Source organism: Elaeis guineensis, chromosome 5 (genome assembly GCF_000442705.2).
Source record: "Elaeis guineensis isolate ETL-2024a chromosome 5, EG11, whole genome shotgun sequence".
NCBI lineage: Eukaryota > Viridiplantae > Streptophyta > Magnoliopsida > Arecales > Arecaceae > Elaeis > Elaeis guineensis.
This window is the reverse complement of record NC_025997.2, coordinates 33,386,946-33,459,034: the sequence shown is the minus strand read 5'-3', so window position 1 is coordinate 33,459,034 and position 72,089 is coordinate 33,386,946. Positions and strand designations below refer to the sequence as shown.

At 38.2% G+C, this 72,089-nt stretch overlaps 1 protein-coding gene across 2 annotated transcripts; it reads right to left on the bottom strand.

The window, feature by feature from the left end:
* Positions 1 to 35,240: 35,240 nt before the first annotated feature.
* On the bottom strand, positions 35,241 to 47,910 carry LOC105045313 (pre-rRNA-processing protein ESF2). Of its 2 annotated transcripts, none has more exons than XM_010923551.4 (9): positions 47,771 to 47,910; positions 45,234 to 45,511; positions 42,236 to 42,299; positions 41,423 to 41,490; positions 40,547 to 40,636; positions 40,324 to 40,454; positions 35,785 to 35,919; positions 35,599 to 35,694; positions 35,241 to 35,504 (listed from the first exon to the last, which is right to left on the bottom strand). In XM_010923551.4, exons 2-8 carry the CDS (start codon positions 45,493 to 45,495, stop codon positions 35,671 to 35,673), a joined length of 774 nt encoding a protein of 257 aa, XP_010921853.1. In that variant the 5' UTR covers positions 45,496 to 45,511; positions 47,771 to 47,910; the 3' UTR covers positions 35,241 to 35,504; positions 35,599 to 35,670. The 2 variants fall into 2 exon arrangements, with proteins under 2 accessions (XP_010921853.1, XP_010921852.1); XM_010923550.4 differs by lacking the exon at positions 47,771 to 47,910 and adding an exon at positions 47,263 to 47,488.
* Between the last annotated feature and the right edge of the window lie 24,179 nt (positions 47,911 to 72,089).

Here is a 72,089-nt window from a genome sequence, read left to right as displayed (position 1 = left end):
TCTCTCAAGTTAGACTCCTAAAGGCCCCCTTCTAATCCTCTATCCTTTGCAAGTCCGTAATGTCCACCTTCACCCCTCAATCTATCTGAAGATGTCACCAATCTCAAATTAGTTCCATCAAAGGAGTCTGCATTTGGCAAGCTCTAATCTTCGGGTCATCCGATACCTCGTGTCTCCATAGATCGATATCCTCCATACCTCCCTAATTAGATGCCATAATCTCGGGTAAAAAGTCTAAAACTTTTCAAACTTGAACAAGGCCTTGGGCATGAGTAGGCCATCAGTGGTGATGAGAATCAGACAGTGATCTGATGCAATCCTCGAGAGGTGTTGAACCTAATATTCAAAAAAATACTGAAGTTAGTCAGTGGTAGCAAGTGTCTGATCAATCCTCTCCCAAACCCTAGCCATCCCCTATCAGTTGTTGCATCAGATGAATCTAAATTCAGAGTAGCCAAGATCAACCAAGCCCACATTGCTTATGAACTTTCTGAACTCTATAGAGTCAATGCTATCTGTATACTACCTATCGACCATCCTCTCATGGGACTCCAAAATGCAGTTAAAGTTTTCGATGTCGAGGATGAGCCCCATGACACCATCTTAGAGATCTTGGACTAAAGCACCCTTCACTTTTTGTACTCGATGCTCGTGTACACCCTAGACAGAAGTCAAGGTCCTTCGATCTACTTTGAGATGACTAAAACTACCTGCATCCATGGAAGGCATCCATCCTAACCAAACCGCACCTTTATATTATCAAGATCCCCACTAATGGGCCTCTAGATTCCACCACGTAGGTGCTCCATACCATCGCAATTCATTGCTTGGCAAGAGCAAGATTCACCTCCAAAATTTGGGTCTCGAGCAAGACACAAACATTAGAATCATGCTGTTGAACCAATCTACCGAAAGTCGATCGAAATGAGGGCTTTCCCAACCCTCGGGTATTCCAGATTAGCATCCTCATTTGACAACTAGCAGGCAAGGGGATCCACACTAGTGCCCCCCTCAATTTGAATATCTGCCTCCATCCCAACTGCTGCTAAGTCCATCATTGATGAGCTCTCCCCCTCCCCCTGGATGGTCTGTCTCAACTGGATAACAGCATCCTCATAGTCTCCATCATAACTTCCACTACAAGAAATTAAGATATTAGTGATGGCCATTAGCGATGATATTTTTATCGTCGCTAATATGTCTATTAGTGACAGTATTATCGATGACAATGATAAAGAAAAAATTATCTTTTTTTTTTGTAGGATCTTTCAGATCTAATGAGATCTGGGACGGAATATTTTAAAAAAAATTTATCTTACTTTATTTTAGATCTAAGGTCTATTAGATCTAATTCTTATTATCTGATATTTAATCTAAAATTAGAGGATTAAAAAAATACCTCTAGGGTAACTAGATTACCCTGTAGATGATCGCAGCAATGTCCGAGGTTCAAAAATAGCCACACAATCGTCTGGCTTCTACCGATATCCACTCGAGTAGAATCTGGATCATCTTCTCCTTACAAATCTTTGCTTCAAAAATTAGATCTAGATCTGATCTGAAAGATCTTCAAAAGATCTTCTGAAGCTGGAGCAGCAGCTTCTCGACAAATTCCTGCAGCCTTCTGATCAAGGAGCCACCACGCCTTGGACAAGCACCAGATGGACGTCCAACTTCTTGGACATGAAGAGGGGAGAGAGAGGAGCAGAGGGGATGTAGAGAAGTGAAGGAAAATCTTATTTTTGCTGGGATTGAGTAGAATCTCTAAACCCTAGGCGCAGATAGGGTTTAAATAGACCCTACTGCGCCATACAGTGCCACATCATTCGACCCATCAAAAAATTTTAATTAATTCTAAAAAAAATTTGATTGGTAGAGTGATATCATTTGATCATATCAAATAAGAATTCTCTCAATTTTCATCACTGTTGGCATCAACACTAGATAAGCACAGAGAGATTGGTGCCCCACAGTCCAAGTCGATCAAGGGATTAGAGTCCTCATCTCATGGGACTCTATCCTTATCCACTTGGGGTGCACACCCAATCTGATCTTGACGCCTACTTTGAGGCCTAATTTAGCAGGTGGATGCTTCATAAAAACTCTCTAATGACCTCTTGCCAAGTGGCCTTCAGTTTAAGATCCATAAGTCAACGTTTGATCGACGTCCTAAAATAGAAATGGTAGGTGACAGGAATTAGCAGGTGTTGTCTTAAATTCATCTTATGAATTAAGACCAGACTTTTCTGAGCTGGACTGGCTCCAGTCAGACTGAGAGAAACCTTCTCAAGGTTCTCTGGATGAGTCAAATCATATTTGGCTCAGTCGAGATGAAAAAGATTGCACGAGGAGAAAGTTAGGCTCAATCATGTGCTAGCACGATTTTCTTGAACCTAATTGGATCTAATCCAAATCAATCGAACTGGGCTAGCTCAATTGATGACATCCAAACTCTAACTCTTGTTTGTGTGATCCAGTTAGGTTTATTTTCGTATGGTAATGAGACATGTCGTGATCTCATCATCGATATCATCGAAACTCCTTTCGATGGACCAAAACTCTTCTGATTCAAAATGATCGATCATCAAGATTATTCTAATTGCTCTCAAAATCCATCAGTGATACCTAACAGTATATGGTAGCAACCCATCAGAAATGAAGATGAACCTCTCGGTGCAGCTACCTGTGTGATTGAGTTCTTCTATCATGAGTTCCGACTGAATTAGGGTTAAGGTGAACTCGTCAAACCCAACATCAGTCATATGAATCAATCGATTGATCTGAGTCCGATATAAAACCCCAATGAAAAACTCTTTTCTATTATTTCACTCTGCTATGGCCATGGGCTTAAGGATTCGATCTTTCGATCATCATAGAACTACTCCTCTCATCTATCGAGGTTGATAGATCCCATCTTGGTGCAATCTGGTTCCTACAATGAATATGCTACAGCCAACATACACCTCAAGGTTTCAAATGGCTAGGAGATCGAGTTATGGTGTAGTCAAACTATAACATACTCAAGGTGAACTGTCGATGCACCTCAAGTCAAAGAACTAAACACACAGCTGCAGCATCGAGCTAGTCATCGACGAGAAGGTAGACTTCCTTATGACTGCTCGAGGTGGTCACGCTCAGTACTTCATTCTCAATGAATACCTGTACTCTCACTTCGATGTCTCCACACCGTAGACTCAAGACACATGTACCCTAAAGAAGCGATCGTACACCAACCTTCCGGATCGATCACCATCTTCGTGATGATCCTATGGTCAGGAGCTGTTTATGAGTTAGTTATGTAAATTCATGCCTTAAATTTTCAACTTTTGAAAATATGAATTAATATTTCTACTAACTCAAAGGATGTATCACAGATATAATGTACACAATGTGATAGTAGAATAACCCTTTTATTCATTTATAGTCAAAATTATAAATTGCCCTTACATTTGTACAGGAATATGTCAGCCAATTTGGCATCTAGGGCACACATCTAACAAACTCCCACTTGACCTAATGCCAATTGGCTACATATCTAAGTCCCATCTTCTCAAGGTGGGCTTCGATCTTCTGCTAGCCTAATGGCTTTGTCAGTGGGTCTGCCACATTGTCTGTGGAGTCGACTCTCTTAATCCCGACATAATCTTTTTCGAAGTAATCACGGATCAGATGGAATCGCCGCTCGATATGCTTGGACTTCTAGTGAGATCTTGGCTCCTTAGCTAGGGCTATGGCACCATTATTGATGCAGTAAAGAGGGATCACATCTGATGACATCACTCCAAGTTCTGCGACAAACTTTTTGTACCAGAATGCCTCTTTCGTAGCTTTTGATGCAGCAATATACTCTGCCTCTATGGTGGAATCAGCAATTACCGTCTGCTTGAAACTCTTCCAGCTGACTGCACCACCATTACAAATAAACAGACTCTCAGATGTCGACTTTCGATTATCTATATCAGACATAAAGTCTGAGTCTGTAAATATCTGAACTTGAAGTTCTCCATTCTCAAAGACTAGAAACATATCCTTAGTCCTTCTCAAGTACTTAAGGATACATTTCACAAAAGTCCAGTGCTCTTCGCCTGGATTCGACTGATATCTGCTTGTGACACTCACAGCATGGGCTATATCAAGTCGTGTACATAGCATGGCATACATGAGGCTTCCTATTACCAAAGCATAAGAGATCTTGCTCATGTGTTCAATCTTTTCAGGTGTGCTAGGGCACATCTTCTTGGAGAGATGAATGCCATATCTAAAAAGTACTAAACTTTTTTTGTAGTTTTTCATGCTAAACCTTTTTAGCATCTCCTATATGTACATCTTCTGTAAAAGTCCTAGCATCCTATTTGGTTTATCTCTATAGATCTTAATACCCAGTATAAAGGATGCCTCTCCTAGATCTTTCATAGAGAACTCCTTAGACAACCATATTTTGACTGAGGTCAACATGAAAATATCATTTCCAATTAGGAGGATGTCATCAACGTACAATACAAGGAAGACAACTGTGCTCTCACTGACCTTCTTGAATACACATGGTTCCTCCTCATTCTAGATGAAACCAAACATTTTGATCACATCATTGAAATGAGAATTCCAGCTCCGAGATGCTTGCTTAAGTCCATAAATAGACCTTTGCAGCTTGCAGACCTTGTGATCATCATCACTGGATGTGAAATCAAGTGGCTGTTCCATATAGATATCTTCCTCAAGATATCCATTTAAGAACACTGTTTTCACGTCCATCTGCCATATTTCATAATCGAAATAGACTGCAACAGCAAGCAATGTGCGGATGGATTTTAGTATGGCTACGGACGAGAAAATATCCTGATAGTCAATACCTTCGCGCTGACTATAACCTTTCACTACGAGCCTAGCCTTGAATGTCTCCACATTTCTATCTACACCTATCTTTCTCTTGAAGATCTATTTACACCTAATAGGTACAATACCTTCAGGTGGATCTACCAAGGTCCAAACTTGGTTTGAGTGCGTTGAGTCAATTTCTGATCTCATTGCCTTTAACTATTTCTCGGAGTTGATATCTGATATCGCCTCGTCATAGGTCTTGGGGTCATCACGATGAGCCTCATTTTTTGTGAGGAACATTTCCTTTACTTTCTCTTTTATAGTACCTAAGTACCTTTCAGGAGGACGAGAAATCCTAGTCGATCTACGAGGTGGAAGAGGTTGTGTTAGGACTGATTCTAATTGATTGGGTTTCTCAGGTTCTTTAGCTCGTTGCTCTTGGGAGACATTCTCCTTGAGCTTAATTATTCTTCCGATGCCACTATCTTGAATAAACTATTTTTCAAAAAAAATAGCATGTCGATTCACAATCACATTATGATCTTTCAGAATATAGAAATAGTATCCTAATGACTCTTTAGGATATCCTATGAACCGAGCTCTAAAAGACCTGAACTCTAACTTGTCCGCCTACTGTCTCTTGACATGAGGCGGACAACCCCAAATTCTGAGATGACTCAGACTTGGCTTCTTACCATGCCATATCTCATACGATGTGGTAGGAACGATTTTAGAGAGAACCCTATTCAATACATATATTGCTGTCATGAGACAGTATCCCCAAAAAAACTCAGGGAGGTCCGTGAAGCTCATCATGGAACGAACCATATCTAATAGGGTCCGGTTCCTCCGTTCTGAAATCCCATTGAGTTATGGCATTCCAGGTGGAGTCCATTGAGAGACTATGCCATTGTCCTTAAGATAGTCTAAAAACTTCTGACTAAGGTATTCACCTCCTCGACCTAATCGAAGAACCTTAATGGGCTTTTCTGTTTATTTTTCTATCTCATGCCTGAATTCTTTGAACTTTTCAAAGGCTTCAGACTTGTATTTCATTAGAAATACATACCCATACTTAGACATATCATCGGTAAAGGTAATGAAGTAGACATAGTTGCCTCTAGCCGGCATCAAATGGGCCGCACACATCCGTACGTACTAGGGCAAGTAGGTCTATAGCCCTTTCCCCATGTCCCATAAAAGGGAGCTTGGTCATTTTGCCTTGAAGGCATGATTCACAAACTGGATATGCTCAAAAGTCAACAGACTCAATAGCTCGAATTTCTTCAATTTGTTAATCCTGTCTTTCGCTATATGACCTAGCCTTAGGTGCCACAGATACCTATCATTTAGACTATCTCTAGGCCTTTTAATTTCTGTGGCATTCACATTTTGCTCGATATTAAATACAGATACATCAATATGTAGCTGATAGAGACCATTAATAAGATAACCATTTGCAACTTTATTATTTTCATAAAATATGTTACAATGGTTCTTATAAAAGCTAATCACATAGCCTTCTTGTGCTAAACATGGAATAGAAATCAAATTTTTGCTTACTGCAGGCACATAATAACAATCTCTAAGAACTAAATCTAATCCTAACGGTAATCGCAGAGGGTAGGTTCCCACGGCCATAGCAGCAACTCTTGCTCCGTTTCTGATGCGTAGGATCATATCCCCATCCCTCAGCCTCCTGCTCTCCTCAAGATCCTGCATAGAAGTGCACAAATGAGCACTAGAACTAGAGTCAAGTACCCAACTGGATGTAGAGGAAACCGTAAGATTAGATTCTATAATGAGCAAACCTCCAGAAGGACCATCTTTCTTATTCTTCAGAGTGGCCAAGTACTGAGGACAGCTCCATTTCCAATGGCCGTCTGAATTGCAGTGGAAATATTTTTTCTTTTCAGCAGCCTTTTTCTTTAGTTCCATCTTTTTCTTCTTCCCATCCACCTTCTGCTTCTTCGTAGACTTTTTCTTCTTTTCAAAAGACTTTCTCTTGAAAGAAGTCCGCTCCACAGTAAGGACTGAGCCTTTTGAACTCTTCAAAGAAAGCTCAGCCGTAACCAACATGTTCATTAACTCAGCCAAGGTACACTGCATCTTATGCATATGAAAGTTCATGATGAACTGACCATATACATCAGACAAGGACTGAAGGACCACATCGATCTAAAAATCTTTGTCTAAGATGATATCGAGCTTCTCAAGCTCCTCGAGGTCCTTGATCATTATCAAACAATAATCTTGGATTGACTGTCCATCACGTATTTTAGCCTTAAAAAATCTTTGGTAGACTTGATACTTGGCTGCGTGACTTTGTTCACTAAACAACTCTTGTAGGTGAGCCAACATTTGACGGGTAGTCATAACGTTCTCATACTGACGCTGTAAGTCATCAGACATGGCACCCAACACGTAGTACCTGGCTTTATTATCGTCATCCATCCACTTTTTCAGAGACGCTCTCAGTTCAGCAGTCGGACGTGCTGGCATGGCAGATGGGTCCTGATCCAAGACATGAGTCAGTTTCTTGAAACTCAGAATAATTCTGTAGTTTCTTAACCAGTCCTTGAAATTGGGTCCAATCAATCTGTGGGTGTCTAGTATTTTGGTCAAGGAGTTGGATGCAGACATGTTTCCTGTAGAGAGTCAAAAATTTTTAGTTAGATTTTGTAATCAGACTTAACCAATTTGTTTTAGAGTTTTATTTTTAAACAAATTAGGCTCTCACTATTTTCTCAGATCCCTACACTTCCTAGGTAGAGATATGAAAATCTCCATGATTAGTGATTTCTAGTGGGTGGTGCGATCTCACCGACTGGCTCATCACCTCACCTAACAGTTATTGGTGATGGGTCAACCGATGAGTGGACAACTCTTGTCCAATGATTCTCTAATCATGGTGCACCCAAAACTTGATCTCTAATTCATGATGCTCATCGTGTCCAGAATATTGCTCCAATTCTTAGTTAAGTCAGACCCACCATTTGCACGAACTAGATTCCTGATTGAGTCCCTCACCGTATCCGAAATATTGAGCACAATCCATCCTCTAATCCATAGCATCCAATGCCTAATGGACATGATTGCGTCTTTCCAATGCAACTGAACCACTGTAACCAGCCGAGAACAATCAACCCCAAGAAGAGCCCGCATATCCACAATGGTGGAAGACCTTAGACTTAATATTTTCTTAGGAAGATTTAATTTAGGTCTCATTAAACTTGACTTGACATAGTCATAATAATTATGACTAACCTAGTGGCATGGGTTAGCTCGAATTGTTAGTCACCTCAAATCAGAACTGGGTCGACACATATGGCCAGGTAAGTGAGACCGATGGAAGTGATATGCCATTAACTCGACAAGAACGCATTCGAGTCAAGTAGCTCTCAATTAAAAATCATTCGATCGCATCTGCCTAACTTATCTTAGACACCAAATTATCGAACCAGAACCAATTGGGTTAGCCTACAATCCAGACTCTAACCACTGAGCCAAATTAGGTCTTTACTTGATCGAGTCACATATGAATGTGATTCAATCTTGACCTAGACTTAATCCTATTAGACTGGTCAATTATTAGCTTTCATGATCCCACCTAACCAACTTATGATTCAGTTTAATCAACCACCAGACCTAATTGAGCTACCCAAGTCCGAACCTAATTTTATAAAAATGACTTAGATCTGAAATTCTCAATTTTAGACCTAATTTAATTTCATAAGCTTAATTCATTAATTAAGTCTTGAGTTCATAAATAAAACATGTAAATAAATCTTAGAGTTTCAGGATCTAGGATTTTACAGAAAAATAAATTTTGATTTGTGATTAAGGATGAACGTGCAGCACCCCGACACGCCATAAGAACACCCCATTGAATGAGAGGAGAGGGTCTTAAACTCTACTTTATTCTTATGACTAGACAGCCATGAGGAACACCTTAATCAGAAATATTAATTTAACTACAAAACTAGTTAGATCTAAGTTACATATCACATATATAATTTTAGATCTAACTTATACATGCTTTGCATACATCTCATGTATTAAAATCTGATCTAATTAGCATACTTTCAGATCTGATACATCACATATAACATCTAAAAAATATGATTTAAATTAAACTATTCAATATAAAATCTATTCTAGACAGTTACTAGAATAATTCTACAACTAGTCTCAGCATGCAACAGATCAATCTTATGTATTAATTAAATTTTTATTTTTTATTTTTTGATCTTAATATATAATTTATAACATTAGAAAAAAAAAATAAATTAGATCTAATTTATATTTTAATCACATTAAAATATAAAACTATAAGACTATTCATAGATTAAACTACTCCTAGTCTTGTCATGCATCTCATACATGTTAGATGTACTTAGATTTAATTTTAATTTTTTTTTAATTTTAGATCCTATCACATCTGATGTGACATCTAAAATTTATTAATATTAGATAAATAAAAATTAAATCTAAATTAGATTTGAAATAGAGCCATCAACCTGGCTCTGATACCAGTTGAAGAGAAAACCGGCTTTTTCCTTGTAGGATCTTCCAGATCTAATGAGATCTGGGGTAGAATATTTTAAAAAAAATTATTCTACTTTATTTTAGATCTAAGGTCTATTAGATCTGATTCTTATTATCTGATATTAATCTAAAATTAAATCTAAAACTTGAGGATTAGAGAAACACCTCTAGGGTAACTAGATTACCCTGTAGATGATCGCAGCACTGCCCGAGATTCAAAAATAGCCACGCAGTCGCCTAGCCTCTACCGATATCCACTTGAGTATGATCTAGATTATCTTCTCCTTGTGAATCTCTACTCCAAAAATCAGATCTAAATCTGATCTGGAAGATCTTCAAAAGATCTTCTGAAGCTGGAGCAGCAGTTTGTCGATAAATCCATACAACCTTCTGATCAGGGAGCCACCACACCTTGGACAAGCACCAGATAGATGTCCAACTTCTTGGATGTGAAGAGGGGAGAGAGGAGAGCAGAGGGGATGTAGAGAAGTAGAGGGAAATCTCATTTTTGCTAGGTATTGAGTAGAATCTCTAAACCCTAGGCACAGACAGGGTTTAAATAGACCCTGCTGTGCCATGCAGTGCCACATCATTCGACCAATCAAAAAATTCTAATTAATTTTAAAAAAAATTTGATTGGTAGAGTGATGTCATTTGATCATATAAGATAAGAATCTCCTCAATTTCCATCACTGTTGATGCCAACACTGGATAAGCACAGTGAGATTGGTGCCCCACAATTCAAGTCGATCAAGGGATCAGGGTCCTCATTTCATGAGACTCTATCCTTATCCACTTGGGGTGCATGCTTAATCTGATCTTGGCACCCACTTTGAGGCCTAATTTAGCAGGTGGACACTCCACAAAAACTTTTCAATGACCTCTTGCCAAGTGGCCTTCAGTTTAAGATCCATAAGTCAACGTTTGACCGATGTCCTAAAACAGAAATGGCAGGTGACAGGAATTAGCAGGTGTTGTCTTAAATTCATCTCATGAATTAAGATAAGATTTTTTTAAACTGAACTGGTATCGATCAGACTGAGAAAAATCTTCTCAAGGTTCTCTGGATGAGTCAAATCATATTTGGCTCAGTCGAGATGAAAAAGATTGCACGAGGAGAAAGTTAGGCTCAATCGTGTGCTAGCATGATTTTCTTGAACTTAATTGGATCTAATCCAAATCAATCAAACTGGGCTAGCTTAATTGATGACATCCAGACCCTAGTTCTTATTTGTGTGACCCAGTTAGGTTCATTTTCATATGGTAATGAGATATGTCGTGATCTCATCATCGACATCATTGAAACTTCTTTCGATGGACCAAAACTCTTCTGATTCAGACAATTAGAATGATCGATCATCAAGATCATTCTAATTGCTCCCAAAATCCACCAGTGATACCTAGCAGTATATGGTGGCAACTCATCAAAAATGAAGATGAACCTCTCGGTGCAGCTACCTGTGTGATTGAGTTCTTCTATCATGAGTGCCGACTGCATTAGGGTTAAGGTGAACTCGTCAAACCCAACATTAGTCATATAAATCAATCGATTGATCCGAGTCTGATGTGAAACTCCAATGAAAATTTTTTTTCTATTATTTCACTCTGCCATGGCCATGGGCTTAAGGATTTGATCTTTTGATCATCATAGGACTACTCCTCTCATCTATCGAGGTTGATAGATCCCATCTTGGTGCAATCTAGTTCCTACAATGAATATGCTACAGCCAACATACATCTCAGGATTCTGAATGGTTAGAAGATCGAGTTATGGTATAGTCAAACTATAACACACTTAAGGTGAACTGTCGATGCACCTTAAGTCAAAGAACTAGACACACAGCTGCAGCATCGAGCTAGTCATCGACGAGAAGGTAGACTTCCTTATGACTGCTCGAGGTGGTCACGCTCAGTACTCTCATTCTCAACGAATACCTGTACTCTCGCTCTGATGTTTTCACACTGTAGACTCAAGACATATCTATCCTAAGGAAGCGATCGTACACTAACCTTCCGGATCGATCACCATCCTCGTAATGATCCTATGGTCAGGAGCTGTTTATGAGTTAGTTATGTAAATTCATGTCTTAAATTTTTAACTCTAAAAATATGAATTAGCATTCCTACTAACTCAAAGGATGTATCACAGATATAATGTACACAATGTGATAGTAGAATAACCCTTTTATTCATTTATAGTCAAAATTAAAAATTTATCCTTATATTTGTACAGGAATGTGTCAGCCAATCTGACATCTAGGACACACATCTAACAAATGATTCTATCGCTAATAATTATTTTACTGATGGCTATTAGAGATAGCATTTTCACTATCGCTAATATTAGTTTTACCGATGGCGTAAACGATATTAGCGATGGCATCGCTGTTGCTAATAATCATTAGCGATGGCACTATTAGAGATGACATTCGTTGTCACAAAAAAAATTATTTATTAAAATTATTAGAGATGGTGAAAAGAGTATTGGCGACGGTAATTGCTGTCTGTAATAATCATTAGTGATGGCACTATTAACGATGGCATTCACCATCGTAAAAAATAAAAAAAATTATTTATTAAAATTATTAGCAATGGTGAAAAAAGTATTAGCGACAGTAAATATCATCTCTAATAATCATTAACTACGGCACTATTAGTGATGGTATTTACCATTGCAAAAAATTTAAAAAAAATATTATTAGTGACGGTAGGAATTGCCGTCACTAATACTCAATACAAATTTTTTTTTTATTTTTTTAAATATGATATAATTTTAAAATTTAAAATTTATCTTTATCATTTATTATCTAAATAATTATCATTAGAGTATCATCACAAAAAACTACCTCGATTCGATAGCCTTAGCTATGTTGATCAATAAAATTTGATTTCGATGGTCATAAATGATTGCATGATGATCTGATAGATAGAGATAATTGATGGATTTAAAAATTTATAATGATAATTTTGATGATATTGGTAGTACACTAACAAAATTTTACTTCAATCGGACATCATTATCATTATCAATTTAGCACGGGATGATTTAAATCGTTAAATAAAAAATGAATGATCAAAAGGTCAAACAGTGTCCGATTATAAGATAATTTTTAGATAAATAATCTTTGCCACTACTTTGATTATTTGCACAGTGGTGATCATAAAATTTAAAATATACATATATGAACGATCCAAAACTATATGTCTCTTGATCCTCATTCTTAAAATTCTTAAGTAATTATACTTATACTTTTGTTAGATCTATTTAATATAGATGGTTTATATACATATAGTTTAGATTTTATAATCACCACCATACAAATGATTAAAGTAGTAGCAGAAATCATTTATCTAAAAAATTATCTTAACAGGATACCGTTTGGCCTTTTGATCACTCATTTTTTATTTAAAGATCGAAATCATCCTGTATTAAATTGATCATAATAATGATGTCTGATTGAAGTAAAATTTTGATAGTATGCTATAATTATCATTAAAATTATTGTTACAAATTTTTAAATCCATCGATGGTCTCTATCTATCAGATTATTATGTGACCATCGAAATTGAATTTTATCGATTGATATAGCTAGGGCTGTCGGATTGAGGTAATTTTTTTTGAAGATACTCTAATAATAATTATTTAGATAATAAATAATAAAGATAAACTTTAAATTCTAAAATTATACCATATTCGGATATTTGAGAAGGTGCGGAGAGATTATTAGCGATAGTTTTTAGCGACGGCAATGTTGCCATCGCTAATACAGCTATTAGCGATAAAAATTTTTTCAATGATGGCTGATCCCGTCGCTAATAAAAAATATTATTAGTGATGACATTAGCAACAGCTATTATTAGCGATGGTATTAGCAATGGAAGTCATGCCATCGCTAATAATTTTAAAAAAAATATTTTAAAAATCTGATAAAAGTATTAGTGATGGATTTTTATTTTTAGCGATAAAATTTTTTATCACTAATACCGTCATCGATAGTATTAGCGATGGCAAGTTTGCCATCGCTAATAGTCTTTTATAAAATTGAAATATTTCTCCCTCCCCACTTATTCTCTCCTATTCTTGCCCCCTAACCCCCCTCTCCAACGTCCTACGACCACTGCAACCCTGCCGGCCTCTCCTCATGCCAGCCCGACCTCGAGCCGACCTTGTCACCCCCACGGCCCCACCTCACAGGCCCCGCCACCCCTAACCCACAGCCCCGCCCCCCTCGTAGCCCCCTGTGTCCCCGCCGCCCCCCACAGCCCAGTCCTGGCCCCACCGCCCCCACCCCGACCCCGTCACCCCCAACCCGTGGCCCTAAGCCAGCCACTTCGGCTCTACCCCACCGCCCCTGCCTCGCAATCCATCCCCACATCAACACTGTGAGGGTTAGCAACAGCATTAGCGATGGCTAATATTGTCTACTATTAGTAACGGTATTAGTGAAGGCTAGAGTACCATCACTAAAAGTTAATTAAATACTAATTTAATGAATTAGTTAGATAATTAATTAATTAATTAGATGCATGGGACTTGGGTCTGGGCATGCAGAGTGCTCGGATCGAGAAAAGGTGCCGGGCAGCATTGCAAACACGAGGTCTGGGCGTATCTTGCGTGTTCGAATCTTGGATCACAGTTGGCATCCAAGACATCTAACCCTCATACACCCAGTGCACTCAGGCCGATGGAAGGTATCGGACAGTATTAATTTTATGTTAAATTTAATAAAATTTACATTGCATGGAGTGATAGACCCATCATTTTGATTGATGTACATATTCTAATGTATTCGTACATTTATTTATTTATGTACGGATGGAAGAATTATGTATATTGATCAATTGATTATCCACTATGGATAATTTAAAAAATATAAGTAATTCTATAGGTCATTACAATAATCAAACGGTATGCTGAGGATTCAAAAAAAGTTTCAGATAGCATTTCCCTTTTGTTCTCTCTACACAGGAGAACTAAGAAAAAATGCTATTGAAATTTTTTTCAACCTCTGTTGCATATCGTTTGATTACTGTAATAGACCTATAAAATTAATATATTTTTTGGATGGGATAGGATGTATCTTTATCTATTAGTTGATGATAGGATGCATTTACTATGTCAGTCATTTTGAATAATAAAATAGTATTTAGTAATTACTTTGTATTTATGTATATGCAGAATTCTTAGATAGCCTGTTATGGATCGAAATTGGATGGACCGTCGAGTAGTCGACGAAAAGATTTCTACTGAATATAGAAAAGATGTAGAGTACTTCTGTGATTTTATTTTTGAAAATACAGCACTCTTACATCAAGGACGGGCTCGTTGTCCTTGTAACAGATGTGGCAATAGAGAAATATTTGATAGGGATACAATTACTGTCTATTTATACAAGAGTGGATTTATGTCCAACTATAAGCATTGGTACCTACATGGAGAGACGTGGGAGAAAGTTGTAAGGGTTAGAACTGAGCAGGACATGGACACAGATAGAATGGTGGACATGATTATGGATGCAGCTGGTTCTGAATTTAATTGAAATATAGAGGATGATCCAGAAGCTGATGGTGGCGATTTCTATCATATACTGAAAGATACTGATGAACCACTATAGTCAGGATGTGAAACACACATTATATTATCAGTTGTGTCAGAGTTGTTGAACTTAAAGGCCGAGTTTAATATGACGATCAATTGTTATGATAAGATGGTAACAATAATAAAAAAAATACTATCGAAGGATGAGAAGCTTCATAGGAGCTTATATACTTTGAAAAAAATGGTGAAAGGGTTGGGCATGGGATATGGAAAGATAGATGCATATCATAATGGTTGCATGCTTTTTTATAAGGAGGACTAACAAAAGAGCTCATACGGTGTATGTGGTGCAAGTTGATTTAAGCAAAAGCAAGATAAGAGGATAGAAATCAGAAGGATATACCATACAAGATTCTTCGATATCTTTCTCTCACTCCTATACTTTCAGAGGCTCTACTTATCCAAGAGTTCTATCGGATAGATGAGATGGCCAAAAGAGGACCACGTAAGAACTCCGATATGATGTATCATCCATCAGACAATGAGGCATAGAAGCAATTTGATGCTTGCCACCCTTTATTTGCTCAGGGATCACACAATGTGCGGCTGAGTCTATCTACGAATGGTTTTACACCGTTTGCTCATGCAGCGGTCCCTTATTCATGTTGGTCAGTCTTTATCACTCCATACAATTTGCCACCTGGGATGTGCATAAAAGAACATAACATCTTTGTTACATTAGTCATTCCTGGACCACAACATCCTGTTAGAAGCATTGATGTATATCTAAGGCCTCTTGTTGATGAGCTAAAATTGTTATGGTCCGATGGCATTCGTACTTTTGATGCATCGAAGAAGTAGAATTTTGTAATGAAGACTGCGTTGATGTAGACCATTAGCGATTTTTTTATTTATAGGATGCTGTCAGGATGAAAGTACTCATGGGAAGCTAGCATGTTCCTATTGCTTGGAGAATACAAAATCATTTCAGCTTGAGCATGGTTGTAAGCCCTACTGGTTCGATTATCATCGTCAATTTCTTTCCGAGCATCATCCTTTTCGAAAGCAGCAGGACAGTTTCAGAAAGAATAAGATAGAGAAGGACCATGCACCCCAGCACCTCAGTGGTATAGAAGTGTTTCAGAGGATATCCCAATTAGATGAAGTCCTGTTTGGCATTGAATTTGACAAGCAGAAGCCTCAGGGGTTCGATACAACTCATAACTGGGTGAAGTAAAGTATCTTCTGAGAATAGTCCTATTGGTCCATCAATTTGATCCGTCATAACCTTGACGTTATGTATATCAAGAAAAATGTATTCGATAATATTTTCTATACTATTCTGAATATCAAGGTCAAGACGAAAGACAATCCCAAGATTCGAGCAGATATGAAAAACATATATAAGCGTCCTCTATTAGAGCAAGTTGAGGTGTTACCTAAAAAATTTCTGAAGTCAAAAGCATCTCATACCTTAACAAGGGAGCAGCTGAAGGATGTTTGTGAATAGTGTAAGAGCCTTAAATTCTCTAATGGTTATGCAAGTAATCTAGCTCGGTGTGTTAATGTCAAAGATTGCAGATTTCATGGGCTAAAGAGCCATGACTGCCATATATTCATACAATGATTACTCCCATTAGCTAGGCATGATCTCCTTCCCAACTCCATATGGAGTTCTTTGATCGAGCTTAGCTTTCTATTAAGAGACATTTGTGCTATTGAACTATCCACCAATCACACTCCAATCTTGAGGCTAGCAATGTAGAGACCATATGCAAGTTGGAGAAGATATTTTTTCCCATCTTCTTTGACTCCATAGAGCACCTCATGATTCATCTGGTGTATGAAGCTAGGGTGGGGGATCCAGTGTAGTACAGGTGGATGTATCCATTTGAAAGATATATACACAGTCTCAAGAAGAGAGTAAAAAATAAGGTCTGAGTCGAAGGTTCTATTGTGGAGGCTTATATAATAGAAGAGAATTCAAATTTTAGTCGATACTACTTTAATCCCAGTGTGCAGACCAAGTGACTCAAGTGGGCCGAAATGATGACGGTGGTGCTGAGAGATTAGAGCGGGAGATGTCAATATTTGCTTATTCTGCTCGAGAATTTGGGCACGAGGTTTGTCAGATTTTCTCCGATACTGAACTTCGACAGACAGAGACATATATTTTGCTAAACTACGCAGAGGTCAACCCATATGTTCTGTAAGTGTCCATCACAATCCTAATTATTTAATCACTTATTTCAGTATACTTATCTTATGTATATTTAGGCAATATGATGAGATACTGAAAGAAAAAAAATTTGAGCATAAGTGATGAAGAAATATCAACACAGCGCTAAGAGAACTTTGTATGTTGGTTCCATCAATTGGTAAGCATCCATTATCATTTTATATATTTTAATTTTTTCAATTTATTTTTTTTATAATATCTAGGTCATTCAAGAGAGCGAGTCCATACCAATCAAACTGAGACCATTAGATTATGGGCCTAAAAAATATGTAATATGCTATAATGACTGTAACGTAAATGGTTCCAAATTTCACATCCAGCAATATGAAAATTATAAAAGCATAATAAATAGTGGTGTATGTATAAAAGCAGCTGGTGGGAAGATAAGATAGAGAGTGACTACTATGGAATCCTCGAAGAAGTGATTAAGATGAGCTACATTGGAGGTAATAGTGTCATTTTATTTAAGTGCCAATGGTTCGATACTGACAATGGTATGAAGGTTGATTCATGGCATGGGCTTATTGAAATCAAACATGGATCAAAAGCTTACGTCAATGAGCCATTTGTACTAGCTACACAAGTTGCTCAAGTATATTATACTCTTTTTCAATCAAGAAAAAGAGAAAGAAAAAATTGATGGGCTGTATGTAAAATTAAGTCTCGAGCCATTCATTACGTGCTCGAAGATTAAGAAAAGCTTCAATTATCAGAATGCCTTCAAGAGGATAAGACAGTAGGAGTTCATCAATCATTTAATGATATGGAATTGAATGCTTCAGGAATTCTCCTACGGAAAGATGGCCAACATAAGGAGGTAGATCCAATTGAGATTGTTTTAAAGGACAATCTTCTCCAATAAGGGGAACAAGAGGAAGAAGAAGGGGAAGAATCAGAAGAAAATTTCAAAGGATATCAAACATTTGAAGAGGCCGTTGAGTAGTACTAAGTATATAATTCTTGGATCATTTTAATTATTTATCTTACATCATTTTAAATCTTGCATTGTCATCTATAATTGTATAATTAATTTGGTGAATCTATTTATTTTTATTTTCAGAAAGCATACATCATGTCTTCTAGAGGTCAGACCTGCACCAGCCGAGGATAGAGCTCTCAAGGTTCTACACCTCTCTCACCAAGTGGTAAGCTCTAATGCTTAATTTATATATTTTTGTTTATGTTATTTTGTCATTTATTAACTAATATAATATTCACCACTGAGGTGGCATCCCCGTGGAACGAGCCATTAGCTTCCAACGAAGTGGTTCGAGTTCGAGTCATGGCGGATACTGGGCTGCGATTAAATATCAGGGTGTGAATGACTACGAATGGAGCATATCTTGGTGGCTCGAACATGGCATCTGAAAGTGGTATCTGATCCATTGGCCCTTGATGGTATTGGGGTGACGTACTCACCTATTGGGTTTGCCCATATGATGGGGAGGAGGCCGTTTATTCATCCAAACTCAACTCCGAATCAAACATTCTCCAATGGAGATTGGGGCTCTATGGTCACGTCAAGGGGAAGTAGATGCACCGGGTCCCCCCCTCCAACTCTTATTTTTTTTATTAAAAAAAAAAGTCTAATATAACATTCTTTGTATTAGATGTTTTGCGCTCAGGTTTGGATGATAGAGGGTCACCAGTGACCCCACAGTCATATGCAGTAGCGACTGTCGGTTCTCAGACAGTGCCATGGTCGAGGACCCACCTGGCTCACAGCATGTCCGACTCGGCCAGAGGATAGAGAGATCATCCATATCCAGAGCCACTCGTAAGTACTACATGCTCAATTAATATGTTTAAAATTTAATAATTTTAGAGTTAACATTTATTTTTCGAAATCAATTTTGCAGTACATTCAGAGAGCCTTCTACATCTCGTATCGTTACCGAGATCGTACGTCGATTGATGTCGGGACTGATGAACAAGTTCTCGAGTTGGTTGTCGGGAGCTCATGATGCAGCCTGAGAGATATTTCTGGTAAGTTAAAACTAGTTTAATTTTTAATTTTTGATACGTTGGTATTTTAATTATGTATTAATACATGCTTGCTTCTATCTTGTGGGAGTACTATTGATTCGAGACTCTTTAAGACGAGGAGACTGACCGTTGGATCTTCGAGGAGGTGGCCACACGGAGATTCCAAGATGGCCTCTACCGCCTTAGACAGTCCGCCATCTAACACAACGATTCCTAGTCACCATCGAACTGCAGGTCCTTCATGGATTATTAGATGCAGACGAATATATGACAAGCCCTCTGCGACCAATGGAGCAGTGAGGAGTACTCCAATAGGTGGCATAGGGCCCGACAGAATCGAATCATCCAGTAGGATTCAATCAGGCACACGGATGGCTCGATTGGTACACATGTTGTGGCCGACAGACTGGTAAAAAATTTATACCAAAACTTTTCACTAAAACTGTAAAAAGTCTTATATGCATGTTTTAATAAATTTAATTTTATTATTTACTTATTGTAGATATAACAGCTGGATCATCCACCAGACCAGCTATAGTTGTGGGAGGCCACACACCAGTCTAAGAGGACTGGTGACTATTTAGATTCTATATCACAATAAATTATGATAAGAACTCCAAATTTTATTAACTAATGAAGTTGTTACAGTATCTAATTTTTATATTAGAACTAATATATTTTTGAATTATATAAATGCATTATGCGGAATACGTTGCTGAGAGGTACAACGATGATCCATCTTTTCAGCCCCCCTTGATCTTGAGGGATGGCTCAACACCACCGAAGGGGTGAGTAAAAGCTGGATCATAAGATTTGGCCACAACTCTGACCCTTCACCAGCTCGATATCGACCTCGACGTCCCAGACCTGGAGCGATGCACACATGGAGGAGGTCGTGCAGAGGCTTTTGAGCCAGCAAACTCAGAGCCTCCTATATGCCATCCATGATACGGTCGTGGAGCTTCTCCAAGATCCGCAGCTACGCAACCGGTTGGGCTCGTCATCCCAGCCATCACATCAAATAATTATATTACTAAATTTTTTTATTTATTTTAAGTTTTCATATTTAGAAACTTCATATATTTAGGTTTGAGTCTGAAAAAGAGATTAAAGAGCTAAAAATTCAATCTAACCGTCTAATCAATGGATCGGGGGTGTCTATAGCTTCGTATCATCGAATAGAATGTGTATGAACAATCTGTTTGGGAATCGAAGAAGTGATCAAAAAATATGCCTCCATATCAAAAGATATACCTCCGTGTCGAAACTTACTAATATTGTTTTATTTTTTTCATTACAAGATATGGAGACATTCAACTTTCATCCATCAGCTATTGGAGAGAAGCTGGAGGAGGAGGCAGACGATGATGAGGATCGGATCTGATTTTTTTTTATGTATTATATTTTTTTTGATACTGATTGTAAAAAAAATATATAATTTATATTTTTAATATAATATAATTAATTTTTAATTTTTGTTGTCATGTTATCTTTGGATTTTAATTATAATAGGTATTAGAAATCATAATTCATTATGATTAATTAAAATAGATTTTAAAAATATTTTTATTAATTTTTTAAGAAATAAAATTAATTATTAGCAACGGTATTAGTGACGGCATTAGTGACGATATCGCTATCTCTAATATTTTTTAATTTTTTTATTTAATTTAAAATTTAAAAAATTAAAGATGACATTAGCGACAGTATTTTTTATCGCTAATAATTATTAGCAACAGTGTTAGCCATGAAAATACTATCATTGATATTTTTTTAAATTTTTTAAAAAAATTAATTTAAAAATTAAAAAATATTAACGATGGAGTTATTATATCGCTAACGCCATCGCTAATAGTCATATTAGTGATAGCGATATTTTTCATCGCTAATAAGGATATTTAGCGATAAGATTTTTTTAGATTGATTGTTACGACGGAATTAACGACGACGATGTTATTAGCGATGGCAGCTGGACTATTAGTGACGGCAAATAGCCATCGCTAATAGTCCAGATTCTTGTGGTATTCTCACTACTGCATCCATATGCATTGGATCCTCTTTTCTGAGACGCATTGGGTCATGCTCCATCAAAGGCTCCAGCCCCTACTCAGAATGCCCCTCTTTAGCTTGGGCTCCAGGATCACATGTCACCTCCTTCGACTGAATTGATGCCCTTTCCTCCTCTCCTAAGGTTCTGGCTAAAAAAATGAAGACCCCATAGCCTCCAATTACAAGTTGCTAACTTCGCTCAGGCCTCTGGGAGTGCCAGAGCCTTGCCCTTAGCTGTGTTCGTCATAACAGACCCTTTTTTGGACCCAACAAGCCCTGAAACCTACCCATTGGGCTTCACAAGCACTTGACCCGCATCAAAATTAAGGGACCTGGTCCTTTTATGCTATGTTGAGCCCACTGCAAAAGACCCCACCATCTTACCCCTAGATAAGCCCTCGCTCGCATCCCGATCCAGCGCCAATGGGGCCAAACTACTTAGCGGGCTGGGCTGCACTTGGGCTCAGGTCTGAGGGGCTTCCCTCACCAATCTCGATGCCCCTATTGCCCGATCTAGTCGTTGATTTAGGCCTGGGTCAAATGCGCGATCTCCATCATGCAATTTGGCTGGCTTGATCCAACCATTGGATCCCACTATCGAGTCAACCCGATCCGAGTCGCCTGGCTAGCATTTGGCTCAGACTCAATGGGCCAAGTTAACTCGACCTCTTTCTTTCTCAAGCCAGTCGATCCCTCTGACTCGAGCTACCATTGGCGAACTGGCCACCACTCATGGCCCCATGCATGGCCTGTTAACAGCCGCTTCCAACTTCTCCCCTTCGACCCGAGCATCCATCTCCAAGCTCAAACCAGCTACCTAGACTCCTCCCCCTCTAGCTAGGCACACCTCCTCTGGAGAATGTAATCAACCACATTGGAGATAAATACCATCAAGGCTCTCATAGACGAACCTCTACCAGAGGTGGCCCTTCGGGCCCTTGGTCTGCACCCCTAGTCTTAACGGATGAAAGATGTCGACCTTCATGCATGCTCGGGCAAATCTGAGCCTCCTCTGCTTCACTGTGCAGTCATCCATCGAGGAAAGCTCCTCGGCCAAGTGGAGGATTCCTCGGATCACCGTCTCTCCCCAGAACTCCACCGAGAGCTGTGGCAGTCAGACCCAAATCAGGGCTGATCTGATGGCCCCCTTCGATGAGAAAAATTCGGACTGCCAGGGCTTCACCACCATCATCTATCTGGCAACCACCTATGGCTGGTGGAGAACCCAATCCCTCTCCCTAGTCTCCTTAAACCTGAAGAGAAAGAACCTCTTCTTAAGCCTGTACCCTATCACCTCCCCTTTCAGCCCAACCCGCAGCTAGAACTCCCTCGCCACCACCTTCGTCACCACTCTCCAACCAAGGCTCCTCACCACCACCATAGAGGCTGCCCAACTCTCTGATTCCTCTCTCAAATTCTCCTTCGAAAGCTTGACCACTTTCAGAAACCATCTGATGAGTTCGTCCACCTCCTCTAATGACAGCTCCAACGAGATCCACACGGTGCACCCTTACACTGCCCTCCTGCAGTTTGAATCTGACCTATCTCCCACTTTCAAGGTCCCCAGGTGCTTCTCAGGGATGCCCGCCATCCTCTCTAGTGCCGATGCTCGCTACGGCCAGTCAAATCATTGGCAATCAAAAGAAAAGTGGACCACAGTAATGATTTCGAAGTACAATGAAAAAAATGTAATGGTCGCTATTCAAACTCCACCAGTAATAGAAAAGATGCATTTGAACTAAATTTGCAGACTGTCGCAATAGAATTTTGTTCCATAAAGGTTTTGGAGAAACAAAAAGGCACTTGTCAAAAAATTGGAACATAATTTTTATTTTATTTTATGTTTAAGATGTAAATGGAGGAGGTAAGAGTCTCCCACAAAGGGAACAATTTATTTATTTTTTTCTCTTTTTTTTTGATAAAGTTTATTTTTTCTTTCAAGTTAGCTCTCTTGCAACATTAATTGATTTAAATCTTCAATCATAAGAGAAGGAAATATCTTAGCTAACGACCAGAATGAAGCACAGGGAAAGGTTTATCTCACATCTTCCACGATTAGTGCTGCATCCTAAATGGATGTTTATTCATAAGGACATTAAACCCCTCTCTTGATCTTGTGACGAGTGTCCAAATGCTGAGGCGATCTAAATATCTTGGAATGTAAACTAGCTCCCAACAAGAAATCAAATGATGGATATATAGAAGCCAGGCAGGTGGAGTGAAGCCCAAAAGATCGTGATATTACAACTAACAAAACCATAACAGAACTGCTATTAAAGTTGAAAAGCTCTTAAGCTTTTATTATTATTATTTTTTAATATTTCAATTCATTATCTAGGCTTTTCATATAAGATTTCTGGTTCACTTGTCATAAATAGGACAACACACTCTGAATGGTAGGAAGTAAAGTGACTTAAATTTGTCTTCCAATTTCTCATATGTTGATACCTAAATTAGACATTCAGTTTGCCTCATCTTTACTAATTTTCTTTTTTCTCTCCAAATATGACTTTAGAAGACTCTGTTGATCTATACGAAAAAGAGACAAGCGAACCAGCCAAAAGTTAGAGTGCATCCATCAAGAACTAACATTTGGGAAAAAAAAATAAAAAGATCTCCCCTTGCCAAATTGGCATCACATCCATACATGTCCTTCCCTTTCTTCTCGTAGCTAGTTAGCGCAATGGAATTTTTCTTAATCCCCGCGCAACTAACAGCAGCAAGTTAAAGAAATGGGAGAGGGCACTCGATCTATTCACACTTTCATTCAACAAAAAACATAAAGCAATCAAAAGTCTCGCACATCAAACTTCTCATACACAAACATATTAGCAAATCAAAACCCAGAAGCCAACCAATTAAGCAGGTCTCCAGGAAGTGAAGCATGGCCAAAATTTAGAAGCGTCTTCCTAGTACCCAGTAGCCAAGCAAGTCTCCCAAAACAGCCTGTCATCATCCCCCGAATCCACCACCTTCACCTCCTCGTCTTCCTTCTTCTCCCTGGCATTCGCCTGCAACCACACAAGTACTCCCTTCTCATGATCCACACCGTGAGCACCATCACTTTCATCACCATCACTTTCTCCACCATCATCCGATCCATCCTCAATTTGAGCTCTACCAAACGACTCGCAGCTGCATGACTCTGCATCATCATCATCGTCGTCGTCGTCGGCTGCTCGTTCTTGCATGCATGCAAGGCCGTGGTCATCGACCAGCTCCAAGTCGGTCTCGGAGTCGCCGCTCCCTTCCGACGCCGGCAGAGGGGTGGATGGTTGAGCTATGATCCAGCAGTCCATCATCCCAATCGGTGGAATATGGCTGAAAAGAATAAGCTCATATGCAGCAACATATATTGCTCCAGTAGGAATGTTTGTTGAAAAGCTTTTGTGATGCTTCCAAAGGTGGGCAATTTATTGACCCGGCAAGAGTTGTGGTGGTGGCGTCCAAAGGATGGTTACTTGTGCCGAGAGGGGATTACTTCCAAAAGAGGAGAACGAAGGTTAGGAATCATTTCTTCTAGAGGGGAACTTTTGATGGCGAGTTGAATCCCACGCACACCGCTTTTCTAGAAGAAAAATGGTACCATGAAAAGTAGAATTCGTGGTCCCATGGATGACACCAAGACACGTTTCTTTTTTGACTACCTCAACGAAATCTTTGAGCGCCATTGTTTTGTTCCACGAATCTATATTTTTTTAAATAAATATTTTTTAAATAATATTTAAATAAAAATATAATTTATTTATATTTTTTTATATATTAAAAAATAGTTCAAAAATATTTTACTCATATTTTTTTACATTAGTAGTTTTCTTGATAAGTTGCTAAAATCTATCCATATTTTTCATAATATTCTTTATTATATTATATATAATAATATAATATATTATATTATTATAATAATATATTAAATTATAATATTAATATAATATAATATATATTATGTAATATTATAATATATAACAATATTGTATATTATATTATATTATTATAAATTAAATAAATTTTATTATATATAATATAATATATTATTTTATTAATATCATATGTTAATATAATATAATATATATTATTATATATACTATTATATTATATTATGATATACTATATTATATTATTATTATTAAGTTAAGGATATATTAGGAATGAATTAAAAAAAAAAAATTTTTGATTGATGGAAAAATGATTTAGCCACCCTCTAGGTGGATAAGATTTTTTTTCATTTGATCGATAAATACTATCTATAAAAAAGTAACTTACTCATCTTGAAATATATGAAAACATGGATAAGTTAATTAATGAAAAAATTGACCAACTATTCTATAATATTTATCTATAAAAGAATAGATCCTAAAGGAAAATGATTGGAATCTAATCCGAGGACATTATGCAAGGTTTGTGCGAATTCATTGGCTGAGCTTGATTGTTACTTGTTGGATTCTCGCTGCTCAACCAATAGAAATGCAATCTCATTTTGACCCAAGTCCAATTAGCACAACCATGGGATAACACGATATGTATCTTTCCAAATATCAAGAGAAATAGGATATGGTCTCTCTAAAATCTCTCCTTACAGATGGGTATGCGGCTCTTTGGTTGGAATTTTGGCTATTTAGGTGCTAAATATTGTGGATGATGTGTGGAAATCATGCAACTGCTTTGTTGGCAGTTTTTGAATTACCCACCCACATGTTTTGGCACCATGCCTAACCTTCGATATAATAATGCAGGGTGGACTCGAGTCAAAAGGTGAAGAAACTGACAGAAATCCATACCAATGTTTGTCGAGAAGGACAGAGGATCTTACTCAATGTCAAGGTAGCTTTTTCTCAGAGCTTGTTCTTATCTCTCTTGTATCTATGTTTGCTGTACTGCAAATTGGTACTTCATGCCCGTTTAATGAAGACAGCGGCGCAGAAACCGGAGGACCGAATCCGGGAGGGTCATGAAGTTTGCCTTTGTTCTAGAAAAGAGATATTCTCTTCTTGGATTTCATTTGAGTTTGTTGTTTGGGCCCAAGGGGTTGGGTCGTTCCCTTCGCTTGATCCACGTTTAACCCACCAAGTGTGGTTGAAATGGGTCTGCAAATATTCCTCAAAAGAAATCGATGTGAGATTAATCAGGATTCATCACCCTTTTAATATCATTGACAATTGGGTATTTGGCAAAAACGATCACATATTTTTAGTTTTGATAAAACGAATCGGATTTTTTGGTATTTGCAAAAATAGTGATTTCATTTTTTTTTTTTTTTCCCCAATCAAAATGTCACTCATCATGTTATCTCATTATGTGGGGACGAAACAGAGCAAGTGTAACAAAATATACAACAACGGATTCTGAGATATTGTGGTGAGGGAATTTTTTGGCCAGGGGAAGTGGAAAAATTGTTCCTGCACAAAAAAAGGGAAAGACTGGACCGATTCTGCCAAAAGTGAAAGTATTTTGATTTTTTTTTTTTTTTTGTTTGATAACATGGATAAAGTAAACCATCCGAGTATAGGTATCATTGTGGGAATCAAAAAACAAAATACCGAATAATTGAACAGGAAGATTTGTCAAAAAATTTTGTAATATGGTTCCAATATGGTTGGCCATATGAGATAACATTCGACCAGCTGCACGATTAGCTTTTATACACACACACACACACACACACACACACACACACACACATACACACACACACACCTCAATAGAGAGTAATACATACATCAATTGCCTGCATTCTTGTAGAAGAGGATAGAAACTGGCATCAACAAACAGTGGATCAAAAAGCTATTTGATAACTGTTAAAAGGTCTCCCTCCAAACAAGTATGGGAAGCCCTCGATGCTTATATAGCGTAATTCAACCCCTCACACACCACATGCAGATCTGCTATTGGAACTATTGTTTCCAAGATCCTAATACCATCTGCAGCTACTAGAACACCACTAGTACTTCTAATAACGAAGTTTACTCCATCAAAAATACTTCTCTCCCGTGTACTACTATCAAAGTTGATCTTAAAGAAGCAAAAATAGTAGTAGCTTCCAATTGAAATAAGTTACTTGTGAAGACAAAAATTGCATGAAAAGAGGTACAACTTGCTCTTACTATCATATGATAGCCTTTTTTTTTGAAATACTTTTGACACTAGGAGCTAAATTCACAGCTGCTATGAGAGGAAATGAATGTGAGAAATAATATGTAAACAGAGAGTGGAAAATAATACTTTAAAATAATCACAATAATAGAAATGGAAAATGATAATAATATGTTTATGCACAGTAATAGATAAAACATGAAGAAAATAGTGAAAGAAGCTTCCTTGTTACGATCGATCTCATTATCTCCTTCACAAAACATGTATATGGCTAAATTGTAATATTCATATAGCTTTTTTTCTTTAAGATTTGTAATCATTTTACCACTTAATTTTGTTAAGCTTCAGTGCTTAGGTTTTAAATTAAATAGCTCACTTCTTTTTATTAAATGGATGTCTCCCTTTTTGTATTTAAAGGAGCTTTTCCTTTCTTTTCTTTTATTCTCACATGTTGATCCTCTAATTAGCTTACTCTTATCACTTTATTAATTGGGGGACTTCGATATTTCTAGAAGTGGGAAAGCGAAGGACTCAAAGCAATAGATTGGACTGGATATAGAGTATCCTTAATTAAAAAAAACCTCTGAGGAACCAATTATACATCAATAATTACTGGCATGGCACTCCATGATCAATTAATTCACTGTATTTGGTAATAAAAATAAATATATTGAGGCACTCATTATATGTCCACAACTATGAGCTTGGCAACTCCAACAAAATGTGTTCCACAACAAATCCATAAATTGCATCAATTTTCTCTTGCCACATAGTTTACAAATAATTATTTGTGTATATATAACAAGAGCCCTTAGTTTACAAAAAATTATTTGTGTATATATAATTGAGTATTGCAACTCCATGATCAACTAACTTGCTGTATTTGGAGACAAATCCATGAGTTGCACCAATTCTCTCTTGTCACTCCATAAAAAATTATTAGTGTACATAACTAGAACCACGTAGCATTACATACCTAAGCATGAGTAGCTAGGCTCCTGTCTGGATTTTGGATGGGCTGGATATAGAGGCTGCATGGGACAAATGCGAGGTAATATCAAAAGTTGGCCATCCTTCTCTTAGGTTTGGATCTAGGTGTGGCAATTATAGCCGATCCACTGAATAGCTAATCCAACTCGATCCAAATGGGATAGGTTTTGCCTAATCCATTTAAACCTCAAGACAAGTATGGGTTATACATAAAATATCCGATGTAAATTCAGATTGGGTACCGGTAATTGCATGCCTCCTTCTCTGAATTCAATTTAATATATTCTTAATCTAAATCATTCTTCAAAAATTATAATTATTTTATAATATTTGTATGATGAGCTTCTTAACCTAATTTTGTCTATCCGACATGATCTGACTTGCATCATCTATTTTATCAGGCTAGACCCGACCTTAGTCTTTTGTTTCCACTCTTCTTCAACATTAGATCATCTTGATAGGCATGGGGAAGCCATACCTTCTGTTGCAGTTCATAGACAAAAGGTTCCAGCCAGCCCATCATGTCGCCTTTATTGTTGAATACAACAATTGCATTGTAACCATCAATAGCCACCTCATCAAGCCCCACGTTCAAGACATGGTCAATGTTTTTTTTTTTTTTTTTTTTATAGGTCTATCTATTTATCTAGCTATCTGTCTATCTAGATTTATCTATTTGCCTATTCTCCATTATTTATAAATCCTTTTAGATATTTTTAGAATTTTTAGTTTGATAAAACTATAAAATTCTAATATTTCTTTCTTGTACATTCTCTGTCATGATGCTAACTCTATCCCTATATTTGGTTAAGATCATGAAAGGGTGGATAGATGAGATTAGAAGGATGGATGACTTCTATAGTTCAAAAAATTATAAAAAAAATGGATGGAAAAGAAGAAATTATCCATCTATTCTGGCCCACCAATTTACATCCCTCCAATTTAGAGGGTTGCAAGAAAGGATCGATGGAATATTGATGCATGGATTTTTGCATTGATGAAATTACCCATTGTTGCTGCAAAGCTCCGATAAGGTGCTGATGTGACTAGAGCTCACTACAAAAAAATAATGATTTTGTGATCAATTTTACGATCAAATTTTTTGATTAAAATTTGTGACCTATTTTGAAACCGATTTTGCGATCGAAATTTTTTACGATTGATTATTAAAAAAAAATAATATAGTGATCAAAAAATATCGGTTGCAAAATCGATTTCAAAATTAAAATTTTACAATTGATTTTGCAACCAAAAAGCTGAATATAAAAATAAATTTATAGAAAATTAATTTTTTATAGATTTGTAATCATAAATTTGTTTGCAATAATTTTTAATTATTCAATTCAATTTTCAAATAATTTAGTGACCAATTTTTCGATTGCAAAATGGATTTATTATTTTGCAATCGAAAAATTGATTGCAAGCTTTTCATTTTTTTTTATTTCTATTAAAAATTTTATGATCAAAAAATTTTATGGTCTATAGATAAGTTTGCGAATGATTTTTTGGTCACAAAATTTTTTTAATATTTTACAACCAAAAAAGTTGATCGTAAAATATTTGTTTGTAAAATATTAAAGAAATTATGACCAAAAAATTGGTTGCAAAATATTTGAATTATTTTTTTAATCTATAAATAAGTTTGGGACCAATTTTTTGGTAGAAATTTTTTTTAATATTTTACAATCAAAAAATCGATCATAAAATATTTTAATTATTTTTTTAATTAAAATATATTTTAATCAATTTTTTGATCATAAAATATTAAAAAACAATTACGATCAATTTTTCAATCATAAATTTTTTTAATATTTTGTAACTGAAAATTTGATTGCAAATATATTTTATAATCGAATATAAAACTTTTTCTATTTTTGTCTGAATATGATACAATTTTAGAATTTAAAATTTATCTTCATTGTTTATTATCTAAATAATTATAATTAGAGTATCATTACAAAAGATTATCTCAATTCGATAGTCCTAGCTATATCGATCAATAAAATTTGATTTCGATGGTTACGAACGACCGCATGATGATCTGATAGATAAAGACTATCAATGGATCTAAAAATTTATAATGATGATCTTCATGATATTTATAGCATACTATCAAAAATTTACTTCAATCGAACATCATTATCATGATCAATTTAGTATGAAATTATTTACACCATTAAATGAAAATGAGTGATCAAAAAGCCAAACAGTGTCCGATTATAAGATAATTTTTCAGATAAATAATCTTTGCTACTACTTTTATACAAAAAAAATCATAAAATTCAAACCGTACATATATGAACTATCCAAAACTATATGTCTCTTGATACTCATTCTTAAAGTTCTTAAGTAATTATATTTGTACTTTTATAAGATCTGCTTAACACGGATGATTCATATATGCATGATTTGAATTTTATGATCACCATCGTACAAATGATCAAAATAGTAACAAAGATCATTTATCTAAAAAATCACCTTATAATCAGACACTATTTGGCCTTTTGATCACTCATTTTTTATTTAACGATCCAAATAATCTCATACTAAATTGATCATGATAATGATGTTCGATTGAAGTATAATTTTGATAGTACATTACAAATATCACCGAGATCAACATTATAAGTTTTCGGATCCACAAATAGTCTCTATCTATCAGATCATCACATGATTGTTCACGACCGTCGAAATCAAATTTTATCGATCAATATAGCTAGGGCAATCGGATTGAGGTGATCTTTTGTGATGATACTCTAACAATAATTATTTAGATAATGAACAATGAAGATGAATTTTAAATTTTAAAATTATATCATATTCAAAAAAAAATAAGAAAAAAATTATATTCGATTACAAAATACATTGGCGATCGATTTTTTGGTTGTAAAATATTAAAATATTTTATGAACAAAAAAATGATAGCAAAATTCTTAAATTATTTTTTTAAACTATAAATAAGTTTGTGATCGATTTTTTGATCACAAAAAAAATAATTTAAGTATTTTACGATCGATTTTTTTATCATAATTTTTTTAATATTTTGAAATCAAAAAATAGATCATAAATATATTTAAATTAAAAAATAATTAAAATATTTTATGATCGATTTTTTGGTTGTAAAATTTTTAAAAAAATTTACAATCAAAAAATCGATCACAAACTTATTTATAAATTTAAAAATAGCTCTAAAATTTTGCAATCAATTTTTTAATCATAAAATTCATTATTTACAAAATATTAAAATAATTTGTGATCAAAAAATTGATCGCAAAATTTTTGAATTATTTTTTAATCTATAAATAAGTTTACGACTTATTTTTTGATAGTAAAATATTACTTTTGCAATTAAAAAATTGATCATAAATTTTTTGAATTATTTTTATTCTATAACTAAATTTGCTTTCAATTTTTTTCTTATAATTTTTTTTAATATTTTATAACTAAAAAATTGATAGTAAATTTGAATTTTAAAAAAAAATTAATTGGTGCTACCGATTTTTTCTTTATAACCCGCCTTCTTTCCTTCTCCTCCCCAGCCTTTTCCCCTCTTCCCCTTCCCAGCACCCGAAGCCCCTCTTCCCCTCCTCGACGACCGCCTCCCCTCACCAACCTACCCGTGATGGCACTCCCTCCCCTCCCCTCTGACCTCCCCTCACCAGTCCGTCCACGACGGCCCCCTCTCTCCTCCCCAACAATCGCCTACAATGGCCTCCCCTTGTCGGCCCATCTGTGATGGCCCCCCCTCCCCTCCCCGGTGCCTAAAACCCCTCTTCTCCTCCCCAGCCCGCCAGCGACGGCCCACCCTCCACTCCTCGATGACCGTCCGTGATGGCCTCCCCTCATCGGCTTGCCCGCGATGACCCCTGCTCTCCTCTCTGGGGATTGCCCGCAATGGTCTCCCCTCTCCTTCCCAGCAACCGCTTGCGACGGCCTCCCCTCATTGGCCCACCCGTGATGGCCCCCCTCCCCTCCGACCTCTCCATGCTGACCCGCTCGTGATAGCCCCTCCATCCCCTCCCCAATGACCGCCCGTGACAGCCTCCCCTCATCGACCCACCTGCGACGGCCTCCCCTCTCCATGAGTTGCGAGAAACGGACAGAAAACACTCTCGATCCACAATGGACTGCGAGAAATCGAGAGAAACTGATCGCTAGCCACGCCTCGCTCCATGGACCATGCCAACCAAATTTTATTTTAAGTAATAATATAAAAATAAATATAATATAATAAAAAATATTATAAATATAAAAAATATAAAATTAAAATTTTACGATTGATTTTGTGATCGATTTTGAAAGTTAAAATATTATAAAAAATAAATTATGATTTATTTTATGATCGATTTTTTAATTAAAAAACTCAAAAATAATTAACGATCAATTTTGTGATCGATTTTATAAATAAAAAAATATTTTAATAAAATTAGTGATCAATTTTGTGATCGATAATTAATTAAAAAAATAAAAATAATTAGCAACTAATTTTGCAACCAATTTTATTAATAAAAAAATTTAAAAATAATTAGCAATTAATTTTATGATTGATTTATTAATAAAATATATTTTAATAAATTTAGCAACTAATTTTATGATTGATTTTATTAATAAAAAAATTTAAAAACAATTAATGATCAATTTTGTGATCGATTTTATTAATAAAAAATATTTTAACAAAATTAGTGATCGATTTTATAATTGATATATTAATTTAAAAAAAAATAATTAATGATCGATTTTATGATCAATTTTATTAATAAAAAAATTAAAAATAATTAACGATTGATTTTACAATTGATTTATTAATAAAAAATATTTTAATAAATCTAGCGACTAATATTGTGATTGATTTTAGCGATCAATTTTGCGATTGATTTTACAACCGATTTTAAAAAATAAAATATTATAAAATTTAAAATTTTTTAAATTTTTTTTCACTAAATCAATCGTAAAATTTTACAATCGATTTAAATCAGTCGTAAAGTTTTACAACCAAGATTTTTACAACCGATTAAAATCGATCGTAAAATAAATTAGCAACCGATTTTTATTATTTTACAACCAATTTTTTAATCGCTAAATCCCTTTTTTCTTGTAGTGGCTGGATGCCAATCTAGATCTACAATGATGGAGGATATGTAAAAGGAAGTCCACACTTGTCGGGGGTGTTCTGATGGGGGATCTTTCAATACTTAAGTTAGTCGGAGCTTTGGAAACAATAAATAGAAAAGATCATCGAAGCAGAGCCAGAGCTCCTGAGTATTTGTGGATGTTCTTACTTGCTTATCTAAGGGTTCTCTTCATACCTCTTTTATTTGGAGGTTGGGTCTGTAAGCCATTAACCAAAATCTATATTTGTTAGGCTTAACCCTATAGACCGTTACGTCACATTCTATCCATCATCGTAGAAGGAATCTCTCCCACTTCTTCTGTATCAAGATTGTTAGTCGTAAATGTCAGGCGTAAGCTTTACCTGTGCGGCTGGCTGAATGGGTGGTTCTTAGGTTCATAATTGATGTGACCTCACTACCTCATCTCAGCACATCTCAATAGAAGATTAGTCTGAATCAGTAGGTCTCTCTTATTATAGCCACATAGCCTACTATAGTCATTAACGTGATCCATTATACCTATAGATGCCCAGTGTAGCCACACAATCTACTATAATCATCAACGTGACCCACTATAGTCATAGATGGCCCAATGTAGTCATACAGCTTATTGTAGTTGAGATGATCTACTATAGCCGTCAACGTGACCCACCATAGCCACGATAGCCTAATATAACCACACAGCCCACTATAACATCAATATGATCTACTATAGCCATGAATGGCCCACTGTAGCCACACGACCTACTGTAGCTATCAACGTGATCCACTATAGCCATGGATAGCCCATTGTAGCCGAGAAAACCCACTATAACTATCAACATGACCCTCTATAGAGCCCACTATAGCTAACCAGTGCAACCCCCTAGAAAATCCAAAGTAGCCCACTATAGCCATGGGTGGCCCATTATAGCCAACTGGGACAACCTTCGAAAAATCTAACATGGCCCACTATAGCTATATAACCTATTGTAGCCAATCAAGACGAGCCCTCAAAAAATCCAACGTAGCCCACTATAGCCACATTGCCTATTGTAATTAACCGAGGCAACCATCAGGAAATCCAAAAAGATCTATTCAATACATAATCAATATAAGACTAAATACATATTCTTGTAAGTCCTCATATTCTTTCTATTTAAATTTTTATTTTCTTACCGATTAAAAATTCAAATTCATTCAAATCTAACCACAAATACTATAAATACAATGTAAACCCATATTACAATATCCCTTATTATATAAAGACCACAAGATAGATACTATTTATAATAACTTAGGACCTCTCCCAAAAAAAACCTAACCTAACTATATTATTTAAATTTCTCAACCCTCCATAGATACTCAAGAGCTATGCGATACATATTTAAGATACGCCTATACGAATCCTTTGGATGTATTGTCTCTTGATAATGTAATGGTTTCATCAACCAACTTATTAGATTAGACATGGAGCCACACTCTGGTTACCCCTCCTAGCCACAAAGGAAAATTTAGAAAAATATTCTTGACGAGAAGGACTTAGTTGTAAACTTTCAGCTGGCGATCGATCCATGATTGCTACCTCAAAATAATATCTGAAGCAGAATACATGTAAAATAAAGAGAATGGTGAACGCACCAGGCAGGAACTGGACATGTACGCACTTTCTCAATGGTGTCCTCGTGAGAAAATCTAAAACTTATCCATGCTGAATTTCCAATGGGACACCAGTTCTAAATTATCGTCAAATACAAAAAATGAAAAACAAGATTGCGTACGATTATTGGCCAAATGTATTTAATTTTTTAACTGAAAAAAAATATTCCACTCCCCGAGAAGCAAAGAGCTATTGTGGTGCAAGACCAACCACATTGGACATCATGCTTCATCTGATAATTGTTCTGGCTGTATTCCTTGTCAGTCATTGCTCATTTAATTCAGCATTATTTCATTTGAAAGAAAGAAGAGACGATAGGCTTTGTTCACTTCAATGATAGCACAAACTATACATAGAAAAGTTCATTTTACCCAATCTTTGGGGTTTTACATTTTCTCATCATGTCAATGCCGCCACTACCGAAACCAATGTCTTTGAGATGACCATTGATTGCTGAAATCTCCAATTCCTGAAGATTGCTCATAAGCCAATTCACTAATTAAAAGAAATTAAAACTATTAGTGCACGGCAACAGATAAGATTGTGGAATTCAAATGAAAGCCTCTCAGATGCAGCAAAAATGCTTTACCATGCAACAACACTGCTTCCTCCTGGAAATTGTTAGCGATAATTTTTCTTCCAAAATAGCTAGCTACAAAAATCATTTTGAACCACCGCTAAATACCTGCAGGGAAATGAGTTGATGCGATAATGTTGCTTAATTTAGAGAAAGAACAAGATCTTGTGGACATAAACATGTTGAGGAGAAACGTACCCCTGATAAAATGTCTTTTGACAGCCTTGGTTTACTTGGAACACTACTGTCAGCAACCGGCCGGTTTTGATGAAATTGGCGAATGACCTTGGGTTCCAGCATATCACCAGATTCTGAACCTTCAGCCTTCTGCTTCTGTGAAAGGGTGTCAAATAGACATAAGAAACTTGTTCAAGTATTTGACAACCAGTTCTCATAAAAATAAACATATTGGTTATTGCCTGCATACATGTCATTCTTAAATGGCTTTAGATACAGGAAGGCTAAAACACAAGGAAATCGTAGCTTTGCAACCACCTCTCCCTAATGTAGATGTGATTTATTATTTCTTAAGAATGGCAGTATTTAGATGTCACCATTTGATTTAACATAAAAGACCCAACAATAATAACATGCACCTAGCAAGAGAATTTGATCAGGAAAAAAGATTAAATTGTTAAAATTGCTTTGTGGTTCAAAAATCCACAAAGCAAATAGAACCTCCTATTTTGTTAGACCTTTTTTTCAAGGCCACATGCAAATAATATTTTCTCCTCAAAGTAAACTCTCAAAACAATTTCTATACATCCCAGGTTCCAAATTCCTCGTGCCAATTATAAGCTATGTGAATTTTATTTCTTTATCCAACTCTTTCCTTCAGTAATTTAAGCATGAAAAATAACCTTAATAGATAACCTTCCTAGCATCTGCCAAATGAGTATTTTGGTATTTATGTTCTTCCATTGCTCCATTCTATAACACATGCACTCAAGTTCGTGTTGGGTGCAGGTGTCCAAGCATTGGATCCTTTTAACATCCAAGAATTTCTTCTTGCAAATCTGTATCCAAGTGTCCAAATTTCCATTTGCTAAATATTATGTTAGGCTAAATTGAAGGATCAGGTAATGTAGGTTCCATTACCCTGATTTCCTCTCCTATAGCTTGACAGTGTGGCTCATGAAACCAACACATTAAGTAGCGTGAATTAATAAATTTATTCTAACTTTCCAAACAGAAGCAAGGGTCCCAAGCAAGGATCATGAACCAGCTGCGGATGCTGTACCAATCACCAACTGGAAACCGGTACCAAACCGACACAAGATACGGGGTAGCGTATCAGTCATCTGATTGGTACATCATTTTCCTTTTTCTTTTTTTTTTTTTTTGTTTTCTCAATCTCTTTGTCTTTCCATTTGATGATTATGGTTTGCTTAATGTGTAATTTGGATATTGCTTTCATGTCTTTTTAGTCATGAAATGGAATTGAAGTACAATTAAACTATTTACAAGTAAATATACATAAAACATTACAAAGAGTTGATTTAATGGATTTAAAGTACAAGTCAGATTGAGATATGCCTAGGGATACATGCAAGATCATCTGCAACAACAGCCTCGTATCCCTAACGATCTCATGGGGCCTGTCGCCTATCTACAATGGTATTCTCATGAGCTCTACTAGGTCTTTTTGGTATCCTTATCAAATTCAGATATACACAGGACTTTTCCTTTGGCAAGTCCTTATCAAATTCAGACATCCTATGTTTTAGGCCCAACTTAACTTTAGGATGTATAATCTAGAGCATGGTCCAAGTGCTTTTTCAGGTGGGATCTCTACCTCGCTTGTTCTATCTCGACCCAACTTTGGAGTGGCCTCAAATCCTCACCGCCAAAACATAACAGTCACTTTTGATGCTATTGACATTTGAAATGGTCGTGTCTTCTGATTGCGAGCAACGGCCAGCAATTATGCCTGCTGTTAACATGATTCCTGAGGAACCGCTAGAAGTGCATGCCATAAAACAAAGTCGAGTTCTAGGCCATGTTTTGGATGGAGTTTAGAAAAATTCTCTCAGACTTGAGCAGTCACTGCCCAAATCCCTTTTAAGTAGGTATTCTCAAGGAAAGAAGGCAGAGGATTAAAGACTATGAAAAAGACAAGGCTAGCGTATTTCTTTTCTTTCTTGTCTCTCCAATTTTGAGATTCTGATTCCTTTTTTGCTTTATTTCCAATTCAGCTCAATTCTGTTTCACCTCTATTACTGTTATCTTGTTTAAAGTTAGGGCATCACAATTTGATACCATTTTCTTTATTGATGATTGATGTGCTATCCTGTACATTTTTTTTCTTATTTCCCACTCAGTTGTAGTTCTGAAAGAAAAGAAAAAATTTGTTTTTGTTTGCTAATCAAAAGAATTCAAAGAGGGGGGTTTTGTTTGTGTTATGATAAGAACTTCTTTAGGACAATCAGAGAAGAGGTAATTTAGTGAACTAAGCAATAGCCACAATTGTCACAACCCCACTCCAAATGGAGGTAGATCGCGGTTCAAAATTTTGGAAGTGTTCGACTTGGGTAATTCTACTAGGCGGCCATCTTGGTCTTCCTCCTTTTCCTCAACAAGGGAATGCAACTCAGGTATTTGTGATAATATGCAGCTTATATTTAGTTACAAGCTGCCTACCTAACCTTTAGTGAAATTCTAATTTGTGGTATGAAACTTCCAATTCACTAATTGAAAGACAGCTCCCTACAAGGTTTTAAATCCCATAGGGCAGGCTTGTCCCGATTTTCCCATGAAATAGGACGCGCCACCGTCCTGGCCCATTCCAACCACTTGGGATAGGGGATGTCCCAAGACGTCCTGATTGGGATGCTGGGATGCTAACAAGATAGCCCTATTCCGATACATGGAATGATACCTTGTCCCGCTGGGACCTGAATCCTTGGCTCCCTATATCCAACGTTTCTAAGTTAAATGCTAATCCTCCTCATATGACTGATCATACTTTGGCTCAAGATTGAAAATCTATGATGTTTTTATTGCCATCATCTATTATCCAAGAGATTAGAATTCGTTTTCCATGAAAATACTATTTTTTATGATCCTTGGATCATTCTAGTCTCCCTAGTTATTTTAGCATATACATCTCATAGTTAAAGAAATCAATATATAATGCAAAAAATATATTTTTAATTCTACAAATTCATGGACTCAACAAATGATTTTGGTTGCATTGCAATGATCATTCGTAGATCTCTAACACATCATGATATCATGCCAAAATTTTCTCCTCTCATTTTCTCCATTTTTTTGCCAATTTTTAGCATGAAAAAGGGAGGGGGAGAGAGAGGAGAATAAAGAGTACAAGGCCATTTGCCTATTCTAGCATTGGATCTAAGCTAAAATTTGTGAAATCCACCTCCCTCTTCAATTTTTTTAGGTTGAAAAAAAAAAAACAAATAGGAGAGGTGAGGCAAAGAAGGCATGGGAGGCCTTCTCTACCTCCCCCCACTTAATCATTTAAGTGGGAGGAGGGATCAAACTGGGTGTTTCAGCTCGGTTCAGGGCTATACCGCTGGGTACAAGTCTGAACCGCCTGGTTCAAACCCCATCCTAAGCCGAAGCCACATACAGTCCCGATTCAAGGGCTATATGGTCCCATGGTCCCCATACTTTAAATACCTAATAGGTTTTTCATGTTGTCTTAATGCCTTGTGTTCTTAGATTCCTTTTAAAGATTTATTTTAGTAATCCAATTGAGTTGTGGCACACATGCTTATCCTTGATTGTGGTTATTCTAATTATATTTCTTTCATGAAGTTGCATTTTTTATATTGGGAACATTGCTCTTCCATCATTGCTTAATCTCTAGTTCCTTAGTAAATCATCTTATCTTAACTCTTAATGCATTCTACTTAATCTATCCTTTTCTTCAATTTTATATATAAGAAATGTAAGAAAGAAGAAACATCAAACACATGGAAGAAAGGAGAAAGGACAACACCCCCCTGCCCCCAAAGAAAAAAAGAAAGAAAAGAAAAACTTGCTAGCTTTGCTTAGGTTTACAATGCTAAATATAGAAAGGAAGTTTTTTTATTCAATATTAACATTTAAACTTGTGTTTCAATACTAGAAATCCCCCTGAATTATAATTCCAATCCCAAAAAAAAAAAAAAAAAACATATCAACCAATTGACAAGTATCAAGATACTAATGTCAGTTCAACTAATTATCCATCTTGAATAATATATACTATCAGAGAGAATGAAAAGAGTGAATAATCCAATTCATATAAGTACAATAATTACGTCCAAAGAGGAGTATGTCTAGATACTTCATAGTTTCATATCCAATATATCAGCATACATACACAAATCTTTGCAACCTATCCATAAGAGTTATTTATAAAAATGTAATGCAAACTAAATTTTTTGCTATCTGAGCTCCTAAGTCTGACAACAACTATTCCTCCCATAATCTTCATAACACCCCCTAGCTTCTGCAATCTTGGCACTAGAACCATATCAAAACAACTGATACACCCCGTACCAAGTGTCAGTGTTGTACATACCTTGGTACTGACACTCAGTACAAGGGGCAAACCATATCATACCGATATGGTATGATATGCCTTGTATTAAGTAGTACAACTCGGCAAGGCAAACCATGTTCCCTAAAACAAGTTAAATGTTCTATCAAAGTAAAGATCATTAACTTATGAAATGAACTGAAGCTGAGTTGCAAACTATAATATTAAATCAAACAAACTGCCCAAACCTTCTTTCTACGCTCTTGCATATGTTTCAGAGCATGAGACTGTTCAACTTTCGACATGTAAAAGTCACGCTCCCTCTTTGCAGCAGATATCTCCAAGCTTAGCTTTTGTTCCCGAACACGATTCTTCTCAGCTGCATTGGCAGTACAGCAAGTCAGGGTAGTGATAATAAACATAAATTCATATAACTTGCAAAATATTAAGCAACCCACGCATTTAACTGACCTATCTCACTAATCAAGTCATCCCATTTGAATTTACTTAGATACTTGATGTTCCAAATGTCATAATAGAATGATGACCTCCTCTTCCCACCTAGCAATGTACAGTAAACAAGAGTGTCAGGCTGTACACAAATATATTCAAGGTAGTAGTGCTAATTTACTAGAGAAGTAAAAAAAAGCTTAAATTTTGATTGCATAACCAGGGAAACTGCTACATAATCAACAAGAATATCATAGCGTGCAAATAATGAGGTAGCAGTATGCGTTTCTCAAAGTAAATTAACCGCTTCTTTTCTAAATTATCAAACAGTCTTAGAAACTTTACTAATTTACACTGGAGAATCCCCTGTATCATAACAAAACAAATTTGATATGACTTACAGGTTCATTCTAGAATCTGGAAACTACAGTGCAAAGCGTTTTTTTCTAAATGCCGCAGTGCATAAAATCCCACCAAAATGGAGTTATGTACTTCACTCAGTTTGCTGCTGCAAGTTAATGAACAATGTTTAGGAGTTCAACAGCTGACATTTATACGACATTTCATTTCTAGACCAGAGAACAATTTAATTCAATATACAAATTTGAAACAGTACTCCACCCTGACAACTGGATACAAAAAACTGCCTAACAAAGAGAACAAACCATTTTTTCAATAGTGTAAGAGCAAAAATCTGGTAATCGACAATGAATGCGGATATATCAAATGAAAAGTTGAATGAAAAATCCCCAAGAATTAAAGATAAGAGGAAAGCCTCTATCTTATACTAAGAAATAAGGGTGCTCGTGATCCCATTGAAACAAAATACGACCATAAATATATCAAACGAAATCAGATGAAGATGCCAATCAGTATTCATAGTATTGAAATATGTACCTATCTGTTCACCATTTAGCATATTTGCAACCCTCTTGGCAACACTTTTCTTTGTAAACTCAACCCACCTACAGAAGTTGACATGACCACAAGGTCAGACACATACAACAGCACAACTTCATAATTTAAAAAAAAAAAAAAGACAAACAAAACAAAGACTTAGGAAAATGTTTTTCAGCAAATAGTTAAAGAAATGCAAGATTTTGTGCAGAATTTTTTTCATCAAACCAATAAAACTGGTTTCAATCAAAGTTTTAAATTCTATAGGATGGAGCTGTCCTGATTTGCCCATGAAACTGGACATGCCATCATCCCACCCCGTCCAAACACTTGGGACAAGGGATGCCCCAAGACATCCCCCATCAAGACACCAAGACAATGGCGGGACAGTCCTATCCCAGCACTCAAGAAGGTATCCTATCCTAGTGTCCTACGGGATGTCTCACCAAGATTTGACCATGGTTTCAATTACATTCAACTTAGTCATTTTTTAAATCTAAAACCTTCTTCAATGATATATAGTGCAAAAATTCGTTATTGTATTAACCCAATACAATAGTTGTGAAAAACTGAAAATAACATTCTCAAGAGATGATAGTTGTTCTATTACAGGATGCTAGCAGAGCAAGTGGCAAAGGAAGAATTTTTGATAAAATAATCTAACAAAACTTGGAAACATTTCATGATATGATTCAAACTAAAAGGACATGAAATAAAAGATAAAAAAATCCAAAATATTAAAATAGACTTAATTTCACAAAATTGTATGTAGAAGACAGATAAAAAGAACAGCAAAAATTTTTCACAGCATACCCTTCAGAAAACTCTTTTCCCCGAAAACCACCAGCCTGCTTGCGTTGAACTTGAGCTGTAGGATCTGCCGTGAAAACACAACACCAATGCTTAGAGAAGTTAGGTCAACAAGCACATAGATATCATTGCATCTGAGAACCATGCTAGAAAGTTGAAAGCAATAGCTACATCACAAGTGAAGATCCTCATCTACAAGAATAAGAATGCTAATAAGATTTGACATCCAAAAGATTCATGATTAGCACATCTTTTTCATTGTATTGAACAAGTTGTATGGTGATGACTCAGCTCCCAAGCAAGCATGTCCATAAGGATCTATCCTTTATTAACCATAGCCACAATGCAGGAAACCGAATGGCTTACCAAGAGCAAAATTTATAATTTAGTAAAAACCTGTGCATTAAATTGTTGGAATTGGGGGATATAAGATAGAGAACTGGTGAATGGTATACAAGAAGTATAATCATTAGAAATCCATTAAGCTATAATTTAGCAAAAAGGAATAATTAGGAATTCCATACTAAATTAATCAAGCATTTAAGTCATAAAATAACCATGATTTGATCAAAATGTTGACAACTAGTGATTTTCAGACAATTCCATACTATATATGTAATAATGAGGAATCACTAAAAATAGAACAAACCCAGTGTTGACACTTATGGATCAAAATTTTGTCATAAATAAAATATTTTCTCCAGCATTTAAGTGTTTGGCCCTTCAACATCAACATGATTGTAGAAAGGATATTTACTTTTCCAGTGCTCTTGTACCAAACCCATTCTGTCTAGATTCAAGAAACAAATAAAGTTTCAGATGAACCAGTCGATTTTCCTGAAACTAACCTTACCAATATGGGTGTTATAAGTTTAATATTTAGAATATTGATATTCTCAAACCACAATTGCATGTCTTTACAACTTATTTACTTTCTCTTGAATCATTGAATATATGTTTCGAAGCTTTCATAAAAAGATTGATGTATCTATCTTGCATAAAGTGAGCACTTATCCAGTATACAAAAAAGTCATGGTATTACTCCCACTTGATTATGCTTTGAAGCTATCAATTTATCTCTTGATTGAGTTGCCTAATCATAATTATTTTTTCAAGTCTTTTATTTCCACAGTAACTTATCAACCATAAAATAAGAAGTAAAAAAAATATTGTAATCAGCACATTTGTCAGCACATGTTATGTCAATAGTGAGTATCTAAATTGAACCTGAGGAAAGCAAGCCCCATCCACCTAGCCCAATTTTAGGCGGTATTAGGCAAAGACATTCAGCCCAACAGGATAGTCCAGGCTGAAATTTTTAGGCTTGACAAGAAATTGGGTTAGGCTAAGGCTTCACAAGTTTTAGCGAGCCTGAACCAGCTCGACATATTTATAAATTATATAATATATAGTTTGTGTAGTGTATTATATGATATATATTCTGTATTTATGCTTTCTTAACTTTAAAATAAAAGAGGAGACCTAAATCCCTCCCATTCCCCTCCTCTAACATACACCACCACTTCCCCCCACCCCCACCCGTCTCTAGCCAACCACTTGTTAATGGCACCCAAGGACAACCACATCCTCTCTCCCATTGTAATTTATCCCCACTCAGCCTCTCCTTGTCTCTCATGCATGCACCCGGCCAATCCAATGGCCAAATCCATCACCTCCTGCTCATCTCCCCCTTCCCCCTCCCTCCCTCCCTCCTCTCCTCTCATTCCCAACCCCAATCGCATCCTCCTCACTCTCTCTACCCCTAGCTCACTCGAAAAGGTTGAAGACACCAATGCCTCCTCCTTACCCTATCTCCCTCCCTCCCTCCCAAACTCTCATATCAGCTCGACTATGGTCAAGTTAGTTCAGGCCAAGCCTAATTTATCTACGTTGGGTTGGGTAAGGCATCGGCCCTCTAATTTCTTATCTGGCCATGTTTGGGCTATAGATTTTAGGGTGCAGTAATTTGATCTTGTATTAGATCTCAAGATAGCCTAATCCTGGCCTAGCCTGACAAATGCTCAAGTTCAAATATAAGCATGCCTGTAACTGTGCATAAACTAATACATTCTATGAAAAAAGATATGTCTGGACACCAAAGAACACCGAACCAATCCAAACCAAGTGGTTTGGCCAATACCGAACCATACCGATAGTTCGGATTGGTTTGGCTCATACAGAACCATACTGATGCTAGCTTGGGGTGGTTCAGCTGCTTTGGTTGATTTGTTTATAAAATTGATGGTTGCACTCTCTCATTTGCTGCACTCACTTCTTTATAAAACCAGCCTAAGTGTCGTACTAGCACCTCTCTCGCTCACACTCTCTCTCATTCGAGCAAGTTCGACACCTATCTCCCTTGCACTCTCTCAGTCGAGAGAGTTCAATGCCTCGATGTCATTGACACCTCTCTTCCTCTTTGATGCTGGTGCCTCTATCCACTCTTTGATGCCTCAGATTCTCCAATCCCCATGATGGAGTGCTAGGATGCCTCACCGCCCTCGAAGGCTAGGGTTTCTTCTCCATCCATAGCCAATAAGTCTCTCCTCTTGCTCCCTCCCCCCTCTCTCTCTATCTTTCTCTCTCTTCCTCCCTCTCCCTCTCCCTCTCTCAATTTTAGTACACCCCAACATCACATGGTACGGGCCCGTACCATACCAAATCAATCCTAGCCAGTACACGCCCAATACTGATTTAGTAGATTTTGCTTGACACCGAAACTCAACCCTTACCACCAGCAACTATACTCACATCCAACACACTAACTATATGTTTTAGCATGTTATCAACTTTATAACCAGCAAAACCAATCTTTTTTCTATAAAACCAAGCAAAACTGATATTTTTTCTTTATAACCTAATTATATCAATGATATTTTCTATCAAGGAAAAAATAGCATTCCAATATACCAGACTACATACGAAAAAAAACTGTCACTCTCTAAATTAGGGACATTGTACAATGAACAAAGCAAACAGCCATGTGGTATTACAGAATTACCTTCTGGAACCAGATATATGCGTTGTATATCTCCATATTGAGAGAGGATTTGACGGATATGTGATGGATCCATGTGAGGTGCAACCCGGCTCAAATAACAAACCCCACGCTTTTCAACACCGTCCAAGTCTTTTCGAGATCGTTTTTTCTTTCTAGCTCTTGAATTTTCAGCTTTCCTTTTCATTCCATCATCGTACAAAATATTTTGCTTCTCAGGAAGAAAATCAGATTTACTTTGACCTTGTTTTACAGTCTCAGCCATGAACCTTGGTTTATATCTACAAGGTCATAAACACTTTAGAACTGAACTTATTTATCACAGCCATACTAATACAAAATTATAGTAATGCCAGAAAGCAAAAATTTAGATTGTGACTTTACAATGAATGCTATAGGAACAGTAAATTACCATCCATATGTCAATGTTTATCACCAAAAAAAAAATGATCACAAACTTTTTGTGGCTAAATAAGCTGAATTTATGAGTTTGACTATAATGGACCATGGTTGACCATATGCATCAGTGCTTAAACATAGTGAAGCATGTTTGACCTCACAAAATCAAAACAAAAAAATAAACATAAAATAATAACTGCTAGGTTAAAATTAAATTAGCTATGGGCGTTAACAATGAATTATGGATGATGTTAGAGAAATAACTCACAATAGGTCTCTACTGCTAATCATAAAACTGAAGTAGAGAATCATAAAAAAATTAAAATAATGAAAGATGATGAAAAAGTCAAGATAAAGATACTATATGATAACTATAATTTCATAAAGAACCACATATATGGTCGAACCACATATATGGTCCATCCACTCTTTTAATTTTGCATTTGAATTCCACATCAGTTGATGTGGTAATTGATGAAAATTAAGGCTAATAGTAACACCATCGAGTCTGACCCTCCCCATACAAATGCAAATGGTGGGAGCCTCGAGCACTCCACCACCCTGTTTTAGCATCACCATTGAGCTCCTCTGTAAAACTTAGGGAGATTTTTTTTGTCTTCTTCAGCCCAAGGGTCTTTAATGCTCTTTTAAGAAAATTTGGGCTTTGAAAAAGTCCAGTTAATGAGGTAAAGAACTTCTTCTGTTGCAAATTCTCGAAGGAACACTACATTGATGATACTTATAGGAACCCAGTTATATGTTGCCATTGCTTTAATGTGCTAAAATATTGAAACCAGCAAACCTTATTGTCAAACAGTTTACCATTTGGATCTTTGATCGTCATATTTCTGTTCAGAACTCTGTTTGGCCACAATTTTTAAGAATACATTAATACCAAATCCCATGTCTATATAGAGCATCAAGATGAATGGAAGTGTTCAGAAGCAGATAACATACCTCTGGATTTAGATTAGGCTACAAAATCAGGAATTGAACACTTACACCATATCAAATGGGCATAAAGACAAAGTACAGTGCAATGATCTTCATACTATACCTACTTACAAAGAATGGGCAAAAAACAAACAACGAAATAAAGAAAGAACAGGAGTCCAAACTATTAAAAAATAAAAATCAAGAGTGAAATAAAATAAAGATACATGAAACATCAGATATGCTTCTGCAACAACTATGACGATGTTGATAACTTGTAAGACCAGCGACATTCACCACAATAACACATAAATTCAGTGAACTTCTCAATGCTTTTTTCCCTCACTTTGGATAGATCGTAATGATGCAGTCAATACAAAAAGAAATAATATATATGACATTGAGTTGTCTAAAAAAGGAGCTTTGCTAAATTTCCTGCAATACCTATAGCAGTAACATCCAGTTAATAGGTTCTAGCTATAGCCCAATAGCAATCAACCAACAAAATCACTATCATCTTGATGATAGTTAACATCAAATAAAATCAAAACAACAGGAACTGCAGACGGGATGCATCAAAATTAGGGATTCTGAAATACAAACAAAAGTGGATGGATCAGAGCTCTTCGACAGACTCAAATTCCAGGGAGTTCGAATAGGAAGACAATCTAATCCCAACCGGGGGATGAAGAGAGTTAACTGTTGCGAGGCGTGGAGCTGCGGGATCTGATGGGGAGAATGTAGAAGGTATAGCAGAAGGGAACAGCGAAGTAGCGGCGTCGAGAAACCAGGAGTTCTAATCCGATACATCTATACAATAGATGAAAGGGGAGTTCAGAGCCTCCCTTCGCGACACGCGGCGGCTTCTGAACTCCCCTATGCGCAGGAACCTTTTTTTTTTTTCCCTTTAGCGAATTGAAAATTGCTTCCATGAAAAATCCCCAAACCCTACTCTACAGGATATCATATTTCTACCAGGATTAAGCTCTCAAAACCTCAAGGGACCAACTCACACCACCACAACTAGCACAAGATCCCTACCGGAACCTAATCAACCCCTCCAATCTCTCTCAGGTGCCATCCTTCCCCGCAGTTCTCCGAAACAGAGAATGAAATGAAAAGAAAAGGAAGCGAAAAGAAAAAAAGATGGAAAAAGAGAATAAAATGAAAAGAAAAAGAAGCGAAAAGAAAAAAAATATATATCTTACCTCTCGATTTTTTCCGTCTTTCCTTTGTTTTCGTTGATTTTTCCTGTATTTTGCACCGGTTTCTCCTCCGTTTTTCAGTCCTTCGGAGTTTCAGTCGGGTGGGAGGCTTGGGGCGGCCGAATAGGGAAGCTTGGACGATGGCTAGGATTTTGTGTTGTATAAAATAAAAGGATTTAGGTATGTTATCACTCAGTTTTTCCGTCCTTGGGTCGGATGTAAGGTTTGGGCGAGTTTTTTTTACCGTACTAATTTTTTTATAAAAAAAATTATTCATTCGATACAGATTTTAATTTATTTATTAAAATAATATAAAAATTAAAAAATATTATTTATGATGGTTTTTTCTAAAACAATAACATTCTAAATGGTATTGTTTTGGTTCAATCTCCTCCTTTTTCCATCTACAAAAAATTTTATAAAAAAAATTATTTTAAAAATATTATTTGTAATGATATTTTTGAAAGTATAATTTTGAATGATGTTTTTTAAAATGTCATTTTGAATGACACTTTCGAAAACATAATTTTGAATAATATTTTAAAAGTAATTTTTTTTAATTTATTTTAGTTTAATTTTTTAAACTAATTTTTTTAGTACGTGATATATTTCTTAGTTGTAATTTTAAACTAATTTTTTTGGTGCGTAATATATATTTTTATTATTATTTATATTTTTTGATGCATGACATTATTTTTTAAACTAATTTAGATGGTTCTTTTAGCATAGCATTTCCTTCTCTAACTTTTTGAGATACATCTAAAGATCTATATTCATGTCCATAAACCATAGCATTCTAATATTTAAAATTAAACAAAAAAAATCTAAAACTCTGATAGAAATAATAATTAATAATATAAGATAGAATAAAAATATAAAGTCTACAAAAAAAATCCCACGGTACTATAAATCCAAAAAATACTAAGTTCCACAAAAACGTTGTGGTGCCCGTGGCTGCTTGGATATTCTTAGGAAGGTTCTCAACGATCGCTCCTGCTCCTATGTCACCTATGATGGCCTCTCTCCTATATCAGTGGACGTCTCCTGGGCATGCATATCAGAAAAATGTATCAATTTCAAAAAAATCATATATGATATGTCCAATCAGAGCTACAATAGAATGTAAAAAATTAAAATTTGTATATCACATACCTATAATAATACAAGATAACCATCAATCTCTGATTGATCTATCATAGAACCCGGTACATAGCCCTATACAGACAAGCTAATATTGTACTGCCCCAACTGAGCCTACGAGTGAAATCTAAATCCTCTAATAATGATAAAAATATCAACTTCACCTTGTTAAATAAAGTATCAGGCAAAAGGACACCCCCTAGTAGTCGCACCATCTCCTCTGGTGTATCATCTTCAATATGTAAATATCGATAATAATCATCTAAACACTCCATCGTCAATCGTGAATGATCAAAGAACTGTGCCTTAGACTGAAACCCTAGTAATCAGTAGCATATAGCCTACCACTCTGGAATGCTAAGAGTGAGATCAACTCATGTGACTACCTCACTATCAATTGATAGTCCGATGAGGATACTAACATTCTGTAATGTGATGGTCGTCTTACCGAATAGAAGATGCAATATGTATATCTCTGGGCGCCATCTCTGAAGCAAAGTAGTAATAAAACCAACGTTTATCTATATCCGTCCCATCCGATACACTCCATAAAATCTCAGATATCATAAATAATCTATAACTCTATTTGGGATGTTCTCCGTCCTCCATATGTCAGCAACGACTCGTCGTAATCGGAGGTGTCTGAACTCCTGCAATAAAATAGAATAATTAGATAATGTATATGTCTTTAACAAAATTCTCTTTACAAAAATATAAATAGTAAGATTATGAATAGAATGCTTATATTGCCATCTAAGATGGCTTGTGAGCGATAGATCTCCTATAATATAAAAATACTATGATTTCGAGAGTTCGGATACCATCCCTCATAAGCCATAACACACTAATGAATTCAAAATAATGACATACATCCCAAATGTATTAGAGCATGAGAAATATGATACTAATTTATTACATGAGAAACATAATTCTGCAATCATACATAAAACAATAGATAGAACAATACACAACTCTGGACATAGATTAGACAACAGTTCAACTAACGAAAATACATAAAATAATACATAACTTTAAAAATATATAGAGTAATATATTTGCTACCTTTAATTTCTTCCACTGCTTGAAATTGATATGTGAAAGTAACCTAGGACAGCGACGATGATCATAATCCTGTTTTCTACAAATACCACATGATTCTTACTTCTTATTTACCTATCATCTATCTCATTTCGTAGCCTTGTTGACTTTGACTTGCCTTTTTACTTAGATCTCAAACGATAATGATTAGGAATATATGTGAACATATGTGTGGACCTCCAATAGTCTTCATGTGGTAATGGATAAAACTTGCTACTCCAAGCATTCATGTATGCTGTAACTGTGTATGCATCATCCATGAATCCACTAAAATATACAGCAATTTTTTGGCACACAGCTAAAATATGAAAACAAGGATATCTATAGATGCTCTACTTTCACAAGAATATTTTTTCTCACTTAAAGTCATAGCTTAAGAATTTCCTCCACCTCTTAATTGTATACTTACTCTCCTCGTAAGCACTTTATATATGCCTCATTGGATATTGAACGCTGTTGTAGTATGCTGATTAGCTTTGATCTTCTGCAATCTTAATTGTAACATGAGGAGTAAAAAAATTATTTGAATTCTCCTGCACATATCTTGAGGCTTGGGTACATCTTGTATTAAAATATTTCATAAGATGGTAAAATATCAGTTGAACACAAGCTATAATTGATACATTTCTCGCTCTTTGTAAGACACTGTTAAACACCTCCGACAATTTGTAGTTAAAACACCATAGCGCATGTGGGCATCATGTACTAATGTCCACTCCTTTCGTTCTAACTCAGACAGCCAACTCTAAGTCTCTGCATTCACTGTCTTGATCCTACCCATAATAAAGTCAAACTTGTGAACTTGATGAGTGCTCCTGCTTGCCATACTACTCTTTTGAGCTGTGCATTTTTAAAGTGAGTATTGAAATTACTGCAAATATGTCTTAAGTAGTATCGATAATAGACATGTGGCGAACTTCATCCAATAGACTCATCTGCAATGGTATTTAATATATCTGAATGTCTGTCAGAAATTAGACATATTCCATTTCTATCTTGTGCGACATATGTCTTGAGCCAGAAAAGAAACCAACTCCAACTAACAGTCATCTCCTCATCCATAACTGCATATGCTAAGGGATAAATCTCATTCACTATATCAACTCATGTTGCAATTAGCATCTTATCTTTAAACTTTCTATATAAGTGCATGCCATCGATGCTGATCATAGGACGTCAGTACCTCCAATCCTAGATGGATGATTAGAAAGCTTAGAAAACATAATTTAAAATTTGCACATCAAAATTTTCAATTGAAAAAAAATTCCATGAAACAACAGTAACGGGATTTAGATTTTGGAGTGCAATCATATAATAAGATAATTTTGCATAAGACGACTCTCATTCTTCATAAATATCAACCAATGCCTTCTGCTTTCTACACTATGCTTTTCTGTTTGACATTGTCTATTGAAATTGCTTGTTAATAACTGCCATAATAGCTTCAACTTTAACATCTGAATCTTTCTCAACTAAATATCAGAATAGTGTGCCAATCATCCTTCCACTGATATGTTTGTTGTCTTGACTCAATCTCGTAAACAAACAAGTATAAGAATCCTCATATTTTATGATCTGAAAATATCCATGCTTTTTCAAAATTGCAGCATGAAGTCTCCATTTACATTCTTGTTCAGTATCTGATGATGCACATCATATGGACCATAACTTTGAATGTAACTGAACTATATTGTATGTCCGATGCTTTCAAATGTGATAAAGAATAATAGCTCTCTTTAACTCATCTTTACTTTGAAACATCAGACCTATAGAAAATTCAGTCATCGAGGAGTTTCAAAACTGATAGTCAAAGTTTAATCTTCGACCAGCACTAACACCACCACCATAATCTAAATTTAAGTTGCTAAAAAATTATGAAGGTTCATGCAAATGAGTGTCATATTCTTTTACATTATCATCTTCATGCAAACGAGATTTAAGTTCTCCTACAATATCGGGCTGGTCATCTTCATCATCATCTTCATCTTCATCATTATTACTGTCCTCGTCAAGTCATTCTTCTTCAGCCTCATTCTCATCTGACTCAAAACCTTGGTTATCAAAATTTATTCCAGTGTTGATCCAATTATCATTTTCCATTTGAATGTCGTATCCCGTATTTATTGCTACTTCCACCATAGGAGAAGTCACTATAGGAGAAATCATCATAGGAGAAGTCATTATAGGACTTTGAATAATTAGATAACTAAGACCAACAATATTAGAATATTATTATATAAACATGGCATCAACACCAATGGTTCGCATCATAGGACTTACAAAAGGTGAAGAAGGTCCAGGAGTATTGCTCTCTTGGATTAAAAGCCTACTAAAGTATCCAAACCTCGATACCATCATTTAAGTAGTATTTTTAGTATAAGGTATATCTTTCTTTTTAATATATAATTCAATATATCGGTTGTTGGGTATTGTTGGGTATAAAATAATCCCAGCCGAAGTTCGTAAGAGGCCGACCCTCCCGAGGCTCTTCCGGCTTCTGACCTTGTGCGGCGGCTTTCTGAACTCTCCCGACTGTCCGAGCTTCCATAATACCATCCAGACTCTCCCAGCAGTCGACCTTCCACAGTGTCCTCTAGGTTCCTCTAACGGATGAACTCCTATCATGCCATCCAGACTTCTACAATAATGAGCTCCTCCATTCATCTATCGGACTGCTCCAAATGCTCTCTGGGCTTCACTATCAGCCAATTTTCTACAGTGATCGACTACTCTCCGAATCTCTTCCAGACTTCTTTCGGCCACAATCGACTTTACTCCAAACTTCTTTCAGACTTCGTCAATGACCGAGCTTCCCCAGCAGCAGAACTTCTACAGTAACCAGACTCCATCCAAGTTTCTATGGTGGTCGACCGCCTTTCAGATTTCATTCGAGCTCCTACAAGAGCCGGACTCCGTCCGAACTTCTACAGCGGATGGATCCCAGACAAACTTCTACAACGGATGTGTTCCATGGCAACCGATCTTCATCCGAACTTCTACAGCAAGCGGCCTCCTTCCAGACTCCTGCAAGAATCAGACTACGTCTGAACTTCTATAATAGAATTGAATTCAAGACTCCTCCAGTGGATGAACTTCCACAATACCTTCCGAATTTCACTATCGGTCGATCTTCTGCTGGATTCTTCGTGAAACTGGACCTCTCCAGCAGACAGTCTTCAGACGAGCTTCTACATCAGATAAATTTCAGACGGACTCCTCTAGCAATCAGACTCCTGTCGGACTTCTCCAATAGAAAGTCTCCGTCCGAGCTTCTACAGTAGATGACTTTCATCTGCAGCATCAGCGCTCAAGGCACTCGACAATAGTGGACTCGTCAGCAACCTCGAAAATATTCGAGCTTCTCTTAGATTGCTGAGATAGAGAGCCATTCCACTCCATCAGACGTTCCAGCCGAGCTTCAGCCGTCCAGTCCAAACTCTCTGGCAAGTCGCGACAACGGACACTACCCCACTCCGCCCTCCGTAACAAACTCCACGCGGCCCCACCACTCTCTGATAAGTTGCGACAATGGACACCACTCCACTCTCTATAACAGATTCCATGCGGCTCCACCACTCTCTGGCAAGTCACGATAACGGACACCACTCCACTCTCCGTAACAAACTCCACGTGGCCCTGAACGGCCCACTATCAAGCAATTACGGACATCGCTGTCAAGCGGTTACGCTCCCCCGTCTATAAAAGAGATCCTCTCAGATACGTTCTCCTCTAAGCTCTAAACTCTATCTCAAAACTCTGCTAAAATCCCATTCGAGTGCTCCATTTCTGTTGAAGTAGAGTACTGACTTGAGCATCGGAGGGTCTTGCCAGAGCACCACCAACTTTGATTTAGACTTTCTTTGCAGGTCCCGATGGCGGCCGCGATCCCCTCGACTCCAGCTTCTCCGACGTCGGCGGAATTCTACACCAACAGAATTGACGCTAGAGGAAGGGTGGCGCTGTGTCTTCGTAGGACCCTTATTCTTAAAGGAGTACTCAACGGGACTGTCTCTGATCATCTTTTTCAACATCTTCTTTCTCTTCTCCTGCCAGATCTCCACCTGATGCCTCTCCGAAAGGCATCCACCAGACGATCTACGGCCTCCGTGGCCAGATCTCAGCGAGATCCGCAAGCTCCGACCTCATCTCCAGTTTTTCAGACTCTTCCTCCTCCGGCAACGACAGTCAGCATGGAGCAGTTCAACCTGCTGGTTCAATAGGTCAGGGGCCTCACCGAAGCAGTGCAGGCCATGCAGCAGTAGCAGCAGCAGCCGCAGGTATCTGTGCGGCTAGAAAGAGCATCGTCGGAGTTTCAGAATCCGACGACCGGATGGTCCACTTGGGCCAGTCGTCCTATCTTCCTCGAAAAGGGGAAGCAGAGGTCGGAGAGCCCTCTGTCTGATCACGATTCTATCTCCTGAGGGTCCCTACCTCCATTCTGTCAGAAGACCCTCGAGACTCGCAGTCGAGAGGATCTCCTGGATCAAAGGTTTCAGGAGATGAACCGATGGATTGAAGAGCTCCACCATGCTCTCCCTGCTTACGGTGAGGATATCTGTACTGATCCTCCTTTCTCTCAAATGATTATGCAGGAACCGATCCCGCCGAACTTCAAGCTCTCCCAATTTAAGAGCTACGATGGAACCTCAGATCTGATTGACCATCTGGAGGCCTTCCGGACAATGATGTTGTTCCATGGTGCGCCAGACGCCATCCTATGTCGAGCCTTCCCATCTACCTTGAAGGGAGCGGCAAGAAACTGGTACTCAGCACTGAAGTCGAGTACTATCTTCTCCTTTGATCAAATGAGCCATCAGTTTGTGGCTCATTTCGTCAGCAGCCGGTGTCTCCAGAGAGGTTCGGAGTCCCTCATCAATATCAAGCAAAAGGAGGGAGAATCCATCCGAACTTATGTTAACCATTTTAACGCCACCGCATTGAAGGTCCGAAATTTGGACCAATCAGTTACAATGGCCGCCCTGAAGAGCGATCTTCAAAAGAACGATCTTCTATTTTTTCTGAAAAAGAAGTATCCCAGGTACTTCGCTGATTTGCTGGCTCGGGCTGAAGGGTATGCCCGAATAGAGGAAGCCTTCAAGATGAAGGACGAGGAGGCTGCGAAGGAGCGACAGGTGAGTGACTCCAGCAAGTCCACAGCTGAAAAAGGATCGAGTGAAGTTCAGCCACGTTCTCGAACTCCCCCTGGACATAAGCGTGTCCGAACTCCTCCCTGGGCTCGTAGGCAGAGGAGCCCAGACCACAGGGTTCGATGGAGCTCTCCCCCAGGAAGATTCCACAGCTACGCCCCTCTCGATGCTTCAAAAGCCCAAGTACTGATGGAGGTCAGAGAGCAGCTGCCAAGACCGAAAAGGATGCACATACACCCCGGGAAGCACAACCCTAACAAGTTCTGCCTCTATCATCGTGAACACGGCCACGACACAGAGGAGTGTATTCAGCTCCGAGACGAGATCGAGGAGCTCATCAGATGAGGTCGGCTCGACAGATTCATCCGACGCCGACCTGAAAGTAGGGAGGATCAGCCGAGGGTCCTACCACATCCAGAGCCACCAAAGAGGGAAGAACAGTCTGAAGATCGGCCTCCAATCGGGATCATCAACACCATCTCTGGAGGACCCTGGCAGGGAGCAGCCAGTGGATCGACCGGACTGCCCAAGTGGCAGAGGACTGAAGAATCTATAACCTTCACTGAAGAAGATGCCAAGGAGATTCAATTCTCCCATAATGATGCGGTTGTAGTTTCTTTAAATATTGCTGACTATGATGTACGCCGTATTCTTATTGATAGTGGAAGCTCTGCCGATATTTTATTTTACGATGCATTCTCAAAAATATCCATTCCAGATGGTCGATTAGGACCGATAAGCTCTCCGTTGGTAGGGTTCACTGACGATGTTGTGTCGGTGGAAGGAGTAATAACTTTAATCGTAGTTGCAGGTCGGTACTCGAGACAATCTAGAGCGCAGATGGATTTTCTGATAGTAAGAGCGCCGTCTGCCTACAACGCAATACTCGACCGATCTGGCCTCAATGCCCTCCAAGCTGTGGTATCGACCTACCATTTGAAATTAAAATTTCCTACTAGCCAAGGGGTCGGGGAGGTCAGAGGAGATCAAGTCATGACAAGACATTGCTATAACATAGCCCTGCAAAGAAATGATCAATCTGACCCTTGTCCGATTGATGGATTAGACACCTGCGATGACCTTGCTGAAGAACGGGGTGAGCCGATTGAAGATCTTGTCTCAATTCTTTTGAATGATGAGAATGAGGAGCATGTGGTGAAGATCGACTCCAACCTGGGAGAAGAGGTATGGACACAGATCATCAATTTTCTATAAAAGAATGCGGATATTTTCGCTTAGGTTCCGACAGACATGCCAGAGATTGATGCAGAAGTCATGGAACACCGTCTAGCTGTTGATCCCAAACATCGACCGATGAAGAAAAAAATCTGAGGTCATGCATCGGAAAGGCAGAAAGCAATAGCTAAGGAAGTTGATAAACTCCTGAAAGCCGGGTTCATCAGAGAAGTCAACTACCCAAACTGGGTCTCCAACGTGGTTCTCGTCAAGAAGGCGAACGGTAAGTGGAGGATGTGTATAGACTTCAAAAAGCTAAACAAAACCTGCCCGAAGGACAGTTATCCTCTTTCCAGAATTGACCAATTAGTGGATGCAACCTCAGGCCATGAGCTTCTCACTTTCATGGATGCATTTTTCGGCTACAATCAAATCAGGATGGCATCAGAGGATGAAGAAAAAACTGCTTTTATTACTAACCGTAGTCTTTATTGTTACAGGGTCATGCCTTTTGGCTTCAAAAATGTAGGGGCGACCTATCAACGGCTGGTGAACAAGATCTTCAAAGAGCAGATCGACCGCAACATGGAGGTCTGCGTGGACGATATGCTTGTAAAAAGCAAATCCTCAATGAACCATGTTGCTGACCTTGAGGAGACCTTCAGCGCCCTCTGAAAATACAAGATGAAGCTGAACCCAGCCAAGTGCACTTTTGGAGTAACCTCAGAGAAATTCTTGGGCTTTATGGTATCGGGGCGCGGGATCGAAGCAAATTCGAAAAAAATTCGTGCCATCTAGGAAATGACCACCCCAAAGTCAATAAAGGAAGTCCAGCACCTCATTGGGAGAGTAGCAGCTTTGAATCGCTTCGTCTCAAGGTCGGCCAAACGATGCCTGCCTTTCTTTCAGACTCTCAAGCAGCCGAAGAACTTCTATTGGACCACTGAATGTTAGCAAGCATTCAAAGAATTAAAGAGCTATCTCGGCCACCTCCACTATTGGCAAAGTCCGAACCCGGAGAGGAGTTATTCTTGTACCTGACAGTCTCTCCTGTGGCTCTTGCAGCAGTTCTGATTAAGGAAGAAGCAAAAATTCAACGGCCGATCTACTACATAAGTCGAGTATTGAGAGACACTGAAATCAGATATACTAAGTTAGAGAAACTAACATACATCTTGTTGATTGCAGCTCGAAGGCTCCGATCTTACTTTCAAGGGCACACCATAACACTGCTCACTGATCAGCCGATTAAGACGATTCTGCATCGAGCGGATGCTTCTGGAAGGATAGCAAAATGGACAGTCGAGCTCACAAAATTTGACATCAACTATCGACCTTAGCCGGCGATAAAAGTCCAGATATTAGCAGACTTCATAGTGGAGTGCACTATTTCGAAAGAGGCCGAACTTAAACGAGGTGAAGCTGACAGTTAAGGACTTCAGTCGAACTCCCGTGAAGAAAGAACAAATCTCCCTGATGATTTTTGGGCCCTCTACATGGACGGTTCCTCCAACATGTCAGGCGCAGGCGCGGGCTTGATCTTGGTCAATCCAGAAGGAATTATCATGGAGTACGCACTACGCTTCGAATTTTCTGCGATAAATAACGGAGTAGAATATGAAGCTCTGATTGCAGGACCGAGGATCACCAAAGAGTTAGAAGTAGATCGACTTCAAGTCTACAGTGACTCCCAATTGGTGGTGGGACAAGTCAACGAAAATTATGAAGCTCGGGAGGACAGTATGGCCAAGTATCTCGAAAAGGTAAAAGAGATCATCCCTGCCTTCGGCAGCTTTGACATCAAGCAGATTCCAAGAGTAGAAAATACCAGGGACGACCTTCTCTCTAAGTTGGCTACACTAGCTCCGACTGAACTGCCCAAGAAAGTCTTCTTTGAAGTTCTGAAGTGCCCAAGTATAGAAAAATCGCAGCTTGTAATGGAGATCAATCAGGAACCCAGCTGGATTGACCCGCTGGTTGCATACCTCAAAGACGGGGTTCTTCCACATGATGTAAAAGAAGCTTGGAAGCTTAGGAACCAGACCTCTCGATACATCCTTGATGAAGGCAAGCTGTACAAGAGGTCGTACTCTCTGCCCCTCCTGAAATATCTTCAGCCTTCTGAAACCGACTTTGCCTTGTGGGAGGTACATGAAGGAGTCTGCGGAAGTCACCTGGGAGCCAGATCTTTATCCCACAAACTGCTTCGACAAGGTTATTACTGGCCTACAATATATCACGACTCCATTGAATATGTCAGAAAGTATGATCGGTGTCAGAGATATGCGAATATCCAAAGACAGCCCGCCTCTGAACTTACACCCTTGAGTGCCCCATGGCCGTTTGTACAATGGGGGATGGATATCCTCGGACCTTTTCTCATGGCATCCGGACAGCTGAAGTTCCTCCTGGTGGCAATTGACTACTTCACTAAGTGGGTCGAAGCTGAACCTTTGGCAAAAATCACAGAAGTTAAAGTGCAGGACTTCGTCTGGAAGTCAATTGTTTGTAGGTTTGGCTTATCCAGAACTCTCATTACTGATAATGAATGACAATTTGCTGGAGCAAGATTTGCTGAATTTTGTGAGGACTTAAACATCTTCCATAACTTCACGTCAGTAGCCCATCCACAGACAAACGGCGAAGCCGAGGTGACTAATAGGACTCTGTTGCAAGGAATCAAGGCGAGACTTGAACAAGCAAAGGAAACTTGGACAGACAAGCTTTATCATATGTTATGGGCATACCGAACTATCCAAAGATTGCCCACGGGGGAGACCCCCTTTGCCTTGGCCTTCAGAACAGAAGCTGTTATCCTGATTGAACTCAAGCTTCCGTCGGTGCGAGTTGTGGCATTCGACGAGTAGCGCAACTCACAGGATCTCAAGGCCAACCTCAACTTGTTAGAAGAAAAGTAGGAGGCAGCTCAAGTTCGGATAGCAGCCTACAAGCAGAAAGCAGCCCGCTACTACAACTCTCGGGTCAAGAGCAAAGCCTTCAGAGTGGGGGACTTAGTACTTCGGTGAGCCGCTGTTTCACAACCTTAGAACCAAGAAAAACTTGCTCCGAACTAGGAAGGCCCATATGTAGTCAAGGAGGTAGTCCGGCCTGGAACATACTATCTAAAAGAACTCGGAGGAGCAGACATTCTGCGATCATAGAATTTAGAAAATCTATGAATGTATTACCGATAACTTTGCCTTAAATAAAAGTTTCATATTCATATATCTTTTCTTTTGGCATGAGTTTATAACGATAGGGAGTAGCTTCTTCAGACAATTGAAATTAAGCGTGTCAAGAATAAGAGGAGAACCTCATCCTGACACAAATGAAGACCCGATTATTTAGAGACCGGATGGGGGGAGAGGCCCTTGCAACGGCCCTTATGCGCCCCCACAGCCATGTTAGGAACAGGAGGAGAACCTCGTCCTAACATGAGCAAAGTCGAAGGCCCGATTATTTAGAGATCGGATGGGGGGAGAGGCCCTTGCAACGGCTCTTATGCGCCCCCAAAGCCATGTTAGGAACAGGAGGAGAGCCTCGTCCTAATATGAGCAAAGTTGAAGGCCCGATTATTTAAAGATCGGATGGGAGGAGAGGCCCTTACAACGGCCCTTATGCGCCCCCACAGTCATGTTAGGAATAGGAGGAGAACCTCATCCTAACATAAGCAAAGTCGAAAGCCCATTTATTTAAAGATCAGATGGAGAGAGAAGCCCTTGCAACGACCTTTATGCGCCCCCACAGCCATGTTAGGAACAAGAGGAGAACCTCGTCCTAACATGAGCAAAGTCGAAGGTCCGATTATTTAGAGATCGGATGGGAGGAGAGGCCATTGCAACGGCCCTTATGCGCCTCCACAGCCCTGTTAGGAACAGGAGGAAAACCTCGTCCTAACGTGAGCTGAAATTGATTGTGTCGAAAACAGGAGGAGAACCTCGTCCTGACACAAACGAAGATCTGGTCGTTTCAGACCGGATGAGGGAAAGATCCCCCTCAACGGCTCCACTACATCTCTACAACCCCGTTAGGAGCAGAGGAAAAACCCTCACCCAAACATAAAAAAAAGGGAGAGAAAAAGGGAAAGCGATGGGCTACACCAGAGATAAGAAAAAAATGAACTACATCAAAGACACAAGGGACCTCGTCTCAATGAGGAAGGAGACTCTTGTCAAAAATTCTCAGTCCTTAAGGAGGAACCCAACACTGGCAGGAGAAAATAGACTTCCTTAAAGTAATGAGAAGTTCGGGCCCCAAGCTCGAACATCGGGAGAGAGCGTCAAACTCGAATGGCCTTGAAAAGACCTTCAATCATGAACAAAAAGAACGAATCAACACGGTAATGATCAGGAATCTTCAAACAACGTCGACATCGAATAAGATAGAAGATAAAAGAAGCTCAATAAACGATAACTTAATGCAAGAATGGACAAGATAATGAAAAAATTCCTTTTCATTTCATTAGTAAAGTGCACGTTACAAAGCCTTTGAAGGCCAAAAAAAAAAAAGAAACAATCAGAAAAGAAAAGAATACATAGAATAAAAGGTAAAAAAGCTCTAAGGAAGCTCGACTTCTTTAGACTTCGGACTCTCGATTTCAGCCATTGTCAGGGATTGTTTTAAGTTCTCAACTTCTTCTTTCACTTCCTTCTTTCTTAAAAGCATCTCCTGGTACATTTGGTGGAACCGTCGGCTTTCGCCCTCTGACTCCTGAAGCCTCCTCCTCAGAACTTCGAACTCCGCCTCGGCATCTTTGACCGTCTGCTGCTCGTAAGCCAGTTGGATTTTCAGTCGCTGCAGTTCGGCCTTCTCTTGCCTAAGGGCCATAGACAGTTCTTCTATGGTCTCCCTCAAGGAGCGGAGCTCGTCGGAGCCTTGTACCGAAATGGCCTAGACTCTCTCAGACAACTGCCTCTGAAGGTGGGCAACCTCGTCAGTCGCCGTCTTGAGCCTCCTTCGGTAGTCGTCTACTTGCCCGCACCAGCCGACTCAGTATGCATTGTAGTTCGCCTCGGCATCCTGCAGCTGCTTCTGAATGTCGAAGAATTTTTTCGATCAGTCTCGGTAATGGTCGGCCTGAGTTGTGAGCCAGGACGAGCTCCCTTCCAACTGATCGATCTTCTCCCATGCAGCCGCCAGCTCGACCTCAAGGGAGCTGATCTTGGAAGCCTGAGTCCAAGATCAGTCGCTGGCGCATTTTCAGAGTTCCTCAAGCTCCTTCACAAAGTCAGCCTTCCTCCGGGTGTAGTCCATGAAGCCCTTTTTGTGGAGGTCCCGAAAGCGAGTAGCCTCCATAGTGACTTTCGAATGGCTCTTCCTCAGTCGGTGAAGTTCGTCATCTAACTTCTTTGATTTCTTCGTTAGATGACGAACTTTTCTTCTCAGATCCCGGATCATCGACTTCAAAGGGATCCCCTGTGGCAGGGGAAGAGCTTCGGCAGGGCACTGTTGTTGGGAGACAAGAGCGTCACAACACAAATCAGTGTAAGAAAATAAAAGAGAAGAAAAAAGATGCAGAGTAAGAAAAATGAGCTCTCTGTAAAGAAGAATCTGATTTTATTGATTAAATAGTTCTTAAGTACAAGAGAACGAAGAAAAGTCGCAACAAAAAAAAAATACAAAATTAGAGGTTTCGGACCTCTGGGGCAGAAGTGGGGGAGCTCGGCGCCGCCGGAAGGTCGGCCGCGGCAGCCGCGACAGTCGAAGAAGTCCCGACTGGAGGAAGACCGGCAGCGGCTTCAGAAGGTCCGGCTTCATCATCGGACGTCTCATCCAGGAAGCCAAGGTCCAGCTCGAAAAACTTTCCGATCACCTTCTCCTGACAGAGCTCGAAACCCTTGATGAAGGCAGTCTGGCCGAACTGGACCTTCAGATCCCTTATCTCGGAGGAGGTTTTGAACTCCTCCACTGCCCGGACCATTGCCTACGAGATCAGGGTCGGGATCTGCGCCTTCAACTCGGAGACCTCGGCCTCGGCCTTCTTTCTTTCCTCCTCCAAGGTGGCTCTCAAATCTACCGAGGTTTGTCCCTCCTTCTGCAGCGCCTCTTGGAGACTCGCGACTTCGACGATCTTCTCCTTGAGGCGGGCGGCCTCGGCCAGGCGACCTTCCTCCGCCTGGGCCGCTTCCTTCTTAGCGTTGTTCATTGCCTTGATGTTGGCGATGAACTGGTGTCCAATCTGCAAGAGCAGCTAGGGAGTCAATATAAAAGCTAAGGAATAAGCTAAGTAAAGAAGCGAGAAGAAGAAAGAAGTAAATTGACCAACCTCGAGAAAGGACCCCAGAGAGTCCCAGACCCTCTGCTCAGGATCGACGTGGACGATCCTGTGGACGACCTCGGGTAGGATGCACCCGTCGATCAATCTCTTTATTAAATCTTTATTGTTGAAGGGATTTTCTCCCGAATCTTCTTCGGAGCCATCGGCCCCCTCGATGGCAGCCCTGCTGCTGCGGCTCTTGCGGGCCAACGTCTTCTTCCTCCTCCTCCTTTCGGCCCCCGGTGCCTCCTCGGGACGAGCCTCTGAAGCAGAAACCTCGGTCGGAGGGCTTCTTGAAGAGGTTCGGGAGACTGCGAGCTCGATGTCGGAGGGGGCATCGACGACAATGGCCGCCTGGGCAGGCGCGGTCGAGCTAGTCTCCTCTACCCTTGCCCTCTTCGCTGCCCCCGAGGATGCGGCGCCTTTCCTTTTATGGGTCTTGAGATCCTTGGCCAGCATTCGAGCTGCGTCTGCATCCATATCTGCAATGAAGGAAGATCAGCACAGCTTAAAAAAAGTACAAGAAGAAGGGAAAAGCAGCGAATGACAAAAAAAAAAAAATACCAGCAGGGTTGAGAGGGCTTAGGCCGACGTTAAACAAAAGTTGCTCCTTCAGAAGGTCGGAGAGGAGAGGAGCTGGATAAGCCTCGAGCTTGTTGGAGGCTTCAAGGTCATCCCTTCCCAGGCTAGAAGCTCAACGGACAGAGTCCCTCAGGGAGTCCCAAGGGGGCAACCCCAGCTCTAAGGTCGGGCATCAGACATAGAAGTACCTCTCCTTCCAATTGTGGATAGAAGAGGGGGCACCCTTCAGCAACCCTTTTCTATCGAACTGGGGGGAGAAGTACCACCAGTTCTTGGCCGAAGGGTGATGCTTGAAGGTATAGAAATTCCTAAACAAAGAAAAGATTGGCCAAACTTCAGCTAAACTACAGAGGGAAAGAAATCCTATTAGAAACCTAAAGGAGTTCGGCGCTACAGAAACTAGAGAAATATTCAAAAAACGAAAAAGAGTGACGACAAAAGGGGGAAGTGAAAGTCGAAGCCCGGCGTGGAAAGCTTCCTGATACAAGCAGAAGCGGCCAGGAGGAGGGGCACTAGCCCGATCAGTGGGCCCAGGAAGCTCAAACTCATACTCCGGAGGAACCCCGTACTGAATCTTGATCAGCGAGAATTCATCCGAAGTCAGAGTGCTAGGAATGGTGTCTGGTACAAAGATCGGATGAGGTTCATCTACAGAACTAGGATTTTGTGGGACTGGGACGGATGAACTCCTAGAACTACTAGAGAAGGAAGTGTTGGAGGACATTATGAATCAAGCGAAAATCCTAAAAAATTCCAAAAAAAGGGAAAAAATAAGAAACAAGGCGCTCGTAGAAAACCGAAAAGGCGGAATGCAAAGGAGGAAAAATGAAACAATAGCAAGAAAAAAAAGGGAGGTTCTGGAACTAACCTAAGCTGGTCCGAGAGATGCAGAGATGCAGTGATGGGGGTTGATCCGAAGAACACCTAAGGCCGAGAGGGACGCTGGAGGAGGATAAAACTCTCGGGAAGAAGAAGGGACCGAAGAAACTCTCAGGCAAAGTGAAATCCTTGAAGGAGGGGGGCGGGTTTAAATAGACAACATGGTTCGACGCAATAATGATTATAGATCTCCTCTGGCCGATCTACAATCGTCGCGTGTTCCACTCACCATGGCAGGCGGCTGAAGGCAGCTGACAACTGACAGAATCATTATTGTGCCGTACCTGGAGTAATGCTTCAGCAAAAATTTTGAAAAAATCTTTTTGAATCACCTCGATTTGAAAAGACTCCAGCACCAGTGTGCCAAACGCCAAAATATCTAGAAACAATCGAATACGGAAATCGAGGGAGGTAACTTCGATTGTGAAAATTTCTCTGTACTTCCTTCATTCAAAATCTGAACTCGAAAGTAGGGGGACTGGTGTTGGATATTGTTGGGTATAAAATAATCCCAACCGAAGTTCGTAAGAGGCCGATCCTCTCGGGGCTCTTCCGGCTTCCGATCTTGTGCGGTGTCTTTCTGAACTCCTCCGACTGTCCGAGCTTCCATAATACCATCCAGACTCTCCCAGTAGTCGACCTTCCACAATGTCCTTCAGGTTCCTCCAATGGACGAACTTCTATCATGCCATCCGGACTTCTACAATAATGAGTTCCTCCATTCATCTACCGGACTGCTCCAAATACTCTCTAGGCTTCACTATCAGCCAATTTTCTACAGTGATCGACTAGTCTTTGAATCTCTTCCAGACTTCTTTCGGCCATGATCGACTTTACTCCGAACTTCTTTCAGACTTCGTCAATGACCGAGCTTCTCCAGCAGCAGGACTTCTACAGTAATCAGACTCCATCCAAGTTTCTACGGTGGTTGACCACCTTTCGAATTTCATCCGAGCTCCTACAAGAGCCGGACTTCATCTGAACTTCTACAGCGGATGGATCCCAGATAAACTTCTACAACGGACGGGTTCCACGGCAATCGGTGTTCGTCCGAACTTCTACAGCAAGCGGCCTCCTTCCGAACTCCTGCAAGAATCGGACTACGTCTGAACTTCTACAATAGAATTGAATTCAAGACTCCTCCAGCGGACGAACTTCCACAATGCCTTCCGAATTCCACTATCGGTCGACCTTCTGCTGGATTCCTCGTGAAACCGGATCTCTCCAGCGGACAGTCTTCAGACGAGCTTCTACATCAGACAAATTCCAGACGGAATCCTCTAGCAATCAGACTCCTGTCGGACTTCTCTAATAGAAAGTCTCCTTTCGAGCTTCTACAGCAGATGACTTCTACCTGCAGCATCAGTGCTCAAGGCACCCGACAACAGTGGACTCGTCAACAACCTCGAAAACATCCGAGCTTCTCTTAGATTGCTGAGATAGAGAGCCATTCCGCTCCATCAGACATCCCAGCCGAGCTTCAGCCGTCCAGTCCGAACTTTCTGGCAAGTCACGACAGTCCGAACTCCACGCGGCCCCACCACTCTCTGGTAAGTCACGACAACGGACACCACTCCACTCTCTGTAACAGATTCCACGCGGTCCCACCACTCTCTGACAAGTCACGACAATGGACACCACTTCACTCTCCGTAACAAACTCCACGTGTCTCTGAACGGCCCACAACCAGGCAGTTACGGACATCACTGTCAAGCGGTTATGCTCCTCCATCTATAAAAGAGATCCTCCCAGATACGTTCTCCTCTAAGCTCTAAACTCTATCTCGAAACTCTGCTAAAATTTCATTCGAATGCTCTATTTCTGTTGAAGCAGAGTACTGACTTGAGCATCGGAGGATCTTGTCGGAGCACCTCCAACTCCGGTTTAGACTTTTCTTGCAGGTCCCGACGGCAGTCGCGATCTCCTCGACTCCAGCTTCTCCGACATCGGTGGAATTCTGTACCAACATCGGTATTATAAAAATTTAAAAAAAAATATCAATATTTCTTGGATATCTTCATCATCATCAATTGAAACTAAGATATATTTACTCTTCATTAACTGTCCTGATAAATTAAGAGATCTCCATCTCAATTTAATTTCATATTTTTCTCTATCTATAGGAATACCACTATATAGATAGTTCAATAACTCTTAACGTGATAATGATGAAGGCAACCTAATCATTCAGCTTACAGACTGACTGTACTGCACACTATTTTTATCATTTTTTATTGTGCTATCATAATACAATAGTAGATGAATCCAAGCACTGGTCATTTTCTCAAAAAATTCTATGACAATATCAAAATCAAAATATTTAGTATTAATAATTATTTTAATATAATGGCTTACATAATAAATGCATCCTATCATCAACTAATAGGTAAAGATAGGTCATATCCCATTCAGAAATTATATTAATTCTATAGATAATTATAGTAATCAAACGATACGTAATAAGAATAAAAAAAAAAATTCGACAGTATTTTCTCTTAGTTTTTCCCATACAGCTGAAGATGTGTGGGGAGAACTAAAGAAAAATGCTGTTCAAATTTTTTTTTGAATCTTCTGTATATCGTTTGATTACTATAATTAGCTATAGAATTGATTATAATTTTTAAACTATCCAAACTGGATAGTCAATTGATCAATGTATATAATTCTCCCATCCGTATAAAAATATATAAATGTACGGATGTCATAGAATATGTATATTAATCAAGAGATAGATTTATGATTTTATGCAATGTAATATATTTAAATTTTTTAAATTAACCATCTACCACATTATCGAGTAGCATTGCAAATGGCTCGGACTGTATCGGGCACTATCCCTAATCGAGTCTGGTCCAAAAATTCTTTTCGAACTTCAAATTAGGCTTAGGCCCGACGATTTTAGAAAAAATCATATCCAGATCTATTTTCAATAATATAACAAATAACATTAACACATTAACAGATACATTAAATTAACAAGTACATTAGTTGAAAAGAAGAGATGATGAAAAGAGCCCAAGAGGAGAGAGAGAGAAGGAAGAGGTGCGTGGGGTGGGGGGTGGGTTTGGGCAGCGGGGGAGGGGCGTTGGATGGGAAGACAGGGCCATGGGGTGGGAGGGGTGCGATGTTGGATTGGAGGGGAAGGGGGCGTCAGGCGGGGAGGAGGGGGGCGGCCCAGTGGGCAGGTGGGCAGGGAGAGAGAGAAGGAAGAAAGGGCCCAATGGGGGGGAGGGAGAGAGAAGGAAGAGGGGTGTGGGGCGGGGGGCGGTCGGATGGGAGGAGGAGGGAGCGTCGGGTGGCCGGCCGGTCGGACAGAGGAAGAGAGAAGGAAGAGAGGGCCAGTGCAGGGGGGTTGGCACGGGGGAGGAAGAGGAGAAGAGGGGGAGGGGAGAGAGAAGGAAGAGGGGCGGGGGGGGAGGGGGGCATTGGATGGGAGGGGGAGTGGACATTGGACGGGCGACCAGCAGGGCAGAGGGAGAGAGAAGGAAAAGAGGGCCGTTGGGGGGGGGTGGGGGAGGAAGAGGGGGAGAGAGAAGGAAGAGAGGGCCATGGGGGGAAGAGGGGGAGGGCACGGTGGCTTACCGGAAGAGATCGGCGTTGTCGGAAAGAAGGAGGCGGCATGGGAAGAAGGAGCACTATATATATATAACGATATAAACGTCATTTTGAATAGTATTTTTATAAGCATCATTCAGAATGGTATTTTTAAAAATATCATTTTGGATGGTATTTTTGTACTAAATTTTTTCCACGGTTCCATGTAGGCTGGGGTGCTTACTGACTAGATCGAATAAACGCCATTTAGAATGATATTTTCTCAATAGAAAATATCATTTCAAATTGTATTTTTTTCTTTTGCATTAGTTGCATAAAAAGTTAAAATCTGCATCAAATGAGCAAAAAAGTTTTTTTAAAAAAATCAGTATGGTAAATGACTCAGGTTTGGACAGCCGACCAGCGGGGCATAGAATATGGCTAGGATTTTGTGTTGGATATTTATAAGAAAGGTTCCAAAATATTTAAATATATTATTAATTAACTTAAAAATAAAAAATAATTTTATTAAAAAAATAAAGTCAATTATATTTATTGAATAATACATAAAAAAATTGAATTTTTAAGATAAATTTTAGAATCCATGTAGGAATATTTAAATTCATTATATGATCTTAAAAAAACATCCAAAGATCAGTACAAATAAAGTTTAGGACCTATATTCAAATGTATAGAAATATTTAAATTTATCATATATGATCCGAAAAATATCCAAATATCAACATAAATAAAGTTGATAGTTTCTATTATATAAATTTACAATATATATACAGACACACATACATGCATACATATACATACATACTTGGCTTAGAAAATTAATGTTTGGAAAAATAATGTTAAAATTATGGATTATATTTATTGATTGATTTTAAGGTTTAATATTTAATAATAAATAATCTATTTATGGGCTTGGGTCGGTTCCAGATATATTGGGCTGGATCAGTTTAATATTATACTAGAGATTGGGCTCAAAAAAAATCAATGACTAAAGTTGGATTAAAATATGAAGTTTGTTTATTTTTTTGAATTAGGTTTGGTATATTGTTGGTTCAACTAGGATTGGTTTAGAGTTGGGTTGGTAATATTTCAAGTATTTGATGATATTTCATTATGTCCATACACAAAAAAATTTAAATTATTTAATAATTTTTTAGGAGGTAAAATTTAATTATAGGAGAAGTTTAAAATCAATTGATATTAGGGATGGCAATATATCAAATATGGATCGGATCGGCCAATATCTATACTTACTTCGTAATTAAAAACCACATGTCTATATCCGCCCCAAATCCACCTCAGGTCGGGTCGTGTTAAGTAGAGATTTAGATCGGATAGATATGCCAAGTTATGAAACTTATTATATAAATATTATAAAATAATTATAATTTTGAAAAAAAAATTTAGATTAAATTTATTTTAGGTCAGATTTGGGGCGGGGCATACTATTATCCATGCTCATCCCGAATCCGTTTCAGATATTTTTTTTTCTAGAATCCATATCAACCTTAGATTCTAATTGGATTGAATAAAATTCATCCCATTCTGATCGAACCAGGTTAGATACTCGATGGGCCAGCTACAATTACCATTTCCATTTGGCATCTTCTATAGCTAGTGACATAAAATATGTTATAATTGCAAAGCTGTAGTAAACATTTATAATAATATTTTTTGTGTAATCAATACGATAAAAATAATCATCCCCTATACCATGGTAAAATTTCAATACATTTTTTAATGCCATAGTTTATTTACTAAAAATAAATATATTTCTATTAAAAAACTTTAATATATCTATTGTCTCAAGATATAAATTAAGCTATTGATGAAATAGGGACAATGATCTTTATAATTTTTAGAAAATTAGCTAAGCAACTATTTAGTGTCCCGGTGCTTTATCTTGTAATAGACACAAAATATGATAGGTTTAGTCTACCGGTCTTTGTAAGAAATATCTTTAATGGCATTTACGTATTTCAAATTATATAAGATTTACAGAGTTTCAACAGGAGCATGTATGATTTTAAGATCACCCAACATATTTTGAGTAAGTGAATTTGGACTTAATAATTGTCAAAAAATTCAGACTCCGAATCTTCTTTATCTCAGATTCAACAAAAATTTATTATTTCAACTATTAAAAATCTGATTCATACCAAATTTTTCAAAAAAAATCCTCCTAAAATATTGCCGAAGAAACCGGTAACATACCTAAATTATTAATTTTTTTTTATTAAAGATAATTTAATTTTAAATACTATAACTTATTTTTTTCAATTATTTTGATTCATATGTTTCTATAGACCCTTCTAAGATCAGTAGTACTTTAAGAAATATTTTGATATTCATATTTCCAATTTAAATTTGAAGAGGCAATGAAACATGAAGATTAGCATAAATGTTAGTTTCTTAGTTACTAAAAATATTATATATTATATGATATAAAAAATTTATATGTTAATAAAATATTTATAATTTTTCTTTAGACTTCAACTAAATCCCATCATGAAGCGTAGGTTACACACTCGTATAATATAATACATAGAGACAGGTTGGGGGGCACGTGTGTGGCGCACTGGGAGAGCCGGTGGTGTTTTCCGAGGTCAATAATGGGATGCTCACAAATATCAGTGTAGGCTGGGCTAAAATTTAGCCTGTGGGTGGCCTAAATTTTTTTGTGCAGATCTAAAAATGTTTGCTCAAGGTCGGGCCAATTTTGTTGAGGTCTGCCTACTGTTCAGGTTATATCTTTTGATCTTATCAACCGTCGGATCGTATTTTGTGAAGCTTTTAAAGCACAACAAACTTTTTGCTTCCATCCACTGCAAGTCATGAAGCTAAACTTATGCTTTGAAAGATGTATAAAGCAAGATCCAACAATTAATGTGCTATAAAATAATCAATCATACAAACCGATCTTCTAACAAAGAGGAGAAAAAGTCTACGATAAATTTGTTTGCATATTTTTCTTTTTTTTATTCCCCCCACCTCTATCCACATGTGATCTAATCACTGCACGTAATAATTGAATAATTATATGATATTTATCTAAACTATTCAAATATTTTTAAAATTTATTTATTTTTATTTTTTTAGCATTTTACGTATGCATGACGATGACGTCTGAATAAAAAAAAAAAGAGATTAAAAAAAAAAGAAGAGGGGGGGAGGGTGGAGTCCTCCATGTGCGCCAATCACCGTCCGTTATGCGAATGGGCTTATCATAAATTTTCTCTAAAAAAGATACTATATTCGATTCAATGGGAAGCACGCTCATGAGTAGATTTTGAATTCTATTTAGAGTGAGGCATACGATGAGTGATTTGAAGGATTGTAGATGCAGTTAGGATTAGTCTGTGAAAAAAAGTGAGTAGAGAGAGAGTTGATAATTTGGTTTTGTGTTTTGTTTCTCGCAAGTAGTAGCTACATCAACTATAGAGATAAAAATTAAAAATTGAAAGTGCAAGAAATAGAGCTGCGTGAACTGGGGATCGAAGATTGGCACATTTCAAATCCAATGTATAAAAATTGAGTCAAATCGGTTACTATTTGTACCTGATTAGATTGAATTTATGATTTATTTTAAATTATTGAACTTTTCAAATCAATTTTTTCAAATACAAGTCATAAGAAGCATGTATGAACTGATCCTTTAATTATATTGTAAAGGTATCATGCAACAATATTACAACTAAACAGCATACAGACGTTGTTAGCAGCCCATTTAACAAGAGATTTGATAGTCAAACAAATATAGAACATAATCAATGATAATATTTGATGATCACTCACATAAATATTTTTGATGTAAACTCTTGTACCTGTTAAAATTTAAGGATGTTTTTAAATCTTTTCTGAACATTATGTTACTCGTGTAATGGCCATTAATATCCCCGAATATCAAGGTGAAGATCGTTTCATGGCGCAAAAACAACCAGTATGATGAGGTAAACCAGAATTTAAGTTGGATTTGGCATCTCAAGACTACTCTTTCAGTTAGATGTTTTGGTGGAAAGTGCGTTGGGGTCATCTTCCATGCAAAACCGTTCTTCACCCATTAGGCATGCTCCGGCACCAAGCCACTACTCGCGAGCTTTGCCAACTTAACATCGAAGACATTGACCGTTGCCTTCACACGTGCCTTCGACCTCTAGAAGTCTGGAGCTGAATTAAAAGGAAATACCTAGAGACTCTTCCATTCAAATTCAAATGTGAGTAGGAGCTTATTGATATTTCATCAAATCGGGTGGTCACTGAACATTATAAAAGACTCGTCATTTGGAATTCTGCTAAAAAAACCTCTTCAAAATCTTCAGCTTCATTTGTGCCAAAGTCAAAGCTTCAAGCAGCCTAGATGCGATTAACTATTGCATTCACTAACTTGGGCTTAAATGAATCTTGAAGGTGATTCCCTAATGGTTACCTTTTTTTAAATGGAATTCGATGGTACTTCCAAGTCGAACAGCAATCAACCGCCTCTACTGTA

What these genes read in the sequence shown, in the direction of transcription:
- LOC105045313 (XM_010923550.4), bottom strand. Translation starts at nt 47,372, where the DNA reads ATGTATCGGATTAGAACTCCTGGTTTCTCGACGCCGCTACTTCGCTGT. An exon ending in CAGCTCCACGCCTCGCAACA is followed by an intron (nt 45,512 to 47,262) that starts GTTAACTCTCTT and finishes ATGACCTTGTAG; the next exon opens with ATATAAACCAAGGTTCATGG. An exon ending in TGCAAGAGCGTAGAAAGAAG is followed by an intron (nt 35,920 to 40,323) that starts GTTTGGGCAGTT and finishes ACCCTTTCACAG; the next exon opens with AAGCAGAAGGCTGAAGGTTC.